The following is a 72089-nucleotide window of genomic DNA, read 5'->3' as shown; positions in this document are numbered from 1 at the left end:
CCCTCCCCACACCTCCCGATCAGCTGTTCTGTGGCATGCAGGAGGCTCGGGGGGGGGGGAGAGGGAGGAGTGAGGGCATGGCAGGCTCAGGGGAGGAGGCGGGAAGGGGTGGAGCGGGGGCAGGACCTGTGGCAGAGCCAGGGATTGAGCAGTGAGCATCCACCGGCACATTGGAAAGTTGGCGCCTGTAGCTACGGCTCCGGGGTCGGTGCTATACAAGGAGCCACGTATTAACTTCTGAAGAGTTGCATGTGGCTCTGGAGCCACAGGTTGGCCGCCCCGCCCTATGTGTTTAGGCATTCACCTGTGTTTAAATCCCTGCTCCAGAGTGGATGATTTCTAACCTTGGTCTCCCACATCCCAGCGGAGTGTCCATACTGTGACACTGCACCCCATATTCTTTACAGTGATATTGATATGATTATGACATAATTATAATGTATTTTATGCAATATGAGTCATGTGAGATGTAATTGGAAAGGTTACAATTTGCTGAATATAATTATCCTATTTGTATGCATGTATCATTTTTGTATCTGAAATTATGAATATTGACTATGTACCTGTATTTCACATGTAGTTACACCTGGGTAACGCTTACTAGACAAGATATTTTCATTCTAGACAGTGGGTGAGGCATGGACCATTAGGAAAACAAAAGGCCTTAGGAGAAGCTTATCTCCCACTTGGGGAGCCTTCCTGTGAACATTTCAAACAGTCAGCGAGTGATGGTTCTTTGACTCTAAAAGGACATGTGATGAGAACATATGTCTCTAGACTCCATCTTGGGATGTCAGTAAATTTCCAAGATTGGTCTGGGAACTAAGCTTCGAAACAAAGGGATTCCAGGATATGCAAAGGCTATATAAGGCGGGGAGTGATATCATCTGTTATTCTTTGCTCCCCACCCAGAAAATCTCCTGGAAACACCTGAAGAACAAAGATTGAACTGGGGGAAGTGCTGGATCCAGGCTAAAGGGATTTTCAGCCTGCGAATGGAACGCCTCAGGATTCCAAGCTGTAAGCAAGTGCAGCTTGCCCCTTAAGAATCTACAGCCTGCTTGGATCATCTCTTAGGATGAGAATCTGCTCTTCATAGTCAATCTATTTAGTATATTAAGTTTAGTTTGTGTCTTTTGTTTATTTGCTGGGTAATCTCCTTTGATCGGTTTGCTATCAGTTATAATCACTTAAAATCTATCTTTTGCAGTTAATAAACATATTTTTGCCTTATCTAAACCAGTGTATGGGAATCATAACTCAGGGGCTGAAGGCTGTTGCATATTCCTCTCCATATTGAGGATTTTATTACCTTACACTATACAGTTCCCTATGAAGCGCAAGATGGTATAATTGTGGGTTTATATTCCAGTGGGGGATGCGTGCCTGAGGGGACCTTGTTATTGCCCTAGCTGTCACCTTCCTATGCAGGGTCTTGTCAAAGTGCCTGCATATAACTGCAGTTGGGTTTGTCCCTAACAGTATGTATGTTGATGAAAGTGCGGGCTAAAGCCTGGAGTGCTTTGCAGCTTGTCACAGCAGTACAGCATAAGAGGGAAACCAGGTTGGCGGTTTGGGGGGCTCAGTGGTACCCCAGTTCCAGGTGGCATCCGGGGGGGGGACATATCACACATACCACTGGGCTAAAAATTATAAGCACCACTGCTGTCTTCTGCTGTGATTGTTTTGTGACTCTAGCCTGAATACAATTTTTGTGGCTGAAACTGGCAAATTTATGTCAAATTTATAAATAGCTTTTGATTGACCCAAACCTCATTTTTCAACAAATAAACTATTTATCTGAAAAAAATGTGCCCAACTCTAGTGATAAAATTCTTTATAAGCAAGGCATACCTTCACCAATTTTTCATCCTCTGAAGCCAGCCTATATGGGCCCCATAGAGGTGGCATGCCTCCTGCCTGACGCAGCCTATAACACTTTTTCTTTTGTTGATTTCAAGAGCCTCATACATTTTCTCAGCCACAAAGGGGAAGATCTTCCAGAGGCAGACTATTTTGTGTTTATACCTAAATTCCCTGTCCGGACACATCTCCACAAAAGGCTTCACTATGAAAGAAATTTAAGGCCATGAAGGATGAGACTGATTCTACTTCTCCAAACATTTGACACCTGTGCCATCATCTCCTGCCACAGAATTTGAATAGAAGATTCTTACTAGGGGCAGGGACCATTGTATAAAAGAGTGTTCAGTGTGAACTGTCCCTTCTCTATTTGTATCTTCCACCTCCACATGGAGAGCTCTGTGGAATTTGTAGAGCCCTTCCCCCAACAACCTTAATTGTCCAGTGGCAGGGAGGCCATGCCATGCCAACTTCCCATCATGGGGATAGAGTGTAAGCAAGATATTAGCTAATAGACTGCCTAGCTTTCATGGGGGAGAGAAGGAGTGTCACACTAGTACAAAGATTCCAGATAATCTGAGCTCTATTGGAGCACTTCAAAACAAAGATATAGAATTGGCTGTAGATTACCTGGCTGATTCTGGGTCAACAGTTGGTCCATGGCTGGGGATATGTGTGGAAAAGAAGCTATTGAAGCTGCCTGAAATTTTACTATGTGCTGGGCGGGAAGAGGAGCAGGAGATCAGAGATTGGCACAGCTAGACGCAGTGGCAGAGGTACTGAACCAGGCAGGCAGAGAATAGTACAGTTGGGAGGAGAAGGCTGCAACCAGGAAGCAGAGACCAACCAAGCAGCAAGGGGACCAGAGTCAGCCTATGTAGCAGGAACAAGGAAGCATCACATTGAGTTTACACTACACTCCAGATCGTACCACAAAGGGATTAAAAGGGACCTTAGTTAGTAATGAAAGGCTGAGAATTGGGCTGTTTGGACTCCTAGTCAGGTCAGAAAGTATGAATATGTATATTTAGGCATTGGACATGGAGCCTTATTCTTGAGCAAGATGTATATGTAACTCCATTTTGGAGTCTTCTTCTGGGATCACCCCTGGTACTGACTGAGTGCTCACCCCTACTCAGATAAAGGTATCACTCTATCATTAAGCTCAGTGTCCGTTCCTCAGAGATAACCCCTGTCTTTCCAAAAGAGGAGTGGTGTAACTTTAAGCAGGGAAGTAATCCATTGACTGCAGTGGGGATGTTCATGAGCTTAAAGTTATGCACACACATAAATTCTTTGCGGTATCAGGGCCCAATTCATTAAGATTTTTCTGTATTGCTGATGTCATTGAAAAAGATAAACATATAATGTATGAAAGAAATGATTAGTTAAAACCGATTTCTGTGATAATTCCTCTCAAAGCCTGGTTAAAGGGGCTATTCAGAGTAGAAATTGGAACTTAGATCCATCTTTATTTTTACTCTACCATTCATCTTTAATAAAATCAAGCAAAGGTGCATTACCACCAAAATATATACCTTTCTTGCTCCTTGGAACAGATAAACATCCATTTTGGCTAATTTGACTGATTAAGCTTTAACTGATTTGAACAACAGAGTTAAGATTAACTCTGTTATATAATAATTTATGAGAAGGAATACTAAATAATCAGAGTGCTGGTGTCATTGTAGTCTGTTTGAAATGCATACTTGGTGATGGCATAAAATCTGACAGATTCAGAGCCTTCAGAGTCTTTCATTGTTTTCCCTACAAAGTCACTCCTTTGATAAAGGTCTTCACCATGCATTGTTTTCAGAAAAAAGATTGTGCAAACATGTAAGGGATAATTCCCATTGTCAGGAACAGAAAACCAATGGGAGGGTTAGAGACCATCATTCTAATACAATATGGTTCCATTTGATAGTATTTCAGAGAAAATGGGTTCCATAATGCTTCACAGAGTTAAATAATGCAGTTACAAAGAAGGTGAATCACTACCCAGGACCAAAATAAATAAGATTACTTTTTAGTCATGTGATCTCACTGTCAAAAACCATCACAGGAAAAGAAAAAATCTGCAACCTTTTGAATACTGTAGGTAGGTTCTGCATAAACTTTTGCCATAGCTTTATCTATGCACTGCAGACCTAACCTGTAAAATTCCTGATTCTCAGTCCTGCCTGTCAGGGACTCTTATTCCTACAATATTGTGGAAACTTAGCTCTAGTTCAGGTAGGACAGAGTTTGATAGCAACAAATTCATTGCATATTCTGTTGGGGTACATAAATCTTTTTAAATTGAGAAGAAAGATTTATGCTGAAGCTTCATTGGTTTAGGATAATGCTATAACATAATGATAAATGGCGTAGGAGATGCTTGCAGCTGCTGCAACTCCGAGGAGAACTTCTGAAAGGCCAGGCTTCGTCTCACACAGCTCAGCCCTGCCTCCTTCTGTTCCTGGTATAGGCTTCAGTCCAGCAAAACGTTTAAGAGTGTGCCTAATTTTTAGCATGTGTTTAAATTCCATTGACTTAAAGTAGCTTAAGCATGAGTAAGCGCTTTGGTGAGTAGGGATGGATTTAAGAACATACTTAAGCATTTTGTTGAATAAGGGCTTCAGAGCTGATGGTGGTGGAAGTGTTAAAGCCCCCTCAAGAGCTGGGAGAAGCAAGGAGGCTGAACACAGCAAAGAGAGTAGAGTAGGGGGCTGAGAGGCAGGTTACCATTTCAGTATAAAAATAACTGCAAGTGTTTCCTTTGGACTTAGTAAATAGCTATGTGCTGAGCCAGTTTATTTCTTGAAAATACAGTACACCTCAGGCCAGGCTGGAGGGCTTTGCCAGTTTATTATACCAGCAAAGTGCTCCTAGTGGGGATGCTATACCAACATAACTGCACATTGTAGCAGTACAGTACACCTCCCCTCATCTCCACCATGAATGGACCAAGCCATACCAGTAAAAGTGCAACTTTGCTGTTATAACAACACCCACAGTAGTTGGTCAGGGGCCACACTTCATGACAACCCAGACTGACATAGCTATGCCAGCAAAAGTTTGTAGTGTAGACCTAGCCTCAGCCTTTGGGAGAGAAACCCAGGGTGTAGTTATTATCTTGTAAACATGAGCACCCTCAAGTTACAACGCTATGCCATGGGAATACTTGGGGTTTTACAAAACACTTTACAAGTTTCAATCCTTGTCCCAGGGAATTTAGCGTGAAACCATAATGAGCTACTAAAGTGGAGATAGGGTCCAAACCAAAACCCCAGTCACCTCTATAATATTTGTGGATATTCAAACACTCAACCCAGATCTGAGTTTGGCTGGCAACACTTACCTTCATAAGAGTCTAAGCCAGCAGAGCTAAATTTCCTTATCTTTATGGGTATTTTAAATTTGCATCTGAAACCTGTCACTACTTTTAACATGACACATTGTGCACTCAGATTTTAAACAGGATCCCTTATTAACTTTGACGATGGGGCTCTGCTTAAAATTTACTGTCACCATGGTCTGAATTCTCTAAGCAGATCTGGTTCCTTTGCCCCTCATTTAGGATGCATAAAGGAACCAGAAACTGGCTGGAACTAGCCAACAGAATATTTTTCCTTTCAGAGAGACTCTGGACCCAATGACTGCTGTCCGGCTTCTCCCCGCCGCCACACATAAACATTACTTGGCATAGGGGGCATGTTGTGGAAAGGGAGTGTCTGGACTCGGAGCATGCAAGAGCATGGAGTAGGTGCAGAGGGCTCCACCTGTCTACCACTGGTAAAAGTGCCCTTATAGACATTGTGCTAGTGGCACAAGTTGCAACTGCTCAGAAGTAGCTGTTCTTAACAAGGCTGGGGCTCGCCCTGAGAACCAGGTCCCTGACACCTACCTCCCGTAACACTGTGCTGAGCAGCGCTCAGGTGCAGAAAATCAGGCCCACTATGAGGCAAAGTATGGTTCAATTGGAAAAGTGACTGTGTAAAAATGGCTTCTTCTTACTCAACAGATTAGTATTATTTGTATTGCAGCAATGGCTAGAGGTCAGAGCCAGGGATGAGGACCCTACTATGCTAGGATGTACACATACATGTGATAAAAATACACATGCCCTGCCCTAAAAAAGCTTGCAAATTAGCATCTAAGGAAAGCCAGGTGCAGGAAAAACTGTGGGAAGGGAAGGCAAAGGTAACCATGAAATGAATTGTGTTTGGTGTAGTAAGTGTAGTCTCAGCACACCAGTTGGAACTTCTATTTACAGAGGGCTTATATGATTGGGACATATGCAAGCAGGGATAGATCTTCCTGTATACATATCTACATGTGCATTTGTTTCATCGTATTAGTTTAATCAAACACAGTAAACATATTAGTGCAAGTGGCATTAAGATTCTGCAATTCAGTTTTGACCAAAATCTATAGCAGAAACTTTGCTAGTAACCATATATAACATAAATCCAATGCATTTAACCAATGAGAGTGAAATTCACCCCATGCACAAGGCCTCATCTTAGGGCTGGTCCACACTAACCCCCCACTTCGAACTAAGATACGCAACTTCAGCTACGTGAATAACGTAGCTGAAGTTGAAGTACCTTAATTCGAATTTACCACGGGTCCAGACGTGGCAGGCAGGCTCCCCCGTCGACTGCGCGTACTCCTCTCGCAGAGCAGGAGTACCAGCGTCGACAGCGAGCACTTTCGGGATCGATCCCAGAAGTTCGATTTCTTACCGCCAGACCTGGAGGTAAGTATAGACATACTCTAAGTCCCACAAATGCCTTCCTTTGAGAGTTTAAATGGGATTTAAGAGGCACATAGGCCTTGTACTGGCCTCTGCAGAGGGTTTAATTTAATCCAGAAGAAATTGTTAGCTTTGGACCTATTTGATTTTGACTGAAGTTAGTAAAGCACATTTGTAAACTTCACAATCTAGAAGAATTTTCATTTGTATTAAGTTTTTTTCAAGAACCTTCTGCCAAAAAATAATTAGGACAGAAAAAATAATGAGATGATCCCAGTTTTCAAAACAAATTACATCTGTAGTTAAAAGGTATCCTTTTTCATTCTGAAGTTTGCCATTTATGTGTTGTAAAGTGTCAATAATTATGTGGAAAAACAGTAAATACATGCCAATTTTCAACTGAAGGAATTGAGAGCTGAGCTACATGCTTAAAGCTAGAACAATTTATGAATGTGTCTTTTTATATGCTGCAGAGTGTGTCTTGGAAACGTTACAAAAATTATGCCATCTGGTTATCCATTTGCTCATTATCAGCCACACAGTGAAGTGGGGCGGGGGGAGGGGGGAGAGAAGTAGTTTGTTAGGCCTCACTAGATTCAAACTAAATCAAAAGTGCAATTTGTTTGATCTAGTATAGTAGGGTATGTCTTCTGGGATTGATTAAAGTCAAAGGTACATAGTGCTACATTCCCAGAGTATATTTCATCATCAAAGAATTTTCATTTAGCTCTTTGAATATAATATGAAGATAACAGATAAAGCCCCTGTGTTACTCCCTAAATCCTTCAAACCAATATTTATAAAATCTGAAAGCAGGAGAGCAAATGAAGTTGCCTCTAAATTAACTTACACGCGTAATAACCTTATAGTCTAGATAGCCTCACACTATTTGGAAGATTTAGGAAATTTATTTTAAACGTAGATACATAGTATTGCTTATAATGTAAATATATTCATTTTTTTTCTTAATTCACATTTCCATAAGAACTAGAGAACAAGTGCACTATAATATATTATCCATTACCACCAGAGACAATTGATTGGTCAGATCCTGAGTGAGTGTAAATCAGCATAGTTCCATTGATACTGATGTATCTATGCCAGTTTACACAAGCTGAGGATCAGGCCTGGCATCATTAATGTATGATATTGATTTTTTTTTTAAATCTTCTAATGTTGAGTTCTTATTAAAGTCAATGGGATTTTCACATAAGAAGAGTTTCCAGAATTGGACTATCTGATCAAAATGCTTAAAAAACTGTATTAGAGTTTGTTAAAGCCACGTTTTTGTCTATAATCAGTAGGTGAATGAATACTTGCACCATTGTGCTACCTTTCAGTCAGTCAGAGAATAGCTTGAAGAGGGCCTCATGGACTGAGTAATACTACATCAGTTGATTGCACCATTATAGTGCTCTGCCATGAAGAAGAAAAGGGCTCAACCAGGCAAAAAAATATCTGCCTGCACAGGGGGCCAGGGAACCCCACAGCAACAATGTGATCAGGGAGCCCTCCCCACTGTGACAACTGAATGGCAAGCGTCTCACACTCCCCTCCACCCATAAACACTTTCCAAAACGCACACAGCCATTTATTTTCATTCTTTATACTACCTACTTCAAAATCAGCAATAGAGAAGGTGAAACACATGACAGACTTGTAGTTACATTGCTTAATGCACTGGTACTCAGAAGGTACTCAGATGCTACAGTGATGACCATAATATAAGATCATATATAGAATAGAATAATCAGAGGCGGATTAAGATTTATTGGGTCCCAGAACACAAAGAATATTTGGTTCCCCCAAGCCCATTGGAAACACGAATGTATCAGAATAAATTAATATAAAACCTTCATTCAATGTTTACACACTGCATTAATAACAAAGCAAATCATATCCCAGTTCATTATGCCTAAATTAACTGCTCTATTTTTCCACATGAAAATTAATATGGCTAGATATTATCCATACCTTACACAAAGGTCTTCACTGCTAATCTGGACAATACTGCTGTTACAAGAATCAGTCATGCACAGGTCAACAAGTAGTTCTTTCATTTCCCCCAATTTTCTTAAACCTGACCATTATGCATTTTTTCTATCTATTGATCCTGTTATATTCCAATTTTTCTTCTGTGGAAGCAAAGATGTCTGAAAGACAACAGTTACAATTCCAGAAAGTAACTCAATTAAAAGAAATAATCCTAACCTGAGGTAAAATTACACTATTATTAAGAACTTTAAGTTTCAGTCAATGGTTTAAAACAAACTTTGCAATTGATCACATTAGCTATGAAAAAAATATTGAAAGTATCTGATGTGTGACAAAGTGACTCTTTTGGCTTTCCACCAAAAGCAATGCATGTCAAACCATGACAAAGTTGACATTTTAGCAGTTAAGTTTTAGGACTATTTCAGCGAATCAGAAACTAGCTTTTATGTGTACATTAAATCATACTTTTAAGAATAAGTCAGGTTCTGATTAGCCAGAGCACACAAGAGGATGTTCAGTCATTACTAGGCCAATTTGAATATAGTTTTTCCAATACTACTGTAGAGAGAAAATATTCATCACACCATTATACCAATGCCTCATCATCAGTGTAATGGAGGAAAAAAAGTCACTGAAATTGAAGGTCCTCACAAGATAAATCTCTCCCACTTCTATAACTCTCTGGTTTGTCCTTTATGTTTTATCCCCCAGTCAGGCTTGGCTTTGGTATTCATGTAGAAAAAGTCTACCATTAGCCCATGACAACAGTTGATTTCATTGACTATCTTTGTTAAGTAAATTTGGGTGGGCCACAATTCATTTGTGTCAAGTATCAGAGGGGTAGCAGTGTTAGTCTGAATGTGTAAAAAGCAACAGAGGGTCCTGTGGCACCTTTAAGACTAACAGAAGTATTGCGAGCATAAGCTTTCGTGGGTAAGAACCTCACTTGAGTGAGTTGGGTCTGGAAGCTGTGGCACAGGGTAAAAAGTGCCACATCAGTCCATGCTGGATGAGGGGGGAAATACACACAAAGAACTTAAAAGTATAGCCTGGGGTAAATAGCGCTATAGTCTTTCATCAAATGCTAAGGTGGGAAAACTATACTATGGAAGGCCTCATATCAGCTGAGCAGGCAGCTACATAATACCTTATCCAATGTACATGGCAAGAATCCACACTAACATCCCAAGGTGGGATCCACATAGGGGTACAGTGAGGATAAGTAGGGCTACATCATGACGTATTAGGATGGAGTAATTGTGAGATGCAAGGATAGGAGGAGCATCCAAAAGCCTTGAAACTGTGGATGGAGGCATAAAAAACCCTGAACAAAGCCTCTCACCATATATTTTGCAATCACCAAAAGACACAGAAAAAAAAAACCTGGAAGAGTAGGGGAGAGAATCGGTCATGCTTGGGAGAGATTGATCACTGAGAGGCAAAGAAGAGGTGATGGGGGTAATCATCAAGTGATCCATTCCCTGTCACTTGTTCCCAGCTTCTGGAAAACAGAGGCTAGGGACACCATCCAAGCTCCCCATGTGCTTGGGGTGTTGCATTTCCCTGGGGGCTGCCTCGTAAGTTGAGGTGGCATGGATTCCCTTGGCTCCCCTGGCTGCAGGGAGCTCTCCATTCCCCCATTACCGTCTATGTGCTCCTGGTTGCTCATGTGCTACAGATTGTTCGGGGATGGAGGAGATGCAGCAGGAGGTGGTGTTCCCCATCTTCTTTTGCTGCCTAGTCCCAGCTGCCTGGCCAGGCACAGGAGAATGCAGGGGGAGCCCATCACCAGCGGTGGTGAGAAACCACGGGCAGCAGCAAAGAAAACAACAAGCAGAAGAGGAAGAGGTGGTGGATGCTGCTGCTCCCTCCAGCCATGCTCACTGGCTGATCCCTGAACTGGCTCTCCAAGAAGACTTGCCCCAAACACGTCCAGCAGAGCAGAGGGTGCAGCGACTAAATAATCCTGCCCTAGTATCATGAGATTTTTCCCAGAGCCCCCAAATTGGCACGAGCCCAGATTAATCCACCACTGAGAATAATCCTTTATAATGGAGAATCTGGCAACAAATCTTTTGGGCAGAATATCTATTGCTCATGTAGTAGAATTTCAAAGAATTATACTCCCCAATGTGAAAATGTTTTTTTGTCTCCAGTTGATATCTTAGTTTCTTCTATTTTTAGCCACTTTCTTATATTGTGCCCATCACCATAGTATCTGGTGTGACAAAGTGGTAGTGAATGCTAACTATACTGTGCCCAAATTAAATCAAATAGTTAGCATATACAGCCGACCACATCATAAACCATCATATGTGGACATTATTTCATACAACTATTTATAAGCGAGTACCAGTGGGGTAGAGGTGGTTGAAAATTTTCAAACAAAAAAATGAACAAACATACCTACATACAAAATTTTCAGCATTTTTTTCAATCAAATCTTCTAGTGGACTAACAAATGGATAACAATTACCAAAAGACTGACTTGCTCAAGTAAATTTATTTTCTTTTGTGTCTCAGTTTCCCATCTGTAAAATGGGGATAATATTTGACTGTCTATATCAGACGGGTAGGCTGAATGTCAACTAATTTATATCTTTACAGTTCTTTGAACATATAAAAGCACTCTGAGATGTAATTTTTAAGAACTAATATGAAAAATAAATGGGAAGTATTTTTATCAGTTTTCTCCCCAATTTTTTCATATTTCACAACATCTGAAGATTCAAGTTTGTTTTATTTGTTTTCTAACACTGCTTGCTTCATTTCACTCTCAGATGTGGATTAACTTTGATGAGCTGTTTTCTCCATCTCTATATCCTATTGGATTCTAAGGGCTCTCTTCTCTTTATAATGATCTTTGCTCTTTAGGAAGCACTGATACCCCATTGGGGAAATGTTATCTCTGGGTTTGTTGGTATTGAAAGGTCAAGCCTCACACCTTGAATGCAAAACCCAGTTGACACTGATTAATGGCTGTGTGTACGGGTATGAGGAATGGAGCAGAATATCAACTTGTTGCCATTTACATTTAAAGACAGCAGAAACAACCATTGTCCAAAGTCACTCAACACTTAATTAGAATTAGAGCAACTTGAACATTTTTCTGTGCAACAGTTGTCTGTTGAAAAATGCAGTTTCATCTAAATCAAAACATTGTGCTGCAACATATTGATTTTGACAAAGTTTTCTATGGGAAAAATTGAAACAAATCATTTTTACTTTCTCATTTGATCATGTTGAAATATTTCATTCTGATTCATTTAATATACTATTATATATTATAAGATTTTAACATGATCAAAATGACATATTTCCATAGTTCCAAATTGATTTTTTGGGGGGAATTTTCATTTTGATCTATTTGTTCTGATTTGTAAAATGTCAACAATTTTTGAAATGTCAGACCTTCATGTGGAATGGAAATTCTGGTTTCCATCCACTCTAGTCAGTGTATAATATATTAATAAATGCAAGTATTTTAAACCAAAACCAATGCCTTTAAAAAGACACAGCTTTTTCCAAAGCCAGTTTTTTTCCCACCTAAAACATTACTTCCTGCACTTCTTTCCATCTTCTGAGATACATGCAGCCTTTTAATATTCCCCAGTGTGGTAATGAAGTCCTCCTCCTCTGACTGATTTTAGTCCGAGTCCCTGATCTGCTTCTTTCCACACCTCCTGAGGTAATATGGCGCCAAGGAGATGGCAGGATGAGATTTGGGATTCCCCCATTGGAACTGTGAAGGCCCTGTGCATGTGATTATTTTAACTCCTGCTTTTCTTCCAGACACCAACCCCAAATCAAAGACTCTCCACCAAAATATGTCCATATTTATACAAAATATGTCCATATAAGAATACCCCATATAAGGTATATATGCCACAAATCCCAGTGAATACCTGCTCCCAGCCACTAATTAGGGTTGATGTGTGGGGAATCCAAACCTCTGCTGCTCTGGATTCCTGGGTGTTTCAAGCTCCTTTAGCCTGAACAGAGTCCTGCCACTGCCCCCATCTCGGGATCCCTAGGCACAACCACAGGACATAGACCTTCTACCTGGTATCCCCTTCTGAGAGCTAGAACCTACTGTCCAACTGCTGAACACATCTGAATTCAGTGGTGAACCTTCAGACCACCTAGTATTTAAGCACACTTCTCCTGCTTTAGTGCATGGCTTGTGGGCTGCAACATCCTGGGTTGCTTCTCCCTTGTAGATTGGAGGAAAGTGGCCCTTGAGCACAACAGTTGCTGTCCTTTTAAAACCTTCAGTGCCCTTTGTCAGGTGACACCTGTGCCAGCTTCTTCACATGAGCACAATCATCTGCCAAGTGACAGCTGCTCTCCCTGCTAAACCATCCCTTCTGGGCAGGGTATATACTATAAAGTCCTCCAGGAATTGTAGAGATATGCAGTCTTTGGGTTTCCTGTGACATATTTCCTGCTAGGGGCAACCACAACAAAGCCCAGTACAGGGCATTTGAAGGCTGCAACTACACAGATTAATGGGAAGGTTCTTATCTCAGTTCTGTTCATAATAAAGGGTTTATCTTGACACCGGTCTTTGCTGGTCAATAAGATATGACATGGCACCAGAAGTGGAAGGGACAGCGTGCTGGAAGACCCAGTGAGAAGTAACATTATGATGGCTGCTACAGAGCCTGTGAAATTGCATGCAACTCTTCACCAGCCCTGAGAATCAAAGGGAATGCTAAATATCCTGGAAAAGGATCAAACATCAATTTGAATTGTATATGAAAGCTATTGGGGCTAATATATTGGAGGATGAGCAAAGGATTGTTCTGCTCTTAACAGGCACAAAGGCCCTAGATATATATAAAGCATTCCATAAAGATGGTGGTGTGAACAGAGAGGAAAGCTTTGAAGAAATAATAAAAATGTTTGAGGATCACTGTGTCCCTAGAAAAAACATTACTTTTGAAAGATATATGTTCAGGATGACAGCACAGAATAAAGGGAAAATAGTAGAGGAATTTGTCACAGACTTAAAACTAACAGAGTCAATCCCATTAAAGACCAGATTATCCTGGGATGTAACAATAAAAAGTTTGTGACTGGTTACTAAGGGAGATGGATCTGCCTTTAGAAAGGGCAATACATATATGCCAACCAGCAGAAAAAAGCAACAGACAAATAAAAAGCCTATAGAAAGGCACAGACCATATGACTGATAACCATAGCTTAACCAGCAAGGGAAATGTTGACAGAAGTTAAATTAAAAAAGGACAGAAAAAAAAAAGAAAGCGTGAAACAATGCCTGTGATGTGGCAACCAGCATGAGTATAGGAAATGCCCAGCATTCGGAAAAATATGTAGAAACTGTAATAAGCCCAACCATTATGCTAAAATATGCCAAGAAAGCAGGAACGTGCATGTATTAGGTGCAAAAAATGGATTCCTCAAGCGAAGAGGAAGAGCTGTTCTTAAGCACAATAATGAAGGAGGCCGAAAACTCAAAAAAATGGCTAATTAAAATGTGCACAATGGCACTTGTGTAACACACAAGATAGATACTGGGGCACAAGTAAATGTATTCACAGAAACTGAGGTGTAAGGAGCACATAAAAATGGCCAACTTAAAAATATTTGTAAAAGACTATAACGCAGGAATAATTCCAGAGTGGGGTGTATTCCACACCTGGTGTGAGGAGCTTGGTCTTGTTAAGAGAACATATAGCATAGAGTAACAGAAGGACAACCTTGAAGTAGATATGAAAGTACCAATAGAATCATATGAAGATGTATTCACAGGAAATGGGTGCTTCCCAGTAACATATGAAGTAGAGGTAAGAGAAGATGCAGAATCTGTGGTACATTCTACATGAAAAGTTCTACAAGCCTTAAGAAAAAGGCTAGAAAAGAGCTGCAAAACATCACAGGAAATGGATGCATCATTTGGAGAACAGAAGATCAGATTGGCTTCCACTTCCACTTGCCCACAAGTAGTGAACTGTGACTTGAGCTAGCAGATTCCACAAATTAGGTGCATCTGCAGGAAGTCGGCAGATCCCCCTGGACACAGAATCCAAGATCTGCACTTACAACACATCATTTGACTGATATTGCTTCCTATGACTGCCTTTTGAAATATGTTCAGCTCCAGCAGTATTTCACCCTACAGTGAACTGGATGCTAAAGGGTCTAGCAGGCACGAAAGCATACATTGATGACATCATAATTTGGGAACAGCAGTACCATTAAATATCAAGAACTGAGGAGAGTAATGGAAATTATGAGAGCTGATAACCTTAAATCGAAGAAAGTCAATGTGAATTTCAGACAGTGGAAATAACATACTTGGGAGAGAGACTGACCAAAAGATGATTGACCATTGTCTGATGAATCAAATATTCAGGCAATACTGAAGATGCTAAGAAAAGTGAAGAGTGAGCAGATGTACAACATGATAACAATTCACAAACAGATCCTGTTATTGACCATGAAATTGAACAGTCTGTTACAAAGACTTGCCTAATGAGGGTGTGGAATGCAGCAGGTTGTGAAGAGTGCTGAAATGGCCTAAAGAGACTGATCGATTCATGTCCAGATTGCTTTAAAACAATGTAAGTGTTGTTAAGTCAATCAAAATATTTGTTACAGTTTGGTAGTTTAATTTAATAATGTTTCAGTTCAGTAAAGGATCTACCAAAAAAAGGGAAAATGTGCTATAGAGTAAGTCCTTCAGGAAGTGGAGAGATGCAACACTTCCTTACATGCTGTAGGTAGTCTTTGGTTCCCCTGATATTTCCTGCAGTGGGTGACACAAAACAGCCCAGTACAGGGAAATCACATGCTGCAGTTAATAGAGCAGTAGAAAGTTTGTTACCTACATAATTCTATTCATAATAAAGGGTTTATCTTGACACCCATCTGCTCATCAGTAAGATACTACAGAGCAAATATTTTGGGTAGAGTGAACAATTTCCAGGGATTGGATATTTAAAGACTGCAACCTGCATTTTCAGTTCTGAGTCTAAGTGTTGGGACTTCAGCCCAACATGGAGGAAAACAGGCAATAGAGAAAACAAAAAGCTGCAGATTCAAAATGGAGTTTGCAACCTGACAGGTACATAAAATTCACAATTCATAAATTGTATAGACAGATTCCCAAATCATCACAGCGTGTATTTTGCTTTTGCTGTTCCTTTTTTATCCCTTGTCCTGGAAACTGATCCTGTTTTCATTAGGGTGGCTTGCCTTAAGATACTGACAAGGTAGGCAAGGTAATATCTTTTATTGGACCAGCTTCTGTTGGTGAGAGTGACAAGCTTCAGCTCGAAAGCTTGTCTCTCTCACCAACAGAATCTGGTCCAATAAAAGATATTGCCTCACCCACCTTGTATCTCTAATATATTTGGACTGATACAACTACAACAATACATGCCCTAAGAGGTTTCAGGCTTTATCCGAAACACTGTCTGGATTCTGCCTGGCTGCATGTTTGACCTAGTTGCTTCTTTTTTGTCCAGTTGTAACATTTTGTGTTTTAGATTTCATTACGTTGCTCACACACCTTTTGGTAAACATCCTAGAAAAGGATTAAACAAAGAAAGAAACATGCTAAATTCTTCTGTAGGTCAGTGTGTTAAGTACTTTCTAATATTGTACAATAAGACAATGTTAAAAAACAAAATCTGGAGAGGTCTTAATTAGACAAACAAAGTGATGCATTATGCTAGAGACAGGCTGATAAAGGACTGAAACACAACCTACCTTTAACAGGCTGAACTTAAATTAGCTGTTTTGACCTGTGCTCTGATACATTTGGATGGAATAACCTGAGGGATTTGCCCTTAAATAATTGTCGTCTGAGAAATCCAGCTGGGAAGCTGTGAGGTTTTGCTCCTAAGTTATCAGTTGCTGGTAACTCTTGTTGCCCTTGATTCTCTAGGTATCTTACAATCTCGCTCTTATAGTATCGGCAACTACTTGACAACAGCTATATTTTTGTATCAAAACTTTTTTTGGGAAAATATGCAGAGTTGGTGACACTGAAACATTTAATCAATCTGTGTCGATTTTGCTGAATTGTTTTGGTTGAAATAAACTTGAAAAAATTCTGAAAAACAGTAAAAAACTGTGTTTTTATGTTTTCAGAATAAAATGTATGTTTTTTTTTATTTGAAATGGCTTTTCATTTTGAAATTTCTTTTTACTTTTAAACATATTTTAAAATGCTTACAATTGAGAAGAAACTTTTTGGAAAAAAGATTTTCCATGCACCAAAATTTTTGAAAAATTTCATTTTCAGTTCAACCCCAATTTAAAAATAAAATATTCAGAATTGCCAGAGAACTAAAAAAAATCCATTATTCACTCAGCTCTATTGACAACCATGTTCCAGTTCTCAGGGAAGGAACATGCAAGCCAGGTTCTGTGCTCCTTCAAATATTAAAACCTCTGGAAGTGGGCTACAAGGGAGGAAAAATAATTCCATTGTGGGTCAGAAGGACTTATCCCTCTTGTGGTTTAGTGCTAGGGTGACCAGAAGTCCTGATTTTATAGGGACAGTCCCGATTTTTGGGTCTTTTTCGTATATAGGCTCATATTATCCCCCATCCCCTGCCCGATTTTTCACATTTGCTGTCTGGTCACCATATTTAGTGCCTCTGCTCTGCCCCAGTTTTATAATCCCAAGGTCATGGCTGCCTCTTTAGCCCTTTAAAGTGGGTTCTCTACCATGGGAAGGCTATACAGTCCCAGGATGCCTCACCTTTGCTACCTAACCTCAGCACATCCAGACAATCACCTCCACTCAGTGAAGGGCTACTCAGTTCTCTTCCCCCTCTGCCATGGTTTCCAATCCAACACAGACCTCTCTCTCCAGGGTCCTGTTGTGCTGCAAAAGGGTCAGGATCCCTCTTCACAACACAATGGAGGAGATCTGTGCACAGAAAGTCCCTGCAGCCTCCAAGTTAGGATGACACAGTTTGGCCTATTAAGATCTGGCATTGCTGCACTACCATATAGGGTCACACTTTTCTATACATTAGGGACATAATTTCACAGATATCTGTGGGGTTTAAGCTATGTGATTTTCATTCAAATCAAAGGCAGAAATCATAGATAACGCCCCACTAACAGGTTAATTGAAAATTTACCCCAGGACATTTTTAGCCATATATAAAATAACAAGTGTTTTTATAAACTTATCTAAAAATACAATATATTAGAATGTTTGACATTCTCTGTAATATTGGTGATGTTTGACTATGTTCATTGTAAGTCTGTATTTTCCTCTTTACCCTAATAATGATGTTGTACCAGCAGTGCAGTACTTTAAAAAAAATATTTTAAGGTGCAGGGATGTGACAATAAAATATAGATAAGTAAATAAAGCAATTGTTTGCTTGAATTTATTTGGTCTAAACTTTGGGCCATTTATACACTGTAATGAGAAACAATAGGGTAGATGTTTTGCTGGGTAATTCCACTTCTCGGTTCATTGAAGGGACAAGGTGAAAACACAGGAGGTGTTCTGAACAACCTGATGGATGCCTTGTCATTCCATCTTGATAAAAATACTATCTGCCATTTACCCAGGTAGAGTCTCAGGAAGAACATTTTACACATGGAAAACTTTAATCACACCTAAAGCACTGTAAATGGCAATATCATAAATGCAAAGAAAACATTAACTTTACAAAAAGCTCTTAATAATCCTCTGAAGTAACAAAGCTGTATTTTCTTTCAGTCCTCGCCTTCCTCCTAATGTATTTCCATCCCAGCTCTTGATCACGACAGAAACAATCCAAAAAGGAAAATGATATAGAATCATAAAAATGTAGGTCTCGAAGAGAACTCAAAAGGTTATCTAGTCCAGTATGCTGTGCTGAGGAAGGACCATGTAAATCTAGACCATCCCTGACTATAAAAGGTTTTCAACACAAATGAGAGTATTCTTAGGGAACTGGACTGGGGTTTTATGTTTAAAGTTACCATTTTGTCTACATTGTGGGAATTTTGTTAATGTGGACCAGATTTGTGCACAAATTCCTCACATGGGGCAGCTGGTAAAATATATAGAAGGAAATCCTGCCCCACTGAAATCAATGCCTTCAGGGGAGTTGGTATTGACTACAATGAGACTAGCATTTCATCCATACACTTGCTGGGCCAAATTCTGTCTGGAACACTTTCAGAGGCAAAATTCCCACTGACGTCATTGTGTATTTTGTCTGAGGAAGAACTGGGAGTCAGATGGTTCTCCTCCACTTATATTTGTGAAGGGGAGGAAAAGCCATTGGTAATGGGTGAGAAGTGTGGAAGGAAGAAATATGTAGTATGCTGCCCCTCAGTCAAGCCCTTGGAAGACTCTTCAGGACTTCTACATATTTCGGTCTCTGTGGTGGACATGTCAGGTCAGGAGCATGTGAAACCATTCTACATGGCATGGTCTCTTCTTAAAGTTGCAGAAATACAACCAAAGGGGCTAGTTGAATGATATTAGGTTCAGCTTGATGTGCTATCTCATGCCAGTAAGGGATGCAGGATTACATCCAGAATGTGGGTTGCAGAAATTATGATAGGCTAGGTCTATTTACGTAGCCTCCATAACAATAGTATCTGAGCACCTTGCAAAGACTAATTTGAAGACCAGAGGACTGCAAAACAACCAGGAAAAATAATGTAAAAATTACAGACAATGCCTCAGTTAAATACAACCAATGAGAGTAAAACACTTGAAAACACACCTGACAGCAAAAGATTGGGGCTAACAGTTTTGAAGTTGGCTGCTTAAAAAGACATAAATCCTAAGCAATATAATATGCAGATTAAACAAAGAAAATTGTCAGTGACAGTAAAAAGCAAAGATTGCTGTGAATATATAATAGAAAGTTGCATTTCATTAAGCGTTAGAATAAACAGACGTTTGAACAATTCAGTAGTCATCACATAAATGCTTGACTCACAATATTCCTTCACTAACAATGCCTCTGCATCCATAATTAAAGAGCTGAAAAGAACTTGAAGCATCAAGTGCACCACCATTCAGCAATTTCAGTATCAGATTTGATAAACCCCTCTTAAATGACTATCTAATAGAGAAAAATTTATAAGAGAAAGCTGTCAAAGGAATAATTCTGCCCGTCACAAGTCTATACATACCACACATTCATACTGAAGAAAATTTAAATAAAGGCTTGGGGAAAAAATATGCTCTTAACTGCCTGTAGTTTTCAGTGTGGAGTTTGATTGCTTAAACATATTTGATTTAATATTAATACTGTATGTTTTACTCTGAGATTTATTTAACGTTGTAAGAAATTTATTTGATCCACTATCTACCAGATAGTACATGAAGTACCTGCTATAACAGATGATATATCTAATTCAATAAGGCAAAGTTTAATTCCACAAATTTTTGCTCTTTTCTAATAAAGATGTACTTTATTTCATCACACAACATAACAATTTCAGTTTAAACTTTATTAGATCCACTGCAGTGTGCATTAACTATCAAGTAAATCTGGTTGAATAATGAAAGAAAACAGGTTTTCAAATTTATTAGTGAATAAACTAGTTGACTTCAATGCACTGTTCTTCATGGGTCATACTTGTAATTATGCATGAAAGTTTGGACAGCTGAAAATTTTTATGAAATATCTGTGAATTCTGAAGGCATCATGAATTAATACTAGAATTGCACTGTTCTTTATCTGTTTAAAAAAAACAACAGTGAACCAATCAGGAGCAGAAATTTTACCATGCAACCAGTCACACATAGTTGATAGTCAACCCACTCTATTTGCAATCCATCTATAGTCTGAAAATGGTTCATCCAAACTAGTTGGTGAATATTTAGAAATAACAAACAAATTTTAAGAGATCAGTAATTGTCCACAAGAAAAGCCTAAAAGTGTAAAATCTTTGGTCTGTTGAATACTATTCCAGCAAACTTTACATGTTGGGTCATTTATATTTTCTGTGTTATTTGAAATTAAATCGGAGCCAAACCCAAAACTAAATAACTAGAAAGTTTGAAAATGGATCTGGACTGGGTATCTCGACCCTATCTGGATAATCAGAAATCTGTATAATCAGCTTTTGACCTTATTACCCACAAACACAAAAGTGAAATAGTTAAGATCTATAGCTTGGATCCATCTTGAATTTAAATATGCACATCTAGAGTGCTTTACATTCCCAATTTGGAATTAAATGAAAGTGCACTATGCAAGGTCCATGCATTTCAACATGTGGAGACATATGTTGCACTTGTAGAATCACTGTTACCTGCAGAGCAGTGATAATATGCTAACAAAGATGGCAACTAGTGCTCATGTGAGAACCCACACAATTCTAGAAGTCTGTAAAAATCCTGTATCATCTTAGTCAATAGGAAAAGACAATTTGATAAAACCTTGACGTAATCTCTCATTTTTGCAGGTAGCCCTTTAAATGTTCAACACCTACTAAATTCTTCATTTGCTATGACATTATTACATGTGAAATAAAGCTGCATAAAATGTTTATGTTTCAGTTCACAGTCTATTTGGCCTCAGGCAGAACAACAGATCAGAAACCACTCCTCCAAATCTGGGGAGATTCAGATCCAGATGTGAATTTCTGTTTGTTTTCATCCCTAGTACACGTGCATTTCATGACAGCCATGTTTCAGATTTCATTACACATAGGTGGTGGAATCTCCTTCCTTGGAGGTTTTTAAGGCCCGGCTTGACAAAGCCCTGGCTGGGATGATTTAGTTGGGAATTGGTCCTGCTTTGAGCAGGGGGTTAGACTAGATGACCTCGTGAGGTCCCTTCCAACCCTGATATTCTATGATTCTATGATTCTATATGTTGGTATGCTAACCCCCATCACATGCAAAACAAAGGAAAGAACTCCAATTAGTTGTGCTCCACACCTGGTGGGATGTGTGATTAACTAATTACCCCCTGGCCAGAGGAGGTAGAGTTAGGCTGTATAAGTAGACTAAGGGGGCTCAGTTGGGGAGAAACTACAAAGGAGACTGGTCTCTCTGGCAAAGAGAAGCTCTGAGACCAGACAGGTAACAATGGGGGGATAACAATATAGAAGCAGGTTTGAGCTCCTTGGGAGAAGCCCTGAATAGAGGCAACAAGGAACTATACTTAAGTCTGAAAGGAAAATCCTGAAAGCCAGAAGGGCTATTAGTTTGAAAGTTTGTTTGGACTTTTTATTTCAACTTGTTGATGCTCCTCAGAAGGGATGTAGAATCTATATCACTTAGCTGGAGGGCTAAGTCATTGAACACTGAGAGGGAGAGTAAAGAGAAGATGCAGGCTGAGACAGGCCCATTGCAGGTCTGTGGGGGATCCCAACAGTGGGTTTCCAGAGTCGAGGACCCCTTGCAATGCCAGATCCAGGCACAAGGGAGCACGCGACGAGTGAGGATGCATGCTGCCAGGAGACTTCTGCTAAAGAAACATTATCTTAAATAATGAGGATGTTGTTTGTAACACAAACCCATACACCAAAGAATACTGACCAGCCACAGGATTTCATTCCCTTTTCTTCAGGGCTATGGTTTAAGTTCTTCAGGGGGAAAAAAAAAACTGTTTCAAGTAAGCTCAACATGCTAATTATGTCCTTTCTCCCTGACACAGGGTCATCTTTGGGAGCCTATCTACTCCTTCAAGCTCTTAAACTCCATCCTAGCCTGCTCCCTACAGCATTGCATTCTATAGGCCATGTACCTGGGAACTGTATATGAACTTCCCTTGATCTAGGAACTCCTGCAGGAGCCTATGTACTCCCCACAGATCTTCCTCTGCAGCCAAGCTTCTGTTTTTTATGAGAACCTGGTGATCTTCCAGATACCATCTGACATAACAGCATAAGCTGGAGGACAATTGATTAGTCACATTTGGAGACTAAGACCAACTCCCTTAAAGGACCACAACTACCCTCTGACTGTTCCTCTAGTTTGAGTAATTTCATATAAGCTAGAAATTGTTTTAAATTCCTGCTGGTTGCAAATTTCCCATCAGAATGATTTTCTGACAGAAAACACAGTTTTTGCAAAATTTCAAGTTTCCTGAACATTTTTGATTTTCCATTGGAAAAATCAAAATGCAACATTTCATTTCTAGTCACTACCACCTTGAATTAGAATATTTTCTTTTGTTGAACTTCCACGAAAAATTTACTTTCAAGTCATTTCAATAGAAAGTTATCTTGCATTTCCCTATCAGTACACTCTCTTATGGGAGTTGTAATTTGGGCCCCCATTCTCTCTGATTGCCAGTCTCCCTGGAGAACTATGTCCCCAATAATGCAATGTGGATTTTCCTCTGACCAAGTGGTGGTGTGCTCATCTGAGTCACATGACTCTGGGTGCATCATAGGAGCTGTTGTTTAGCCCAAGGATCTTGGTGTATAGGCGATAAAGGGGGCATCAGGCTCCTAAATTACAGCTCCTATGAGATAATGTGACACATTGGGAAAAATACAAGGGAATGTGAACTGACATGAAGTAAAGCATTCTGAGTCAATTCAGCAAACCAAAAAGAAACCTATGGATTTTGAGAATGATCACGAATTTTGGAACAAAATATTTTGATACTTCCAAATCAAAACTTCTTGGAATTACCCTCCCACAAACAAAAACTCTCAAATTTCAATTTCTTGTGGAACTCAACAGATGAAGTATGAGAATTTCCCATGGGATAGAAATTGTGAATTTTCCTCATCTCTATTTTTAATTATTTCTGAGGTATACACTTGTTTGTATTAGTCGGCAAAGTTCATATTGATTATTTAGTGATAGTCTCTGAATGTTATTTCTGATTGCTTCAATAAGTATTCTGTCTTGCTGACTTTTATATAGGAAACATTTTGCTTGATGTATGGTGTAATTTAAAGAATCTTATTGTAAAATACTAATCACTTTTCATTGTGGTAAAGATCTAACTTTGGTTTTATTTGGGAGACTTTCTCAGTGTTTTGAGTCTTAATTTTTAATATATTCATTTGGTATTCCTTTAATGCTCATTCTAGAAGAAGATGTTGATGTCACAATTATCTTTTAAAATGCTGTTTCAGGATATCATGTATCTAAGACTTTGGGAGTCAAAGGGAGTTTTATTAGTACTATTAAAGTTTTTTTAAAATCTACTGTGTATTCTTGTATGAGATTTTTAAATTACTGGGTTTTGAACAGATATCTGGGAATCCTTCATTTATGCATATGTTATGGGTATATATTGGGAGTGAAGGGGTTATTTTACCAATCCAGAAATACATTGATATATGATATGTGATAATATAGGTCTCATAAGTGAGTTGTGCATTCATCCATAAATAATATGGAAATTAAAAACTATGTAATTTACAATGAGACTAGTGAATATGAAGGATTTTTGAAGAGGGGTTAGGCTCTGCTCCAGCAAAGTAGTTAAGCACACACTTAAAGTTAAGCATAAGCTTAAGGCCTGGTCCACACTAAGCCCCCAGTTCGAACTAAGATACGCAACTTCAGCTACGTGAATAACGTAGCTGAAGTTGAAGTATCTTAGTTCGAACTTAAAGGTACTTACTGCAGGTCCACACGCGGCAGGCAGGCTCCCCCGTTGACTCCACCTACTCCTCTCGCAGAGCAGGATTACCGGCGTTGACGGTGAGCACTTCCGGGATCGATTTATCGCGTCTAGACAAGACGCGATAAATCGATCCCAGAAGATCGATTGCTGGCCGCCGAACCAACTGGTAAGTATAGACCTACCCTAAGAGCTTTCCTGCTCTGGGGCCTTAAGCATCACCAACCATCAATAATCTGGGAACAGACATGAAAGAAGAGAACTGTCAGAGAACTGTTCATTGAAGAACAGGAACACTTTTTCTTTGTTGGTGTGCAGAGCCAGTCTAATTAGGGATCCAAATTTGTATTGAAGTCCCCACAATAAATAATCAGGCCTCTTGGATGTGAATTTAAATGAGATTGGATTAACATGACACATTTAAGGTGCTGTTCTCGGGATAAATATCAATAGATTATATTTATCCTGGTTTCGTATACGTATGGAGCCCCAAACACCTTCCAAATGCTACTAACGGCTTAAACAAACCATAGGCCAAATTCTTCTCTCACTTATTTTGGGTAAAACTTCCAGTGTAGTCTCATAAAAACAAGAGCACAATTTGGCCCTTGTATTCTATACTGCAAAAAAGAATTACCTCTCTCATCACTGACGAGCACAATTGAATATAATTTCACGGGGGTGAAATGTCAGAAACAGTTCAGAGCAAGTTAAAAAAAGAGAAATAAAGCATATATACATATAGGATGAATTTAAGGTTAGCAAAAGTAATTACCCAAGTTAGATTTTTGACTATGTAAATACAACCTACTTTTACAAAAACTGCCATGAGATTTTAGATGTCAATGAGTGGTCAGAATCCTGATGTTACAAGTAATGTGAAAGATGACATCTCTGTCAGTCCAGTGTCTTCCTATAACTTTTGGTGTATGTTATGAGTTAAGCCCTGCCCAGCGGAGAAGAATGTCACTTACTGAATCACCAACATCAGCTGGTTCCCATGATCCAATCATGATTATCATGTGAAACCTGATAGCAGTTTGAGATAATATAGCTTCAGGCTGTTAAGAATATTTGATTTTTCTAGCCTCTGGCATTTACTAAGTTTCTTCCAGTCTGACTTCCGTTTGGCCCCTCTAACTGGCTTTTTCAAGAAATTATTTAAATGTAAACATGTTTCAGTTCACATAGTGCAAGAAATCACCATTCTGGATATCATGATGTTCTAAAGCCCTTATTTAATTTTTTCCAGAGATAAGCAGGTTAATATTAGTTCCCCATACAATTCCATTTTTATTCCCAAAATGTGACACACAAGAAAAAGTACATATAGGTGGCAGAACATATTTTATCTTTCTATGGAAGAACTGAATTGTTAAGAAATCATTGCTAGATGTCATGGGGATTTGCATTTCAATATACCTTCCATTCTCTTCTGTGGATCAGAAAGCTTTGACTCTATCCCATTAATTTCTTTTACATTAGGATTGTGCAAAACCTAATCAGTTCCAGAAGAACTTTGGGACTGGTTACAAATCTAGCATTCAGGCTGTGACATAGAGGCCCATTGGTGAGTCACTACTCTGTGTCAGCAGCAGCTCAGCAGCCCTGACGTACTCACTACACCTAACATACTGTTATCATAATCTGTATCTAATAGGTGTCATGTAAAATATCATATCAAATGGTAACACGCTGGTCCCAAAAATTGTGTGGTGTATGCATAAGGTGTGTACAAAGCGTTATTGTGTTTAGCAATTAATATATGAGTCCAGTCTGCCCTAGATGAAGAAATGTGTATTTGCTTGTTTGACCAACCTGGTTATCAGGCAGAGACAGTGAAGGAATGTTTACATGCAAGATAAACGAAGCCATCAGGAGAGCAAGTGGGGAAAAGATGAGCACTTAATTATCTCCATGGGGGATGGAGACTGCACTCCCAAGAAGCCCTCCTGCCTCTTGAAGCAGGGTCAGTGAACTTTGGGAAGATATAACAAGACAGAAAAAGTCATATTGGCATCCTTCACCTGAAAAGAAAAAGCTCTTAGAGATCTGTGAAGTCCTGGCCAAAGAGACTGGTCAGCCATGTTGGAAGACTCTGGCCTTTATGTGGTCCTTGTCTGATGAGTTGACAGACCGAAGACAGGCCTATAGACAGCATTGATGAAGTCTGGGAATGGTGTCAAATAAGTATGTGAGGCCATTTGGCTTAGTAGAGAAAGGCATACTTTGACCATAGTCTTTGGTCTGTGAATAATCTGAGTTATCAGGTTACTCATTGATTGAGATCTTACTATGAGGAAGAAAGTTCTTGCTGAAAGTGAGTCCAGTGCCACTCTGATAAAGTTGATTGTATGTATGGAAGTCAAAACAGACTTTTCTTTGCTCATGCAGCCACCCAGCTCTGTTAGAAGATGGAGCAGGAACAAAGTGATTGTAGTAATCTACCAGGAGCCAATTGTCCAAATACTGGAAAACGGTTTAAGTGTGAGATGGGTTGCCATCAAAGAGAAAACCTTTATGAATACCCTGGGCAATGTTGCTAATCCAAAGGGAAGGACTCTGAACTAGTAATGTTCCTGACCTACCAGAAACTGAAGAAAATTTCTGTAGGATGAATGAATATCTACATGAAATAGGAGTCCTTCAAATCAAGAGCTGCAAACCACATTCCCTCCTGTAGGGAGGTGATAATTGATGCTAGTGTAACCATACTGAATTTTGACTTTTGAATAAAGATGTTCAGTTGTCAGAGGTCCAGAATAGGTCTCTGCCCTCCATCTTTTTTATGAAACTAAGAAGTATGGGTAATAGAGCCCTCTCTCAATACTGAGGTGGGACTCTTTCTATTGTCCCTTGTTGGAGAAGACAATGTGCCTCATGATGAATAATCTCCTTGTGAGAATGGACTCTGAAGAGGAAGTTGGGTTTGTGGGGAGGAAGGGACTGAAATTCATTGGAATAACTGGTGGAAAACTTCTAGAACCCAACTGTCTGCCGTGATAAAGAGCAAAAAGTGGGCAAAAGTGAGATGGGCCCCGGAGATAAAGGGACGAGGGGATAGAAGTGGTTGGCATCAATAACAGTGGACAGTTCTTGACAGAGGCATAAAAGGTATCCCTTAGCAGGTGGGCTGGAATGGGTAGATGTCAGGATAGTAAAAGTTGCTTAAAATCAAGTCCTCTGAACCCTCTGCTGTGTTATCTTATCTGGACAGTGGTGGTAGAAGGTTTATGGACGGGGTCGTCTTGTTCTGTACACCTGCCTATGATGTTCTCTGTGGGGCAGGGGTGTAAATTCCCAGGGAACGAGGGTCCATTGAGTCTTCTGATTGCTCAGGTCTTAAGCACAGGGGTGCAGGAGGCTGAGGTATGCCAGACTACTCTGGCTGATTCCATGATGGCTCCATTTTCCAGGAGTGCCACCTTTCCCAGTCCTCTAAGTTAAGGAGGCAGTATTGGGAATCCTGATCCTCCTCTAGTGAGATCTGAAGGTCATTCACTATCCTATTCAGTATCGCTCCTGGTACTACCTATGGTTGCCCCACAGAGATGGTGAGAACAGAGTGATTGCATCATCTGGAAACAATGTGATCCCTATCAGTGCCTGTGGATCCAAGTCAAATTACCTCATACTCAATGGACCTAGCAGACACGGAGTGGGGGAGATGCAGTAGAACTTGTGGAGTGATCCAGGATGTCTCCCATACAAGTCCCTTGGGCTCCAATAGGGCCAATACACGGGGTCAAACGGTTGACAGGGACCCCTCAAAATCAGGTACCAGTAGTCCCTGAGAAAGTTACATCTGGGAGGAGAGCATCCAGATCTCCTCTACTCCCTGTCAGGACTCATCTCTCTGTGAAAGACTATGTCAGAGTGTCTCATTTATCTGAGTCGGAGACCTGCTCATGTTCCATTGGTGGGGCAAAGACTAGTGAGGGTGATCACTCCTGCCTGAAGGTTGGAGCAAGGATGGTTCCTTTCTTGCCAAAGTAGTTTCATCCTCCATTGTGGCAATGTCCCTCAGAAGGATTGGGCCCAATAGAAGAAGGGGCTGAGGATAAGGGAGGAAGATATCCTCCAGTGATACATAAGTGTCCCTAGGTCACAGTGTTCAGGGTGTCCCAGCACTCATGACCAATGGTTCTGATGCGTCCCGAGATATTTTGGTTGGCTGGTCCTTCGAGGGATGGGCTGGTACCACTGAAGAGTCAGATCCAAAACTCTTAGATGGAGCCAGCGGATGCCTGTTTTTATGTTTAGGAGATGAAGTCACAGACTACAATGATGGATCCTTTTTCTTTTGTGCTTAACCTTCCTGCTTGGGAGTCTTAAATAGTCCTGAGCCCTCAGGATCTCCATGTGAAGGCTCTCCTGACCTGCATGGGGTCGAGGAGGGACCTCTTCTCTTAGGAACAAACCTAGACAGGGGTCTTTCCTTGTAACCATGAGCATGTCCTTTGCTTTCATGCAAAGCTCAGGGTAACGAGTCCTTGGTCTTAGAAGCTGTAGGCTCCTCTCCCAAGATCATGCTCAGAGGGGTGCTGCTTGTCAGTTGGGGCCAATGTACAGGGGATTCTCTCTGGCCCAGATCAGAGTGAGGTCTTACAGCCTTCTCCGTAAGTCTATCTCATTAATTTTGTTGTCTGGTGCTCAGTTTCTGAATGCTTGGGTTTGGTAATACTGGGTTGACTAAGCTTCTAAACCTGCCATTGAATAAGAAATCTAACAAACTGAATGGACTTTGCCTTATGTATTTGGATTATATGCGATAAAAACACACAACTATTTGGAACATGAAGAAATCAATGCACAAAAAACAGCCACTAGTTTCCCACCCCGTAAACCAAAGGCACGCTCCACATTCAAAATTCTCTTCACTAATTAATTGTTAACTGGATGTTCCTATTGAATCATCGAACTGTAGGGCTAGAAGGAACCTTGAGAGATCATCAAGTCCAGAACCCGCTCTCCGCTGCTGAGGCAGGTGTTTGTCTAACCTGTTCTTAAAAACCTCCAAAAAGGGAATTCAAAAACTTCCCTTGGAAGCCTATTCCAGAGCTGAACTACCCTTAGAAGTTTTTTTTTTCTTCCTAATATCTAACCGAAATCTGTGAATAATGTCCATGTGATAATCCATTTTACTGTGCACAAGTTTTGTCATTCCTTGAGCAGGTTCTTACTACCTGAGTAGTGTTGCTGAAATTAATGGTCTACTTCTGAAGTAGAATATCACTTAGCATGAATAAAGTGGGGGGAAAAATCAAAGTTATAACAACAAAACATTGCAATTAACAATTTTTTGGTGGCGCGGGGTGGGAGGGTATAACTGTTTCATTAAAATTATTCAGATTTTTACATTTTGTACCAATATGAGATGGGGAAACTTTTTCAGATCTTGAAAATTCTCTCATTTCTGACTTTGCTACATTATTGAATTATTTATGACACTATTTTTGTTTATTTTAAAAACATAACAACAACAGAAACAGACAGGGAAAAAATCCATTGCACTACCAGAAGTAAAATCATACTGAGCATTTCACAGTGGTGTGACAACAGCAGGGTGCTTGTAATGCAACAGTATTGTTGAGAAATCTCAGAAGAGTTGGAGCACTTTAAATAAGCAGATGGAATACATATATATATTCTGTGGATTAATTGCTCCAACAAGAAGTCACTCCTTGCTTTGGTATCTTTTAATTTTAAATGGCTACAGCCATTTCTGACACCGCCTACAAATTATTTTTTCACCATCACCAGATGCAACTCTGAGCCTCCAGCTACAATATTTCTATATCAATTGTGTTAATATTCTGCTACCAATGCAACTAAGAGAGGATATGCTTTTATTGACATTTCCCTTTGAAGTGAAATCCTAAAGCTTTCATTTTATTAATGTAAATCCCTGCTAAAACCTCTCCTATCCCTGGTCACATATGAGGCAATATAAATTATAAAGGCATTGTTACTTACAGACAACAATATAAAACCACCATTGTCTGCAGCCATACCTCCTCAGCTCTTATAATGTAAACAGAATGAAAATAGTTGGTAATTGGAAAGGAGACCTCCAAGAAAAAGCCAGGAGCTGCAGGTGGGTGGTTGATGGTCAATAAGGCACTTTAGCTTAACTGAATTTGCAAAGTATTTGAAAAGCCTGGGAAACCTTACACTATTTTAAGGAGGCTTGGATACTACAAATGCCCCAGCAGAGAAGGTAATGATGGTTTCCCAGTAGATACATGGCCTAGAACTGAAGTTCACAGACAGGTGCCAGAGGATTGTAACCCCTATGCCTCTCCCATATTGCTAAATGGCAGGTGGGGTCCCAGGGAAAGTGTGATCCTATTATGTAAAAGAGGACTAAGGTATGATAAACATTGAAAACCATTGGCTGTGTGGAGCAGTTGCTATTGTTATGTAAGGATGTGGGAGTGGCTACAGAGACAAAGGTGGGGGCGGCGGGCTGTACTCAGCACCAGGCACTCATTGCTGATGTGTTAGAACAATATAGTATTGAAATAAAGATAGTTTAGTTGTTAACTACAAGACATATGTGCCTTTAGAAGCCCCTTCCCCACCACAGTGCCTTAGATAAATGTGTGCATGCAGGATTGAGAGCCCGCAACTGCTAAGGTATTTTCCCACATCCAACAGTCTGGCTTCTGAAACACCAATGTATAAGCCATAGAAATTCAGAAAGACTTAATGTACCTTATAATATAAATGTAAAAATGAAAGAGGACAACATTTAGCCCTTTAAGAGACTCTTACTTATGCTGCTGAACACTTATCCATGTGAATACTCCTGTTGGAGCCAATGGAATCAATATGACTACTCATGTGAGCAAGTATTTACCAAGGGGTGAAACTAGGATTGTGCATCACTTGCAGCCTATTTTGAGACCATACTTGGTGAACAGACTACGCGCAGGCCTTCTAACAGGAGTAAATTTCACCTCTGCAGGCACAGTCTATTGTCAACAGTTGTGTAAGAGTACTTAGTGTTCATCTGAGCTAAATTGCAATTCCACAGGAAACAGCATGATGTGGTTGTTAGTCTATCTTCTATGCCTATAAGAATATTGGCTATGTTCCCCTTGTAGTTCATAGCTTTTCCACAGATGTTGCATCATTTAATTCCTTTCCAGTATAATTGTATACAGAGTTTCACAAACAAATAAGGATTTAGGTTTTAAAATCTCTGACAGCAATAAGCTATTTTGAGGTATTAAAGCAAGATGTAAGAGGTGGAAATACACCTTTCTGTTTTTCTTTTATAGGACATATTATAGAATCAACTAAAATAATACCCTAGGAGGTGGTAGTATATTAAAAATTTGACAATAGCATATTTATTTCAAGAGGAGATTAATGCATACCTACATGATCAAACCATGTGTTCATTTAATATATTCATATTTTCACATTTGGCATAAGGTTCAAACATGACTTTTAAACATCGTGGGCCTGACTCAATGCCAAGTAAAGTCTAAGGGAGTCTTTCCATTGACTCCATTGGGTGTTGGATCTGGCCCAATGGGCCAAATACTGACGTTCTGTCTAAAAGAAAGACTGAGTAAAAAGCATGCATTGGCTTCATTTACCTTACTGGAAGACAGCAGTGAAGTTCAACCAGGGCCGGCTCTGGCTTTTTTGCTGCCCCAGGCAAAAAAGCTGCTGGCCGCCCGCACCCTCCCCCCCCCCCGCCGGGGGGGGGGGGGGGGGGGGCCGAAGCCCCGGGGGGGGGGCGGCAAGCCCCGGCGGGGGCTCCGCTCTTCCCCCGGCGGCCAGAGCGCAGGGGGCAGGGCGGCGAGAGGGCGGCCAGGGGGAGGGCGGCCAGGGGGAGGGTGCCGGGGGGAAGGGCGGCCAGAGAGCCGGGGGGAGGGCGGCGAGCCGGGCCGTGGCCCTGCTCTCCCCGGGGGCCGGAGCGCCGCGTCGCCCCCCTCCAGGTGCCGCCCCAAGCACAAGCTTGGTGGGCTGGTGCCTGGAGCCGGCCCTGAGTTCAACAACAGGAAAGAGGACAGGGCAGAGATCCAGCAAGGCTGCAGTTGGTATCAACAAATTGTAAAGTAGTGCAGAATTTTTTTCTAGTTTATTTTTTTTAATTTTCCTGTAAGAGAGAAAGTAGCAGTAGATCAGGTATAAGAACAAGATACTAAGAACACTAAGCATCCCCCCTGCTCCCATCCATGTCTGCATGATCAGGGGAGCAGGAGCCTGCGACAACTGCAGAAGCAGGGAGTTCTGCCTCTGAAGAATGTTTCCCCACCCTCATTGTGGGAGGAACCATATTCATGGCCTGCAGCACCAATTAAAACTGCATGTTAAGGGGTGAAGCAGAACTTGTGCAGGACCACTGATGAACAGACGAGACCTTCACTTCTGATTTTAAAGTTGTTTTATGCTCTAGTGTTCAATTTACCACTTGTGTTCCTCTCTTAGCACATGCAATCCAACTCCAAGTGCACACACTTAGAGCTGCACTTTAAAGACCCAGTGCATCGTATAAAAACAATTTTAAATATAGCTTTAAGAGAGGCATTTGACTTTAACACATTTTACCAGTGTGCAGTGGATGAAACCAAAGATTAGCTAACCTGCTTGTAACAGGTACTTGAGATGGGTAATCATTCAGGTCTGTGCTATCATAAATTTGGAAAGCAAGTCATATTGAACATCAAGATATATTTGTAATGTTATTGGTACCTTTCTCCAACTGATACTTTAATGATTGAAACAATTATTCTAGCATCTTTAGTTAGTGGTAAACAAAAACTAACAGTGCAAATATTCCTCAGCAATATTACAAAATCTCTTTCTGTCTCTTTTGCTAAAATGACTTTGAAACACCTATCTTTAATCCTGAGCCTTAAATTTCTTTGCTTATGTCTACATCAAGAGGTCTTAACCAAGATCGTACTGAATCAAATGTACTTTGCAATATCTAAGCAGAGCAAATGTATCTTGTTTTGTTAGTGGATCAGAACAGCAATATACATCGAAAAGGCTTCAATGGAGCCACAATTTCACTCATGATATTCAAATTTCAAGTCATTTGAAAAAAGAGAACACTATCTATTATGCTTATACCAGAATGCTCAAATTCCAGAAGTTTCCAAGTGCCAAATCAGTCGTTGTATGGATTCTTCAGTTCATTCATTCGGGTGAAATTAATATCTGTGCAGAGGGCCAGTACAATGTTCATGTAACATTGGAAAACTTTAATGGAAATTCAATCAAATCTTATTTTCTGGACATAGATCTCCAAAGGATTTGGGGCAGATTTTCAAAGTTATTTAGGTGCTTAAAGCTTCATTTTGGTAATTTACAAAAGTGCCTGAGCAGGATAGGCACATAACCCCATTTGACAGTCAACTGGAGTTAGACACCCATCCTGCTTAGTTGCTTTGGTAATCCCCACTTGACACCTATCAGCATCTTTAGGCACCTAGATGTCTTTGCAAATCTAGCTCTGGGTCCTCAAGTGTGGCATAGACTATGTGTAATCTGCATAAGAGGGATTTTCTCCATTAGGGGGCAATTTTATCTTAAGTGTGGTCAGAAGAAGGTAGGTACAATTTTCATGTATATGCAAGAAAGACATGATTGAATAACCATTTGCACCACCAGCCAATTAAAAACAATTACACCTTTAACAACTTTACATTTCTGAATAAAAAAATGATTTCTTTGTCCTATTATAGACCATTTTGTGGCACACTAAACTAAACGTTTGTACCTTTTATTGTATCTATTTCTTCCCATTTTCAAAAATATGCATACAAACACATTCATTAATAAATCAATGACATTTATTTTAACTGCTGTCAACAGCCAAAGCCCATACCAGATAATGACTGCACAAAATCACTGTGCTCTGATGAATACTGATCAAAACAGCAGATCAGCAACATGTGAAAGACAGTAAAAGATGGAATATTACCTAGGCTTGTTATAGTTAGGCTGAAGCTAATTTGCCATGGCTAGAAAGCAGAGGGTGCGTGCGTGTGTGTACATTTGAGAAACATAAGGCTCAGAGTTGACATTTTTCAAGCCCTTTTTATTATTCAGTGCTTGAATAATAAATAATAATAATACAAATGTAGTCTAAAGAAGCAGCAAAGACCTTGTTAAGACTGCACTTTTCAATGCTAAACATTAGATTAGCTAATAAATAATGATTGTACTTATGACAATTACATAAGAGAATAGTTTTCTTTTCTTTGAAGGATTACATCATCCTCATTCACAGGTCATTGTCTCCTGGATCATATGTCAGATATTATTTGTGACTAGAAAATCTGTTCTGACCTTTTCTCCATATTAAAATCCTTAGTAAATATTTTGATTGTTTGTTCCAACTTAGCTGCCAGAGATCTTGCATTAATTTAAATAATGAGACATTCACTTACCTTTCATTCAGAGTAGACTCTCTTAGGAAACAAAGCCAGTATCACGACAGCTTGAATTCATGAGTGCAAAAATATTATGTTTTCATCTATGGCTCAATCTTTGTATTTGTTTCTTATATGAATATGCATCCCGGGCACCTTTTGCCACTTTAATTTCACGTTTATTTTTAAGGCAGAAAATACATTTTTCAGATAGACTATTCAGTGTCAAATCAGAACTTAATGTGCAATTAACATTTCTTTACAGTTTGTTTGTTTTAAGTCATAGGACCGGAGATTAAAAGATTTTCATCACCACCAGTGAATGCTAGAAATAAAGAATTTAACAGTGACAAGGAGGTGTTTTTGAAATCATCAACATCAAGTTCAGAATCCAACATGTAGTCACTATTTTTTTTAGTTTTGTTGGTAGATAGGTTAGATTCTCCCAAAATAGGTAAGGGTAGATCATAACTTGGACTCTACACCCACCCAGGGATGTAAAAGGGAGTTTGTTTGTGGGTTACCTAGACCTTCGGTCTGGGCATGTGGGGTTAAGTGAGAGCTGGATAGTGGTTTACTCTCTGCCTGGAGCAGGTGGGTTGTGAGCGGAAGGGGACTAGGTGGAGGTTCAATTCTGTTCCCCAAACATGCCAAAATGAAGAGTCTTCTAATTTATTGCTTATATAGATAAGCAACATGTTATTAAATCACCACCACACAAACTGCCTGCAGAGGAAAAGGGAGGGAACTGTTCCTTACACGTGTATTTCTAGATCACAACATCTCCCACTGCTATTCTTAGGGTGGTGCAATTTATGAATCTGGTTGGAAATTTTCCCATGGAACATTTTTCCATCAGAAAATATCAATTTGACAAAATCAAGTTTTTTCAGTGGGATGTTAGAATCATAGAACCATAGAGTTAGAAGGGACTGCCAGGGTCATCTAGTCTAACTCCCTGCCAACACTAGATGCCAAAGCTTCTGACAAACTGGGCAGGTTTCACAATTTCACACGTCAAATTGACAAAGACTTCATGGCAGGCAGCCAAGAAACTGAAAAAGACAGTTCCAGTCTTTCTGAAACATTTATTTCCTGAAAACCCTTTTGTAGTGGGGTTCTCTATTCACCGTGCGAGCATCCATGTGTCCGCATCTGGGTATTAGATCCATTCAGGTTTAACATCCCCTCCCTCCCTTCCACGATGGCCCCTCATCACTCACCAGGACTCACAGTACTCCCTCTTCATGACTCAGTCCTCCAGCCAGGTTGTTGTAGAGTCCTTCCCTTTCAGGATATCCGAGTACCACTGGATCACATGTAGGGTTATCGGGACTGTCACGATATTTAACCCTTTGTCCCGCATCCCGATCAATGTACGATAGGGACGCCATTTGTCCCAAATTCAGGTAAGGAGGCGAGTGGGAGGGAGGTGCTGACCCCGTGGGTGCTCCAGGGCTGGAGCACCCACGGGGAAAAATTTCAGCCAAGCTCCCCCCTTCCTCGCCTCCTTCTCCCTCCCCTAGCACGCCGCATCCCCGCTCCCCGCCCCCCCCAGTGCTTCCCGCCGCCTAACAGGTGTTTGGCGGCACTTAGCGCTTTCCAGAAGGGAGGGGGAGGAGCAGGGATGCAGCGCGCTCAGGAGAAGAGGCGGAGAAGAGGCAGGGCAGGGGTGGGGACTTGGGGGAAGAGGGTGGAATGGGGGCGAAGCAAGGGCAGTGCATGGGTGGGAAGAGGTGGAGGGTGGGTGAGCACCCACCCAGCAGAGGGGAAGTCGGCATCATAGGGGTGAGTGGCGGGCGGGGGGGTGAGGAGGCCAGTGGCAGGTGGGCGAGCAAGCGGTGGGTGGGGGACTGAGAAGGGACGCAGCAAGCCAGCAGCAGTCCAGGGGATGAGGAAGGGCATGGGGGAGTGGGGAGCTGAGAGGGGAAGGGGCGAGACCTGGGGCAGAGTGGGGGCAAAGCCTGGGAGGAGCAAGTTGGACTGTGGGCAGGGTTGATGGCACCCCAATGTGTCCCAATATTTTAGTGTGGTGATCTGGTCACCCTAATCACATGTCCTGATGCTACTCCAAACTGTCTTCCAGTTCAGATCCTCTGCCACTTTTCCAGCAGCAGGTAGGGGAACCCGAACCCATCTACTACTTCAGGTTCCAGTCCAGGGACCTTATGTCCAGGAACTACCATATATTTGGTCCCAGATCCTGTTGCCATTTCCCTGAACTCCTTCCTACTTCTCTGCTCTATCATCCACCCCACCTCTCTGGTTTACCAGCCCAAACTCCCTCCTCCTAGGGAGTTACTATAGGCTACTTTTCTCTTTGACTTCTTGTCAGACTCTGTATCCCCAAACACACTTCCCTTCTCCCAGGGAGTGATGGCAGACTACTTCTCTGTAGTCCTGTTTTACTCTCAGCTTGCTGGCTTTAGCTTCATTATCAATTAGCCTTTCCATCCATGGATCACACCCAGATGCAGCCTATCCGGTTAATTGCCCTAACAACCTGCTCTGCTTTGTGTGGGTTGGAAGCCCCATCATACCGTTCCAACAAAAATGTGTTTTTGACATTTTGTCACTGTTCAGGACATGTTTTTCCAAAATGCAAAAAAATTTCACAGAAAAAGATTTTCATTTTCTGGCCAGTTCTATTAAGAAACTCTATCTATTTAGTTTAACAACGATACAGTTAAGAGGGGCCTTGGTGACTATATATGAATAGATGTTGGGGAGGAGATTTCTGATGGTAGAAAACTCTTTAATGTAGTGGACAAAGACATAATGAGAGCCAATGGTTGGAAGCTGAAATTAGAAAAATTCAGATTAGACAATCAGATGCAAATTTTTAAGCAGCAGGGATAATTAACCACTGGAACAACTTACCTATGGATGTGGTAGGTTCTGTCAATTGACGTCTTTAAATCAAGATTGGGTGTCTTTCTAAAAGTCTAGCTCAGTCCACAGTTATGGGCTTGATGCAGGAGTCACTGGGTGAAATTGTGTGTCCAGTGTTGTGCAGGAAGTCTCACTAGATAATCATAATGACTCCTTTCTGGGCATACAAATCTGGGCATACAAATATATTAAACTAAAGTATATTTTATAGTTTGCAAATAGTGCAGTTAAAAAAACTAGATTAGGATTCATGAATTAAAGCAAAATTCACATTGAATTTTCATAGCCACCTGGTGCGCCTGTCACAAACAAAGTATATGAGTCATTCATCTCTTCTTAAAGACACTTTCCAGCATTTTTAGCTTGACTACTCTGCTCCCTTGGTAGCCACTTGTTATCATCAACATTTCTTCCTCAATTTGTGTCTGGCACTCTTGGCACAGCATCAAATAGAAAGACATGATATATAATTTGAAGTTCTTGCCTTACGTGGTGCAAGCATCTAGAACATTTTTTTCTCCTTACACTATTCAAATGCAGTAGATCTCTCCTTTTCCCTATTTTTCTGTGTGTTCCATACTTTGTGTCTAAGTATCTGGCCAGATTTTACATTTTATGCTTCTAAATAATTTTCAAATAAACTGCAGTTCCCACTTTGCTCTTTATGGGCTCTCAGCACTGTGGCCCTGAGCCAGCAAAGCACTTATGTATTTGCTTAGTTTAAAGCCAATGGGATTACTCATGTGCTTAAAGTGATGCAGACATGTAAGTGCTTTGCTGAAAAGGGTCAACACCATGCAGGATTGAGCCCTAATGGACATAACTGTTTTTTTCAATGTTTGTGTGGAACCTGGGCTACAGTAGGTCTCAAACAACTCTGTGGGAACTACAAACTCTATGAACACTCAACAAAAACACAGATTTCCACTGAGGTTCTGCATCCACATCAAGAACAAAATAACTCTATATGGTCCTAAATTTGAAAACAATACAGAGAATTTCACTCTGGTATTTTTCAACGATGATTATGGATACATTGGAAATAGAGATAGGATAGATACACACTTGTCAGGATTCCCTCCCCACTCTGAACTTTAGGGTACAGATGTGGGGACCCACATGAAAGACCTCCTAAGCTTATTTCCACCAGCTTAGGTTAAAACTTTCCCAAGGCACAAATTCTCCCTTGTACCTTGGATTAGGTAAATGCTGCCACTACCAAGTGATTCAAAAAAGAATCAGGGAAAGGACGACTTGGAGTCCTACTTCCCCAAAATATCCTCCCAAGCCCTACACCTCCTTTCCTGGGGAGGCTTGAGAATAAACAAGATGAGCACAGACCAGTCTTGGGTTTTTAGGATACTAAAAAATCCCAATCAGATTCTTAAAAAAACAGAACTTTATTAGAAAGAGAAAAGGAGTACCTCTGTAAGATTAGAATGGAAGATAATCTTACAGGCCATCAGCTTCAAAACACAGAGGGTTTCCCTCTAGGCAAAACCTTAAAGTTACAAAAAGGAAAAACAGGGATACACATTTCCCCCAGCAGAGAGAAATTCACAAGTCAAAACACAAGATAATCTAACACATTTCCTTGCTAAATACTTACTAACTCTATAGGAGTTGGATTGCTTGCTTCTTTGATCTGTCTCCGGCAAAAGCCATATGGAACAGACAGAACACAGAACAAAGCCTTCCCCCGCCCCCCAGATTTGAAAGTATCTTGTCCCCTTATTGGTCCTATTGGTCAGGAGCCAGCCAGGTTACTTGAGCTTCTTAACCCTTTACAGGTAAGAGGATTTTGTGCCTCTGGCCAGGAGAGTGGTTACCCTTCCCTTTATATTTATGACAACACTCATGAAATCTCCCTTGGAATTTATTCCCAGAATCCCTAGTTACACAATGATATGAGCTGCCAAAAGATCCCATAAACATCTTCTCCTGCACTATGCAGACTCTAGAATGAGCTGCTTAATATATTCCACTCTTCTGTGTTATACAGAGACTAAACCAAACTGCTAGAATTCAAATTTCCCCTCTCTCCTAGAGTGTTAACACATTCAGATTCAGGGTTTTGGCTTGGCTCATTATAGTCAGGTACCATCCATAAAATCCAGTTCTATATGTGTATTCCAGAATCCACCCCATCATTTCCAAACGATTGTGGTTTTCAGATTCAGGCTTTTTATTTGTTCTCATCTCTAATCTTAAAGTACTACTTTGAGTGAGGGAAACTTCTACTATGCAATTGGAAAAAAAGAGGCAGCTAAGGTAAAAAATGTTGGTAGGACTGATGGTGAGGAATAATTGCAGGGAGTATTTTAAGACACAACCGTCCACTTACTTTGTCAACCTGTTCACTACTCAACAGCTTGCTGCCCTCCCCCGTTCATGTATTCTTTTTCTTCTCATGGGCAGCAGCAAGACTGTGACGCTTAAAAGCAGAATAAAACTGTGTTGCCGCAACCTGGGTGGCCCCTGTACACACTCCATGGTGTACCTTGGGAACTTCCAGGAACAAACCCATTGCAATAATGAGAATAATAATACCAATTATAAATAATATACATCCAATATACTTAAATCAGAGTTAAACACACCTTTACTTAACAATTTAAAGAAGATTAAGATTAAACATCACTATAATTAGGGTTGCCAACTTTCTAATTGCACAAAATTGAACACCCTTGCCCCATCCTTTCTCCGAGGCCTGTCCCTGCCCCTTCTCTGAGGTCCCATCCCCACTCACTTCAGCCCCCCTTCCTCCATTGTTCACTTGCCCCCACCCTCACTCACTTTCACTGGTCTGGGGCAGGGAGTTGTGATGCAGGTGGAGCTGAGGGCTCCAGTTGAGGGTGCAGGCTCCGGGATAGGGCCAGAAATGAGGGATTCAGGAAGCAGGAGGGGGCTCCGGCCTGGGGCAGGGGATTGGTGTGCAGGAGGAGATGCAGGGTGCAGCCTCTTGGAGGGTGTTTGGGTGTGGGAGGGGGTTCCAAACTGGGACAGGGGGTTGGGGTGCAGGTGGGGGGTGCTGGGTCTGGGAGGGACTTAGGGTGGAGGAGGGGGTTCCGACGTGGGGCAGGAGGTTCGGGATGGGGCCTCCAGCCAGGCAGCTCTCAGTTGGCGGGGCATCGGGACTAAGGCAGGCTTCCTGCCTGTCCTGACTCTGTGCTGCTCCCGGAAGCAGCCACCATGTCCAGCCCCTAGGTGGAGGCGCAGCCAAATGGCTCTGCATGGTGCATACTGCAGTGCCCCACAGCTCCCAATCGCTATGGTTCCCAGACAATGGGAGCTGCGGTGGTGGTGCTTGGGGCTGGAGCAGTCCACCGAGCTTCCCTGATTGCACCTCTGCCAACGGGCTGCAGGGACATGTCGGCTGCTTCCGGGAGCTGCGTGGAGCCAGGGCAGCCTGCGCGGAGCCTAAGCCCCACAGCACCACCGACAGGACTTTTAACAGCTCAGTCAGCTCCAGGCACAGCAATTATCTCTCCCCAGGTTTCAGTGAAGCCACCAACCACCGCTGAGGCTCCCTGCTGTATCAAAGCCCCTGCAGACTCTCAGCAGCAGCTTCTGGCTTCCTAGTAGCAGTTAGCAGCAGCTTCTGGTATGGACAGAGCTCCATTTCAGCAATTTCACTCCTCTCCCCAAAATGGAGCCCACCGCCTCTCTCCCCACACTCCCTGGAAGAGAGGCATCATGGGAGCTGTGGTCTCTAAGGCTAGATTGCAGCACTCAGGATCTTCCCAACTGGAACACTCCCAGTAAAGAACAGAGGCCCCGCTGGTAAAAGGGGGCCAAAATTACATTTACGTAAATCAAGAGTGTCTCCATTTAGGCACACAATAGTATAACATAGTAAAACCATTAAGTGGCTTTTTAATCATCTAATATTATTTATTTTCATATATTTTCTTTATACTGTTGCAGTCCCAGGGTTTCATGTTCTCTTTTTTAATTAGAAAGACAAAGGAAGGATACTATCTATTTTTTGAGGAGTAGAGAGAGTGGGCTTGAATTCAGCTACTCATTTTTTTTCATTATGGAAGCTCTGACTGTTGCTGATGTTAGAAGCAGAGCTGACCTGAAGTGGATCAGAGCTCTTTGTGTGTGGGGTTCTGCTTTTGTCAGGGGAGGGGTTGTTTTTTGTTTTTGGTTTTTTTTGGGGGGGGAGGAAGCAGCAGGGGAATTGTGGCATCCCTTCCCTTGTATGATGATAATTTATTTGTATTGTTGTAGCACCTATGGGTTCTAATATGGATCAGGACCCCATCATGCTAGTTACTGTATAGATTATAATAAAAAGACAGCCCATTCCCAAAGACCTTACAATCTAAGTGTAAAACAAGAAACATCAGGTAGATACAACAAATAGAAGGGGATTATAGGGTACCAATGCAATGATATTGGAAGATACTGGCACAATGTTGAAGCAACACTGATTGAGCTAAGCTTCAGGTGCAGTCTGGTGTCCCCTCAAATATAGTAGCCTACATATCTACATATTCAGGTTGTGCCTAAAGCTACTAGTGGTTATAGTGACCTTTTACATTATCTACTCTGAATCCTCTCTAACATACTCAAATTGGTAGATCAATCTTTGGACTATTTATATTTCATAATTCACGATCATAAAGTGAAAAGATAAGTAGTAGCCTTATCTGAGTTAAGTTAAACTTAGCTATCTATCTAACTTATTATAAGACAAATTCTCTCATATAATTTCAATTGAATCATGCTAAAATTATTTTTTTCAAAGGTATGTAACACAACTTATTTACCATTACATCTAAAAAATTAGATGAAAAAAATGTTAAGGTTGCAAAGTCAAGCACTTGAAAGTTAGGAAATGCCAGACGTAAGTGTGAATGTGTAACCTTAATTGATCTCCCTTGTGTAGTTGCATTATGATTACATACCTCATTGGATGGACAATATTCATGAATGAGAAACTATTCAATATTTCATTTTATCTGATTTGTTCAATGTGTGGCTTCATGCTTTATTTACTGTACATCATTCAGAATCTGCTCTGAATATAGACTGTCTAGTTGAGTAAGGGTAGCAGAATCTGACCCAATAAAAACGTCTACCTTGGAGTATTTGGTGAGTGAGACCACTAGATTGTTAGGTGTGTGATTGTCCATTGTTTGTAAATATTGTGGGCTGTCAGTCACACCTACTACAGTTAAAGTTGCATCAAATCTTTATACTACAATACCTTTTTCCCCCCTGAAATTTAATGATTTGGCCATACAGCTTCCAGATTTGGCTCTGCTGAAATTTCTTCCACCTGGAAATTTTGAACTTGTCTCTTCAGTCATTATTTTTAAGTTTGGTGAATATTAAAAAATATATACTGTCCTCAGGGTTTTTATTTATTTATTTATTTTAAGATTTAATAGATTGTCTAGCTATGGATACAAGAAAAAATGCATTCAGACAGATTCCCTCCCCTCAGTTTATGTCAGGCTGCAGATAAGTTCATTTGTGCATTATATCCTTCTGTACACTTTGGCACAACAAAGTTTGTGCAGTAAGGATATGGAGTGTGACACCTTATTGCCTAATTGTATTTGTGTAGCATTACAAGCAGGGTAGAGGCCCATCATGTCTGGAATGTTTTTGGTGGTAAATCTTCAATTACTCTTAGTCCCTGATCTTGCAAAGACTTACGCATGTGCTTAATTTTGCATACTGCCAGGCAAATCCCCAACTGTTGTAATCATCATAACTTCATTGGAATCAGTGTAGCTATGGCAATTTATATCCACTGAAGATCTGTCCTTTTGAGAATTCACATTGACTTCACAGTGTGTAAAGTTAAACATGTGCCCAAAGGTCTTTGCAGGATTGGGATCTTACACTTCGCTAGTAAGCCAACTTTCGCCTCAGATATATAGCCCTCTAGGACCTTAAATGATAAATTCTCTCTCTCTTTTTCTCCAATCTGTATAGATTCTTTATATGGAAACTATAGATTTTTAGTAGGGCTGTCAAGTGATTAAAAAAAATAATCACAATTAATTGCGCTGTTAAATAATGGAATACCATTTATTTAAATATTTTGGATGTTTTCTACATTTTCAAATATATTGATTTCAATTGCAACACAGAATACAAAGTGTATAGTGCTCAATTTATATGTATTTTTAATTACAAATATTTGCACTGTAAAAAACAAAAGAAATAGTATTTTTAATTCACCTAATACAAGTACTGTAGTGCAATCTCTTTATCATGAAAGTTGAACTTACAAATTTAGAATTATGTACAAAAAATAACTGCACTGAAAAATAAAACAATGTAAAACTTAGAGCCCTACAAGTCCACTCAGTCATACTTCAGCCAATTGCTCAGACAAACAGACTTGATTACAATTTGCAGAAGATAATGCTGCCTGCTTCTTGTTTACAATGTCACCTGAAAGTGAGAACAGGTGTTTGCATGGCACTGTTGTAGCCAGCATCGCAAGATATTTACGTGCCAGATGTGCTAAAAATTCATATGTTCCTTCGTCTTCAACCACCATTTCATAGGACATGCATCCATGCTGATGATTGGTTCTGCTCGATAACGATCCAAAGCAGTGCTGACCAAGGCACGTTCATTTTCATCATCTGAGTCAGATGCCACCAACAGATGGTTGATTTTCTTTTTTGGTGGTTCGGGTTCTGTAGTTTCCTCATCAGAGTGTTGCTCTTTTAAGACTTCTGAAAGCATGCTTTACACCACGTCCCTCAGATTTTGGAAGGCACTTCTGATTCTTAAACCTTGGTTCGAGTGCTATTTTTAGAAATCTCACATTGGTATCTTTTTTGCGTTTTGTCAAATCTGCTATGAAAGTGTTCTTAAAATGAACATGTGCTGAGTCATCATCCGAGACTGCTATAACATGAAATATATGGCAGAATGCAGGTAAAACAGAGCCAAAGACATACAATTCTCTCCCCAAGGAGTTCAGTCACAAATTTAATTAACATATTATTTTTAAGGAGCATCATCAGCATGGAAGCATATCCTTTGGCATGGTGGCTGAAGAATGAAGGGGCATACAAATGTTTAGCATATCAGGCACATAAATACCTTGCAACGCTGGCTACAAAAGTGCCATGCAAACACCTGTTCTCACTTTCAGGTGGCATTGTAAATAAGAAGCAGGCAGCAGCATCTCCGGTAAATGTAAACAAACTTGTTTGCCTTAGCAGTTGGCTGAACAAGAAGTAGGACTGAGTGGACTTGTAGGCTTTAAAGTTTTACATTGTTTTGTTTTTGAGAGCAGTTATGTAACAAAAAAAATCTACATTTTTAAGTTGCACTACAGTACTTGTATGAAGTGAATTGAAAAATATTATTTATTTTGTTTATCATTTGTATAGTGCATAAATTTGTAATAAAATAATAATATAAAGTGAGCACTATACACTTTGTATTCTGTGTTTTAATTGAAATCAATATATTTAAAATGTAGAAAAATATCTGAAAATGTTTAATAAATTTCAATCAGTATTCTATTGTTTAACAGTGTGACTAATCATGATTAATTTTTTTAATCGCGATTAAGTTTTTTTGAGTTAATTGCATGAATTAACTGTGATTAATTGACAGCCCTAATTTTTAACCTTTATAAAGTACATAACACTTTCAAGAGAGACTGCAATGGATGTCATGATAGAATCTTTCTGTAATCATCTAGTTACCTTTGACTTTTGAAATATATTTAGACACACAACACTGTTTCCTAAGTTTACAATGTTATGCTTTCATGATAACATTGCTAATGATTATCTTTTAGGGATTATAGTAAAATGACCCTGAAAAATATCACTATTGATTCCAAATATTAATTTTGCAACATATTATTTTGCATCTGTATTCTTAGAAAAAAATCCTTATTTCAGTCATTAATTATAAATAATATTGATCCATTAATTAGGTATGTTTTATAAAGTGCTATATAACTAACACTATAACAGTTGTAAAAGTAATATTTACTAACAATGATTACATACTGATGTTTGAGATGTCCACCTATTTCCTATTCTAAGTTGAGGGGAATTCTACAGTGTTTCAGATACTACCATTTGCTGACTACAATAATTCTAAAATGTTGACTTTTTTGTGGATACTAATGTATTTTTATATATTTATTATAGATTATATAGCAGACATTTTGGACACAGGGCTGTACACAATGTAAACGGGTGCAACAGTTAATGTTCCTTTGTGTTTATTAATAACATAATACATTATAAAGTCTTTGGGTCATATCTTAGACACAGCAAAATCAATGGCAAAACTCAAAGGATTTAACTCGTTGTGTAGACTAATGAAATAGATAAGGCTGGATGTGAAAACAACATAAGGAGCATGTTATGTCTTCCCAAATCCAGTCAACTAATTGCACCTTTTAAACTAATTTGCAATGATTTTAATAACAGTAAAATCAAAGTAACAGACTAAGTGAGTTAGTACAGTGATAGAGTGATAGTCCTTTCCTTTACAACCTGCATCCAGTTCTGATGCTTAGGTTCAGTCTCTTTTGAACTCTGCATCCAGAATTCTCTGGGTCTCAAAGGTGCAGTCGCCATTGTTCTTAAAATCTCCGTATGTCATGGGATGCAAGACCACGTCAACATTATCTGGTTATTATATAAGATGGGATTAGAATTTATATGAAAGCAATGTGTGCACTTCACAAAATGGAAGAAAATAAGAACAGAATGTACTGCACTCAAATTTTAGCCACCCCAAAATCCTGTTGAGCAATGCATGTTCATTATTATTATATACTGAGGTCCAAATAATCAAATTTTGTGGGCAATATGGAAAACAAGTGATGACTTTGTGAACACCTATTTCTAAATTATTGGGGGGGGAGGGATTCTAATCCTAAATACCATTCTTTTTAATTGGTAAAAACAAAAACAAAACGAAAAATGTTGATGAAACCATATGTTTGAGCCACTCCCACTCAAAGCTTATTAATAGCTTGGTTCCTTAGTGTGATCATCAGCTGGGAGATAGCACTTTCATATACCTAGGGGAGAGATTTTCAAAAATGTCTTTAAGTCACTTTGGCATCTTTTAAAACTTTCACCCCTCAAACATGTGACTGGCTGTCAGGAGACCTGAATTCCCAACCATGCTCTGCCTCTGAGTTTTAGTGTAATGGGCAAATCACACAGGGCTGAACCAATTATCAGTGAATTCTTCAATGCGAGTTGGATCAGGGCCCTTTCTCTGAGTTGCTGACTCTGTTTCCCTATCTGTAATGTAGTTACAATCAGGAGTGGCCTTAGCTGCTGTTGTGATTCCCTCCAAGACCTTTTTCTACTCAGTTTCCCAAGAACTCAGTTCAACTCCAGATTTCCTCCCTCAGGTATCTTAATTTGGCATACAGCAAAACTACACTGAGTTGATCAGACTCAAGCATGGGGGTGGATATAGGGTGTACCACACATCCAAAGTTACACATCAAACTCTTCCTTTATATAGATTTATACTGCCTTTACAATACATTGCATCACACGGTTTGGGATTGGCTTTGGTTACTTTGTAGGAACCAATCCCTGTACAGCATGCTCTGTACATGTGTTGTTCATGCATAATCTGACCTCTAGTTTATTTTACATGTATCCCCCCACACTTCTTTTTTTAAACACACTAATACCAGGATGTTCCTCCTGATTTTAGCTAGCCATCCTGACTCCAGCATACTGCTTGTTATGACAACTTAATCTTCCATTCACCTTCCCAATCGTGCCCACTAAGAAATGAAGCAAGTTACTTATGTCATGTTAGGCCTACCTCTATTTGCCGGCCAAGGCATTAAATGTTTTCCATGTTCCTCACCCAAGAAAAACAAAAAAAGCCAACTAATTAGGACCACTCTGAACAATCGCCCCTAGAACTGGCCCACCCTGGATATAATACTCATTACCCATCTTTGTAAAGTGCTTTTTGATGCTCTGAGAAAAGAAGCTTTCAAATTGTATAATATTATTAGTAATACAAGATTCAAACATAAATGGAAGCTTTATGACTGTATACAAGGACTACAGTTGCTTAATCATGTTAGCACAGGACTGGGTAAACTCATTAAGATAAAATAAGAAATGCATCCAGATCTTCTTCCATATCTCAAATCCAGAACTTTGTGGTTTGAAATGTTGGATTAACTTCTGTTATTGCAGTGTTGTCCTAGGATATTAGAACGACAGGGTGGGTGAGGCAATGTCTTTTATTGGACCAACTTCTGTCAGTGAGAGAGACAAGCTTTTGAGCTATACAGAGAGCTCTTCTTCAGTCTGGGAAAACTACTCAGGGCTTATATACATTTAAAATGCTGCAACGGTGCAGCTGCACAGCCTTAACGGTGCTGTTGTAGCACTTCATTGAAGACTCTACCTACATCGATGAGAGGGCTGTTTCCATCAGTATAGGCACTCCACTTCCCTCAGGGGAAGTACATAGGTACATGGGAGCACTGTCTACACCTGGGGTTAGGTCAGTTTAACTGTGTCACTCAGGGGTGTGGATTTTTCACACCCCTGAGTGATGTAGTTATATTGACCTAATTTCCTAGTGTAGACCAGGCCTCAGAGTGTCACGTCTAAATACAAAGTAGAACAGATTGTTTAACATAAGTAGTTAATACATACTCTATGACTATTCAGTCCTTTGACTGCAAAGGTATTAACTGGACACTTCACCTTGAATGATCCCTTAGAATGTGTGTTAACTATTTATGCTAAACAATCTGTTCAACCCTGAATTTAGTTGTGATACTCTGGGTATGTTTGATAATTCAGTAAAACACCTGTGGCTGGCCTGGGTCATACCCTGAGATCTGGTCTACTACAGACCTATAGAGGTATAACTACATCATTCACAGGTGTAAAATATCCACACGTCTAAGTGACATAGTTATACTGACCTAATCCCCCTGTGTAGACAATGCTATGTCAGCCAGAGAGCTTCTCCTGCCAACATAGCTATTGCTTCTTGGGGAGGTGGATTAACTACACCAATGGGAGAACTCTCACCCATTGCCTTAGATCATCTTCATTAAAATGCTGAAACTGCATCCATGCAGGAATAAGAACTTTTGAGTTCAAAATAATTACAAACATGAAAGGGTCCAAAATATTTAAAGTTTTCTATGTAAAATGTTCACATCTTGCAGTATGCCACATGTGGACAACCTAAATGCTCATTTCTTCAATTCTCTGTGTCTAGCTATTGAATTACCTGTTTCAAGGAAATATGAGGGAATAATGGAGCCCCAAGAAAAAGGAGACATATACAGTGTTTCTAATGAAGTTCAACTTTTTTCCTTTCTCCTGTCAAAAACAAATTATCCTTTTTTTTTTTTTTTGCTAGTCAAGTTTGAGGATGTAAGTATTTGTTTTGGTTTTTCATTTAGGAAAGAATCATATAGAAAATTATATCCACGCTATAGAATGGTTCGAAAGAGTTTTAGAGAGGATCTCAGTTTTTAACAATTTCCATTCTATGTTTTTAGAATAATTTCTGTAAAACTCTATTTTCATTTCTGTTAAATTCTATTGGACTTTACCCTAAGGAATCTTATAGGGTCAATCAGAACCTCATGGAAATCAATGACAAAATTTCCATTGGCTTCAAAGGGAGCAATATTGGACCCATGTAAAAGAAGAAAACCTGGTGAAAGAAAGAAACAAACAAATGCTATTTCATAACACCTAAAAAACTGTTAGTTTTCAAACTATCTTCATCCTGCGCTTTCTATAATCTTATTCTGCTCTCTATACCACACTCTCTGTAGTCAATGGGAGTAATTCTAACTGCTTGTCATCATACACAGTGAAGATGCTACTATGTCAACAGGAGAACTTCCCCCATCTGCATAGTTAATTCATGTATCACCATAAGAGATGGTAGCTGTATCAACAGGAGAAGCTCCCCCGTTGACATAGCACTGTCGACATGGGTTCTTAGATTGGTATAACTACGTTGTTCAGAGGTATGTATTTTTCACACTCCTGAGTGACCGAGTTATACTGATATAAGTTTGTAGTGTAGACCTGGCCTTACATTCAGAGTTTTACTTCGTACTAACACCTCTCTACTCTATTAGGTGATAGCTATACTGTAGCTGCAAAAAATCCAGTAGTTTTGGTGCCTAGATTTTTGCATAAATCTTTTCTTTTTCCTGGGAGTGGGAGTTGTTGGGGAGGCATTATTTACCATCTCTAAATTTTACTTTTAGCAAAACTCATTTGCAACTGTTACATTATGCTCAGTTTCTAGTCAAAATCAGTTTTTTTCATGTGTCTCAACATCTTTGACCCCATGAAACCATCTATGAGCAAAGGTTCATTTGAAACTCAGCCAGGCTTTCTTTCTTTGTTTAAGAAATATGTTATTGACATTTTTTCAATAAGAGTAAAGTTATGCTGATGCAGTTGAATGTACAAATGAAAAATCATCAGCAGGACAAGAGTACAGGATATCTGATGTTAAACAATTAGATGAAAGATGTTAAGTAAAGTTTTCAAGGGTGCTTCAGGATATGTCTACCATGCAACGTAACACCAGTCTCAGACTCAGGTTCAAGCCCAGCCCCTCCCTTCCCTCTACATACAAATCAATCTGACCCAGGCCAGTAAACCCTCTGGACGCAGACCCTAGAACCTGGCATAATTTTGCAGTGTGGACACACCCCATGTCCTGAGAGTCCACCCACACTATCCCACAGTCCCATGGGCAAGTGTTCCTATCCTTTCTAGCCTAAGACTAACCAATCAACTCCCAAGAAATGGAAGCAACCTCCTGGTTTAAGTGCAGCTGCTCAACCTTTAATCCTTCCATTTTATTCTAATGGCTGATCAGCAAAAAGAATGAACCAACTCCTGTGCTACCTATTGCCACCAAGAAGGCCTTTGCCAAGTGTGCTGCTATCTGGTTATGGGACCACAGTCAGATTCTGGTAAATCTGTGGTGTCAGGCGAGTAAGACATAAGAGCACCAGAAATGACCATGTGTACCATGAAATAAGACAAGCTAGCACCGAGATTCAATGGACTTGTTCAGGAGTGGATTAAGCAGCTCAAAGATGACTAACAGAAAGTCAGGGGTGAGAACTGCACTGCAAGGAGCTCCTCATCATCCTGCCTCTCTTATATGAGGACTTTGACTGGTGCTGTGCTGAGCACTGAACCTCCAACAGTTTACAATAGCCTGGTGTGACATTCTCCAAGGACAGTTAATAGCTGTGCCCCCTCAGTACTTCACTCTGGGATACTTTTTATACTGCTTTGCTGTGAGAACCACCACTCCCGGTCCTGCTCTCACACAGCCTCTAGCATGCAAAATTACTACCAGCTGAATGCTCTGGCCAGTCACTCATGAATTACATACAGGGTGACACTAGCAAATTCCAAATCCCAGATCTTCCCCAGAAATACGTGTCTTGTACTGCCCAGCTTTCCACTAGACAATGCAAGCTCATAAGGTCAGACATTTTATCCAAAATTCTATGCACAAAACTTTTTATCTCAAGTGAAGGTTTCCAACACTTCAGTCAAAACACACACTAGTTTAGATAAAACAATAAAACACATTTATTAACAGAAAGATAGATTTTAAGTGATTACAAGTAATGAGGCATAAAAGTCAGAATTGGTTACAAAGAAAATAAAAAGATAATATGCAAACTAATAACTAACTTAACAAGCTAAGTGAACTTAAAAGCAAAAGGTTTCTCTCATCATAAGCTTTTTACAGCCATGAGCAGAAAGAAGTGGAGGAGAGAAGTAATTTGTGTTGGCTGTGTTCTCTTTCTTATACCATTCTCCCCTCTTTGAGGATTATCTCCAGCTGAGATTCAAGCAACAGCCAGTCTATCTACACGGGAACCCCCAGTTTTCTATTGTCAATACGTAAAATTCTTCTTTACATCCTTTTTCCTGCCAAAGAATGGTTGTTTAGCTAGGCGATTGTACAATTGACTAGGCTGACACCTGGCTGAGGAGCTGACTAGCTTTTTGTCCCAGAAGAACTGATTTGGGCAGTTTCTTAACCTTGGAACATGTCATAGCAATGTTATACAGAAGAGTCTTATAAGTGTACATACAATGTTGCCAAACATATTTTACTAGGTTAATAATGTTCAGCAGATTATGGGTTTTCAAATGATACTCCATAAAGTATACTTGTACAAAATGTATCATGATCTTGTAAAAATGATTAATATAGGGATACAGTCTGTCACACCTGGTCAGCCAGGATGATGACTTTCTGACCTCCAAAGTACAAAATGGGAGGAAAGCCCACAGGCACCCACAGCTCACACCAGTTCTTAAGGAAGATTTGTTGCTGGAGCAATTGCAGCATCTCCTGACCCCCTACTTGGAGGAGTTTTTGGATGACCCCCTCTCTGTCCCACTGAGGAGCAGCCCACCGCAGAGCCGGCAATAGAAACAGAAGAGGTAGAAGTAGTCCTATGACCTGACAAATGTTTGGCTCCATGTCTTTTACTAATATATGAATGGGAGGGATTTCCTGTTTATGATCCAATGGAATTTTTATTACAAGCTGTGAGCAATAGTGTATATCCACTAATGACATCATGCACTCTAGTTCTTTGATGTCATGTCCACCACCAAATGGAATTCAAAATGGAGGCCAGGAAGCATAAACAACAGTTACACGAGCATTTAACATTAAATTGTTACTAGATACTTATATATATTTTACAAAGATGTGTTGAGGTGTTAAGAGTAAGATCTGCATATTGCCTGGGCTTAAATAGCACTGTGAACATACCCTAAGTAACACACGAACCTAAGTTTCATTCAAAGGCTCCTTAATGTCTAAGTCACTTTTGAAAATGGGATGGAATGAATATTTGTGAAAAAATACATAATCGCTTGTGTCCAAGAAATGAATCATAGAAATTACAGATGGGAGACATATATCAGATCATAGACTATTCCCTGAGAAGGCTGGATAGTTTCTTTATCCAGTGTAGATTTAAAAGCCCGAAGCCAGGGATTTCCACCACTTCCTTCAGAAGGACTTTCCCAGTCTCATAGATCTATCTTACCATCAGGAAATGTTGCCTGGATATTCAGTCTAATTTTAGTTCCTTCTTAATCCCATCATATTACTACTAATTACACATCCTTGCATATTCCCTAAAACAAATCCATCCCCTCATTTGACATTTTCACCTTTCAAATACTTAGGCAGTTACCATGTCCCAGCCTTAGCCATCATTTAGCAATGCTTTATACTTTGCTTTTTCTTCATTAGTTTGCCCATCTAGCACCTTAATCTTTTTGCATCCGAAGAAGTGGGCTGTAGTCCACGAAAGCTTATGCTCTAATAAATTTGTTAGTCTCTAAGGTGCCACAAGTACTCCTGTTCTTTTTGCGGATACAGACTAACACGGCTGCTACTCTGAAACTAATCTTTTTGTGTTCCTCCTCTTTAATTTCCCACCAATTTACATTAATAAAATTGAATTGAACATCTTTAATCCACTGTTTTTGCAGGTCACTCACCTTCAGTCCTTTAATCTTAGAATACTGATTAAGAATGAAGGGTGCATAGGAACCTTTAGAAGCAAAATAAACTTTTAATCTGAAGTACGGTAAGTGGGCATTTTCTTCACACACATCTTATCAGACTGCTTGTATTTCCCCCACTAAGCTCTCTCCTGATGTATATAATCTCTGAGATATCTAGTAGATGTCTAAGTCCTTCCCTATTCAGGACTTGAGAATTTAATTAAGATGCAGCTGACATAGTTTTCCTTGCAAGGAATGCAAAAATAATGGGAAGTTTAGGACAAGGGGACTGAGCGCTAGTACTGCATAGCTTGGTGAAATATTTTTATGCTCTACCTGGACTGTATTTTGAGAGCATTTTTCTATATACATCCCTCCAATATCTCATAGTAAAATTGTGTTTGCTTTTTTTTAATATATATATAGCTGCTGTCAGAGATTATGTTCATGGGGACCTCAAGTAGAGCTTAAATTAATTCTCTGCACAGCATAAGCACAATTACATGAGGATACAATGCTTTTACCCTTTGCACTGACAGGAAATCTGTTTCTCTGCTATTGTAAAGAAATGCTATCTTATGCTTATTTTTTTTAAATCTTAAATATGCTCTAAATAAAATTGTCAACATGTCAGTTGTACCTGTGAAGCAGGCAGAATTTATGCACTGTTTGCTTTTAATCAATATCCTGAGGTGAAAGGTGTTTTTGAAAAACCCTTTTAAAAAAATTAACAGCAATCATAAATCCATTCCTCCTGCTAAATCTTGGAACTGATAGGGGTTAATGGATTTGTTCAGTTTCTCACTAAATAAAACACATCCCCCTGGATGATGGTTACCATTTCTTAATTAAGAATCCACAGAAGTTCCATGCAAATGTACATGCAAATTTATTTCCATCATATTGTTGGACTGGGAATTTTGCCAGTGAATGAAACATCTTATTATTGTGGAAAAAGGAAACTAATGCTTCTATGTCTGATGAGAGGTATTCATTCCTTAAACTGGCATACTCATAAATCTAAATTAGAGCAAATGGCTAAGTCAGGCTAATGTCTAATCAGTCTTTCAGTGCAGGGTTATTCACATGTCTAAAATGGTGATCACTTACTAAGGCAAAGTATATCGGAACCTTTGATAGTAAATATGAATATGCTTTGTGGTCAACCTACTTTTCCTCCTTTAGACAAAAAATGGTGCTGCTGCTGCTGCTAATCTCTGTTTTGTGTGTACACACAGAGAGACGCACACCAGAAGGTAAATGTGAGGCTTTGATGACTTAAGAGGTTTTATTTGTCAAGTTAGGGATGCCAGCAGCAGCTTTGGTGTACAACTAATGAATAAGACAGACATGGTACCAGATGGAAGCACATTCTCAGGAGGTTTGACCTTACAAAAATAAAGAGTGACTCAATATCTCTTTGGTGTCTGGCAATATGACCATGTTACATGCAGACATCCTTCCAAAAAACAGTGAGGTCTTTAGATAGTACATAATAGTATGAAATGTCCACAATACTGCAGGGGTGCTGGAACAATTTGTAAAGTGGGGATGTTGAGACCATTGAACCTAACTGTAAACCCTGTATATAATGGAAAATACTTCAAGTCAGGAGTTGCGACAGCACCCCCAGTTCCAGCGCCTATGCAATACTGATGATTCCGGTATCTGTCATGGACAGGGCTCACTACTACATGGAGAATGAGAGCATTTTCTGCATCTTTGTTTAAACAATAACATAAAAGGTGGCCAAAGCATAATGAGCTAAATAGAAGGCATTCGGGAGTTTTGAATCTTTGTCTGTACTCCAGGGATCGGCAACCTTTGGCCTGCGGCCCGCCAGGGTAAGCCCCCTGGTGGGCCGGGCCGGTTTGTTTACCTGCTGTGTCCACAGATTCAGCCAATTGCGGCTCCCACTGGCTGCGGTTCGCCGCTCCAGGCTAATGGGAGCAGCGGGAAGCAGCGGCCAGCACATCCCTTGCCCGCGCCACTTCCTGACGCCCTCTATTCCCTTCTTTTGTAGTTAACAAACTGGCTTTCTGTGCTACACCTCAGGTGTTTGAAGCAGTGCTGGAGTGAATCAGAAAAATCCGAGGAGACAAAGATGCCAGAGTCAAAGGCTCATATTTAAGTATTCTGTGCAGTTACAGGAGAAAAGCAATAGGTCCCAAAATGGCAAAGCAGGTGACAAATAGATTTCATCCTTTATTCACAGGAAAAAGGAGCTGGTAGCAGTATTGCCAACCCCAAGCATTCAGAAATTGTGAATAAGACCCGCAAAATCATGACTGACTTAAAAATCACGAAATATTAAAAAAATTAGGGGGTCTATTTGCTCTCTGGTTTCTTAGCCTTTGAGATGCAATTCATCTATCTTTTCAAGCATTTCTCTACAACCATGAGGGCTAGACATTTATTTTTATTTAAAATGAAAATGGAGATTCTCAAAGTAACATGTCTGTAGCAGCTGTGACTTTAGGGAAAAAGAGCAAATATTGTGAGACTGATAAAATCACAAGAGATGGCAGTGCTAGGAGTAGGGCAGCTTCCTCTGTGGCACTGTTCCCTTCTTTCCCATGCCTTGTAGAAGGAATGGCTCTAATCTTCTGGACATGGATTCAGAAGTGGGCTAGTTTATGTTTATTATATTCACTGCTTTGCATTATATCCTGCTTTGCATTATAATCAGCAGCAATGCGAGAAACCTACAGGCCTGGATCCTGTAAGACATTAGCTTCAGCAAGTTAGCATAAGGCTTGAGGCCTATGAACTTTGAACACATAAACTTTGCACAGATAAACAGCCCAACGGAGAACCCCAAGTATTTGGGGAACTCAAAATAGAGTTTTAATGGGAAGTTCTGACCACAGGTACATGAATCAACCACAGAATTGTCCTGGCAATGAACTGACGTACATAACAGATACATGAAATACATCTAAGGTTAGCCTGCTTCTTTGCTACATAGCTTTCCTTATTTTCTGATGGGTTTGATTATTTGATTTATTATAATAGTTTTATAGGTTTATATTAGAGTATATTTTGACTATAACACAAGGGACCTATAGACCACATCCTGTATGTTGAGCTAGGACAAAGTTAGCATACATATGTTTGGGACCTTTCACCTAGATAGATGGTGATGAGCTAAAGCATAAGGTCCATATATGACTGCGAGAGAGATGTAGTCCTTGGGAGATGCTGTGACAGATTTCTGTTACCAATCTGCCTGAGGTGTCAGGTGATCAGACTAAGGCCACAGATCGTTAGGAGAGGAGATGACAGAGCACACCAAGTGTCTAAGTTTTAAAGCTTTACTAATAAAATGATAAAATAACAGCAGAGAGTGCTGGGGGTTCCCCACGTCACTCAGAGGAAGGAAGAAAGCATTAGTACCCCAAGCCCTAACCCACTTTCATACTCACATCCACACTGCCTGAGGCTGGCCAAGCCTGGGTGTAACATAAGAAGAAGAGGGGGAAGAGTGGACACGATTTCTTGTCCTGTGCACGGCTTGTCCAGGGTCTGCTGTTGATCTCCGACTTGCTTCAGCTCTCGGGAGGGTTTTAAGTCCTGGGGTCCTTTGGGGGCATCTCGTTCAGGGACCTCTGTTCCTGGTGCTGTTTGTACCAGTTCAAACCGGCCTTCTGTGGCTTTCTCAGCTTTCTCAAAACACACCAGCCTCAGGGACGTGAAAATGGTTGTTTCCCCCCTCCCCGCGCTGGCCTTCACTGTCTTGCTCATTTTTGCAGCCCCTGCAGTCCTGAATCCTCCTTTCTCATGGCTGGTTGGGGTGGAATAGGTCTTTCTTGGCCGGCAGCCGAGAGTCATATGTGTGCTGCGGCCTTGGACTGGAGTCAGCGTCTTATCTTCGGACTGAGCTAGCTGAAGTGCCGAGTTAACCCATTCTCTGCTCTCTCCCTCCCCCTTCCACCTCTCGCAACCTGCAAAAGAATCTTTCACTCCACACTTACATTTTTGACCCTTCCCGAGATGCTTTGCAATGCCTGCACCAGTGTTAACAACATACAAGCCTGACTTGCCTCCCCGTGGGACCCCCTGAAGGAGGGGGTCCTAGGGGATGTAACAATTCCAGAATGATGGGGAAGGTGATGATGGGGAAGGTGATGAGGAAGATGATGGCTAACACTTCAGGTTGTCCTACAGGAGATGGTGTGAGTATATGAATGTGCAGATATATATTCTGTAGTATCTCTACCTACTTACTGAGTTGGGGGTTTGTGACTGTGGTAAATGTATTAATAAACTATATTTGTAAATATAAAAGAGTTCCTATACTGTGAGTATTGTAACTATGCACATCGTGGTTCCCAGCTATACAATAATTTAAATAATAATAAAAGGTCCCATCTTGGGGCAAGAACCTATTAACCCTTAAAGTGATAACTGGGGATTCTTAAGTAATCAATATAATGAATACATAATCTAAAGATTGGGCAACAGGGAATATGGAGAAAAGCTGGCAAAAGGGCTTAGAGAAAAATGCCTTGTTCCTCCTAAACCTACTGAGAATCCACAGGGAAGTTAATATCGCTTGATACTGTTCTAGCTTTTCAGTAGGGTCCTTCCTATGCATGGAACGATTTCCCCTTAAAGGAGAGTGAGAGAGAGATTAATCATGTAACTCTTTTCAATGTCTCTTCTGCACACAGCGTTCTGAATAGCGCCAGAGACTCTGGTCTGTTTTCACTGTTACTGTTTGGCAAAGATTTGAGCAACAGCAGAAGCACTATAGTTGTCTTTCTGCAAAAGCAGGAAGACTGCAGTACATCAGTTCACATTTATAAAGTGATAGTGTACCCATACATCAGTGGAGTAATTCTAGAGAGAGAGAGGACAAAAAGCATACAATCTTTCTTATATTTCTTCCCACTTTAAAATCATCAGGGATACTACTATCCTTAGGCTTTTTGCCTTCATAAGATTCTCCATTGGTTCTAGCCTTCAGTGCTGAGTTTTCCAAAATGTGCAGTGAACCCCTACTAGAGGAGTTCCAGGAGTAGCTTGGCATTTCTTAATGGAGCTGTATGATGTGGGAGCCAGTGGTGAGGTAGGGAGGACAAGAACTCATCTGGCCTCCTATGGATGATCCATGAGTCCTGGGGGGTGGAAATCTATGCTCATTCCAATGTGAGGGAAGTGGGCCAGAAGAACCTTCTTCTTCATACTGAAAAAAAAAAAATTCATTAGCACACTCCCACGTTTTGTGCTAAGGTCATTAATGAAAATGTTAAATATGATTGGTCAGAAGAGTGATCCACTAGTAACCTCCCTCCAGCCTTACAGTTCACCTTTCAGCATGACCCCTTGTCATTTCCCCTTTAGCCAATTCCTTATCCACCTTTTTATTCTTGTATTAATTCCCATCTTCTCCAATTTAAGTAATGATGTCCATGTGGAAGTGTATAAAATCCTTTACTGAAATCCAGGTAGATTGCAACTACTGGATTACCTTTTTCCAGAAAATTGGTTATCTTCTCAAAGAAAGAGATCACGTTGGTCTGCCATGAGATCTACCTTCTGTAAAACCACGTAGCATTTTATCCCAATTAATGGTTACACCTCTATGTCCTTAACAACTCTCTCTTTCAAAATTTGTTCTAAGATCTTGCATACAACTGAGGTCAAACTAACAGGCCTGTAGTTTTCCGGATCATTTGTATTCCTTTTCTTAAATATAGGTACTATATCTGCAATTCTCCAGTCTTGTGTACGACCCCAGATTTATTAAAAATCCTTGCTATTGGGCTGGCAATTTCATGTGCCGGTTGCTTAAATATTCTTATACAGAGATTATCTGTGCCACTCAATTTGGTCCCATTAAGCTGCTTGAGTTTGGCTTCCACCTCAGATGTAGTAATTTCTACTTCCATACCTTTGTTCCATTAGCCATCTCGCCATTGCCTCACCAAGCTCCTCACCACCCTTATTAAAAACTGAGGCAAAGTAATCATTTAATTGTTGAGCCATACCTAGATTATATTTAATCTCCATCCCACTCAATGGTCTTACTTCTTTGCTTGTTTTCTTTTTATTTATATGGCTAAAGAACCTTTTACTATTGGTTTTAATTTCCTTTGCAAGGTGAAATTCTGCTTGGCTTTTGGCAATTCACATTTTCCCTACACTTTATGATCTCCAAGTGATAGCTTTCCTTGTTAATCCATCCCTTTCTCCTAATAACCTGTTTCAGATGCTTGTTCACCCAGTTTGGTCTGCAACTATTCTCTGTAAGTTTTTCCCATTGCAGGGATGCAGACCTCAGATGGTTTCTGCAACTTTGACATTCAGTAATTCCAAGCTTTCTTCATTGAAATTACCAAGGAGATCCCTGGGTTCTTCAGTCCAGTCTACTTCCCTAAATAATTCCCTTAAAGTTTGCCGTTTTGAAATCAATAATCCTAGTTGCAGATGTATTTTTTCTATTCTTCCATTTGGTTTAAATTGAATTAATTAATGATCACTGGAATGAAGGTTGAGCTCTACAACCAGTTTTTCTAAGAGGTCATCACTACTTTCGAATAGTAAATCTAAAATGGAGCCTCCTCTTGTTGGTTTGGTTACTATTTGATCAATAAATTTGTCAGCTATCACATCCAGGAATATCTGGACCCTACCATTATTAATTGCACTTGACCTCCAAATTTATATCTGGGAAATTAAAATCACCCATAAACACACAATCCCCAGTAATATTTAACAAGATCATTATCCATATCCAAATTGGTCCTGGGGGTTTGTATCAGACCCCAACTAATATCCCAGTGGAATCTCTGTTACCTTTCTTCCCCAAAGAGATTTTATCCACTCCATCACTTTTAATTTCTTTAAAGTGTACATCATTATTAATGTACAATGCTACTCTACCATCTTTACTTTTATTTCTGACATTCCTGAACATACCCTTCAATATCTCTATTCCAGTCATGATTACTATTCCACCATGTTTCCATTATCCCTATAATATCTGGTTTCACTTCCTTCATCAGTTGTTCTAATTCCTCCATTTAAAAAAAAACAAACACACAGACTCATTGCATTGGTGTGCAAACATCTTAGTTGTTTCTGCTCAGCTTCATCCAGATTTCTCATTGGATTGGTACAGACATTTTTCTGCCAGTATCTGTTAGTGCCAGTGCCACAGAGTATTTTTCCTCTTGTTGTCCATTCTCCTACCCTCTGTTATTCCTTTCTCCATTATCGTATCCTCTTTTACTTGATTTTCCTCCCACTCAATACTAGAATAAGGCATGGAGAGTACCTGAGCATCTCCCAAAAGTCTTCCTTGAATTCCCAGGTTTGAGCTCTTTTAATCAGTTGGAGATTCATACATCTCCCTATTCAGGCATAATAGGTGGATGAGACAAACGAGCAGGAAGGGGGTGAGACAAAGAGGGAAGCTGAAGTAACAAATATATAAGATGTCAAGTTCTTGTTTGTCAGTAGTAGTGGTCACAGCTTTCCACCTGCCTCGCCATTAGCAGGCTGCTCCCCTTCCCTTAAAATCTACCACCAGAGATTACATTTCTTCAAATGTAGAAAGATGAGACAACAGAACACCACTCAAGAGACTAATTAAATAAACTAAACATGTTCATAAATAAATGGAATTATTTATACTCTTCATTCTTACACCAGTAGATGACTTGGAGTCAATGCAGTGAAACAAATATGAGGTGACCTAAGGTGTTGGATGAATGAGAAATTCCAGAGCATAGAGGTGCTGTGATATAAATGCAATCTTTCTGTTCTTGAAGATTCTGGATGCTGCAATATTATGTTTCTCAAAGAAAAAAATATCATCCAAATGTGTACTTCTATCTAGTGAAAATCCAATAAAAAAGGTTGTTTATTTCTTTCAATTTAATTGCTTGTAAAACTGAATCAATATTAATCATACTAGCTGGCAAACAGGTAAGTGGCATCAAGGAAGTCTACTGTAGAAATAGCAGTACAGCATTAAATTCATACAGCTGCGAGCTTGACAGCAGTCATTGCGTATCTGAAAATCCATTTTACTTCCTCTCATATGCATATGGTTACGGCTTGCTTTTCAAATAAATCTGATCAACATTTCGTGGTATGTGAACATTTTCCCATCTGGTGGATTGTTCATAAAACTCATTTTCTCTGATTTAGTGAGGCTAGAAACACACCAGCATGAATGGTTTTAGATTCATATTTAGAACTTGTGTGGATTTTTGCAATCCCTCATATGCCCCATAATATGTTCCTAATTTTACAATTGATTAATTTATGTTTTAAAGCTAATAAAGCAGGTGTCATGGTGTTTGGTTATTCTTTGCTGCATTAAGCTATTTCATTTTAAAGTGTCATGCTAGCCAAGTCTCTGCATGTCTCAAATCAAAAGATGAAACTGTTTGAATTTTTCAAGCCATTTTATGTCCTTACTATTAAGTTCACCTCTGCAGAATGCGTCTGAATATCCTCTTAGGAAATCCTCTAGCCGCTCTTACTGGCATATCATAAAATATTTCAGACAACCAATGACTCAAATGGACTAAAACAAGTATTTTTAAAATTAAATTAGGACTCTTTTCCTTCCTATAGTAATTTCTGAATCTGCTCCAGCAGGTGTGTGCTGTTGCATCTCTCCCAGCTTAGGGCTCAGCTCAACAAATAACACATCCTGAAGATGGAGGGCTCATAGAAAAAGTTTCAAATCAACACTGCAGAAGCCCATATAAGGATAATCACTCCTTAGCCTCAGAAAAACTGCCTTGGGTGGGGTTACCTACCAGACAAACCAAGCACATTTAATGTTAAAGCCAAGCCTTGAGAAGAAATACTTTCTGTGCCCGCCAAGGGGTGGCCAGATACTAAAACAGACTTAACTAATATGTGAAGTCTCCCATCTGGTGACTAGACTCATGTTTGCATTCCACACATCATTGGATCTGACATTGGACCCGAGACCTTCATGGTCATCCTGTAACAGTTCTACAAGGGAAGCCAAAATGGAGCTTGTCTTACCTGATACAACAGGAGCTACACTCTGCTTATCTGAGCTTCAAGCCACTCCGCATAGCAAAGGTTTTCCTCCTGTTTTGACATTGCACATGGGGTCTAACAACACTGCCCTCCCTGCCAACTGGTGCACCCACCAAATGACGGGCAGACATTAGAGTAGATTTAACCAGATAATAAAGTCTCCTATCGGATAGCCTGCTCTATGTGCCTCCTTCACATTATTGACAACACCAATCAAGGTTAGGCTTTTATGATTAATAGGCAGCAGGTGAACCTAAAACGAACCTCTCAATGTCCAATCCAATATACTATGTTTGTCTCATTTAGAAGTGTCCTTTTGACGCTCATACATTACTCAATACCTTAGCGTATTTTAAAGTCAGTTATACTTTGAAATGTGCTGCTTGACATTTAGAAGGCTGAGTGAAAGCCTTCAATCAACTGAGTTAGCTCCCCAGCTAATTAAGATACCAATTATAAAAGAAGGTTGTTACGGTTTCAAAGTCAAGTATTGCAAAGTTATGTAAGCAGGTCTGAATGAGCTCTCCCCTGACATCTAGTAATTAGCTTGGGGAAAAGATTTGAAGAACAGACTGTATTTGCACAGACACACCTACTCTGCCTAGGATCACAGAATGATGGAGCTGGTTTGCCAAAATGATCACATTTGGCCTGGGTTGGGTTACAAATCTCTTTACTATCAAGTGAAGGGGTAATGAAATGTTATCCTTATTGTATGAGTAAAGGGCAGCACAACTGTACTTAGCCTGACTGACTGAGGGGGTCACCCTAAACTGTTCCTCACTCACTAACCAGTGGATGGGGATGCTAAATCCCAGTGAAGGAGAGAGACGGTGTGGGAGAGCTCTGCCTAAGGAATCCTAGGGAATGCCTACACTACGAAATTAGGTTGAATTTATAGAAATCGTTTTTTTAGAAATCGTTTTTATACAGTCGATTGTGTGTCCCCCCACATAAAATGCTCTAAGTGCATTAAGTCGGCAGACTGCGTCCACAGTACCGAGGCTAGCATTGACTTCTGGAGCATTGCGCTGTGGGTAGCTATCCCACAGTTCCCGCAGTCTCCGCCACCCATTGGAATTCTTGGTTGAGATCCCAATGACTGATGGGGCAAAAACAGTGTCGTGGGTGGTTCTGGGTACATGTCGTCAGGCCACCCCTCCCCTCTCACCCTCCCTCCATGAAAGCAACGGCAGACAATTGTTTCACGCCTTTTTTCCTGGGTTACCTGTGCAGACGCCATATCACGGCAAGCATGGAGTCCGCTCAGCTCACCATCACCGTATATCTCCCGGGTGCTGACAGAAGTGGTACTGCATTGCTACACAGCAGCAGCTCATTGCCTTTTGGCAGCAGACTGTGCATTACGATTGGTAGCCATTGTCATCGTACTCCTGGGTGCTCTTTTAGCCGATCTCAGTGAGGTCGGTCAGGAGCACCTGGGCAGACATGGGAGTGACTCAGCTAGGTCATTCCCTTTTCAAGTTTTGTCTCCTGGAGACTCAATCCTGCCAGCAGTCGTACTGCACCGTCTTCTGGTGAGCACCCAGGCGATGATGATGGCTAGCAGTCAGACTGCACTGTCTGCTGCCAACCTAAGATGTATAAGATAGATGGAGTGGATCAAAACAAGAAATAGACCAGATTTATTTTGTATTCATTTGCTCCTCCCTCCCTCCGTGAAATCAACAGCCTGCTAAACCCAGGGTTTTGAGTTCAATCCTTGAGGGGGCCATTCTGTGTGACAGTTGTTTGTGTTTCTCCTTGATGCAAAGCCACTCCCTTTGTTGATTTTAATTCCCTGTAAGCCAACCCTGTAAGCCATATCATCAGTAACCCCTTCCTCCATCAGAGCAACGGCAGACAATCGTTTAGAGCCTTTTTTCAGTGCAGATGCCATATCACTGGGAACATGGAGCCCGCTCAGCTCACCGCAGCAATTATGAGCACTGTAAGCACCATGCTCATTATCCTGCAGTATATGCAGAACCAGAACCTGCAAAAGCGAAACCAGGCTAGGAGGCAACGGCAGCATGGTGACGAGAGTGATGAGGACATAGACATGGACATAGACTTCTCACAAAGTATGGGCCCCGGCAATGTGCACATCATGGTGTTAATTGGGCAGGTTCATGCCGTGGAACGCTGATTCTGGGCCTGGGAAACAAGCACAGACTGGTGGGACTGCATAGTGTTGCAGGTCTGGGACGATTCCCAGTGGCTGCGAAACTTTCGCATGCGTAAGGGCACTTTCATGGAACTTTTTGGCTTGTTTTCCCGTCCTGAAGCACCAGAATACCAAGATGAGAGCAGCCCTCACAGTTGAGAAGCGAGTGGTGTTAGCCCTGTGGAAGCTTGCAATACCGGTCATTTGGGCATCAATTTGGAGTGGGCAAATCTACTGAGGGGGCTGCTGTAAGCCAACGCAATCAAAGAGCTGCTGCTATCAACGGTAGTGACTCTGGGAAATGTGCAGGCCATAGTGGATGGCTTTGCTGCAATATGATTCCCTAACTGTGGTGGGGCAATAGATGGAACCCATATCCCTATCTTGGCACCAGAGCACCAAGCCAGCGAGGAGGAAAGGACAAGGCCACACTGCACTTTAAAACTTTAAAACGTATTGAAGGCCAGCCTTCTGTTGCTTGGGCAATCCTCTGGGGTGGAGGGCTGGGTGACCGGAGGCCCCCCCACCGCATTCTTGGGCGTCTGGGTGAGGAGGCTATGGAACTTGGGGAGGAGGGCTGTTGGTTACACAGGGGCTGTAGCAGCAGTCTGTGCTCCTGCTGCCTTTTCTGCAGCTCAACCATACGCTGGAGCATACGAGTTTGATCCTCCAGCAACCTGAGCATTGACTCCTACCTTCTATCAGCAAACTGATGCCACCTATCATCTTCAGCCCACCACTTACTCTCTTCAGTCCACCATCTCTCCTCGCGTTCATATTGTGCTTTCCTGTACTTTGACATTGTCTGCCTCCACACATTCTGCTGTCCTCTGTCAGTGTGGGAGGACAGCATAAGCTCAGAGAACATTTCATCCCGAGTGCGTTTTTTCCACCTTCTAATCTTCGCTAGCCTCTGTGAAGGAGAAACATATGCAGCTGGTGGAGGAAAAAGAAAGGGAGAGTGGTAGTTAAAAAGACACATTTTATAGAACAATAGGTACACTCTTTCACGGTAAACCTTACTGTTAACATTACATAGCACATGTGCTTTGTTACAAGGTCACATTTTGCCTCTTATTGAGGGCCTGCCGGTTTGGTGTGAGAGATCACTCACGCAGGGCCAGGCAAACAGGAAATGAGATTCAAAAGTTCACAGGCCTTTTCCTGTTTACCTGGCCAGTGCATCTGAGTTGAGAGTGCTGTCCAGAGCGGTCACAATGGAGCACTCTGGGATAGCTCCCAGAGGCCAATACCATTGAACTGCATCCACACTACCCCAAATTCGACCTGGCAAGGCCGATTTCAGCACTAATCCCCTCGTCGAGGGTGGAGTAAAGATATTGATTTTAAGAGCCCTTTAAGTAAAAAAAAAAAAAAAAAAAAGGGCTTTGTTGTGTGGACGGGTGCAGGGTTAAATCGAGGTAACGCTTCTAAATTCGACCTAAAATCATAGTGTAGACCAGGCCCCAGACAGCATTTGATTCTCCCCTCTCTGCTGTCTAAAGAAGAGCTGATTAGATTCAATTGAGAGTCCTTCTTTTGTTCAGTGATGATTAGAGCTGAAATTTCTAATAACTATGTTCTGAGCCTTAGACCTTATATGGGACAGTGTTGCAGAGGCAGACACGATTCCCCACTACCTGCTGAGATCACTGAGAGATAGTTTAAGTGGCGGAACCTCAGAACATGACTCACCGCAGGGGACAGCAACTGCGGGCAAAGGCAGCAGAATGGATGGTGGCAACTGTGAGCCCAGCTGCAGCGCAGCAGCTGAGGTATAACTCAATGCTTCCCTCTTACCCCAGGTGGGAGTGAACCCATATGAATGCACCTCTGGACTCTGGATCTTCACTGACCAAGGACAGCAACTGTGAATGGGGTGCTGTGGTGAGAAAAGGCAGTAGCATGTTAAAGGAACATTTGTTTGTTGGACTGTCACAATGGAAGGTCAGAAACTGAGGCAAAGGACACAACCCACCGTACTCTGGGTGGGTGTTTGCTTATGGTCATAAGCTTTCAAATCATGGTTGTGGTGTTTTCCTAATTAATGCTTGGTTCTTTCCCCCTTTTTATTATGTTTTCTTTGCTATACAGAGACACAGTGCTTTTGAGAAGGGATGTATTGCCTCTCAGAGGCACCCAGGGGTGGTGTTAAATTTTCCCAGATTATTGGGTGGGGCCCTGAGCCCGTTCTGTTTTGTTCTGTTACGAGGTACCCCTAGATATCAAACCTAGCCCCTGTTGCTGCCACCTCCACCTTGCAGAAGGGTTACAGCTAGAAGATGCTAGAATTAAGGTTGCTCTTAATGCATGACACAGTGTCATGATTCCATGATCCCAGCCTAGTTTTGTTAGTATTTGCTTTAAGTAAAATATCTTCTGTCCTTTTCAGACATTTTCAGCTAATAAGTTATTATATTAAAAGTTATTGTACTTAATTATGAATTTTACTCACATCCTGAGACCTAAATATGTTTAATTTGAGACAAAATGTAAACATTTCAGGAAAGAGATGTAACATTCCCAGGAGAACAAAATAGATTTGGTTCTGTTTAAAGTCCACAGGTTGTGCAATATAAGTATGTTTACAGTAACTTCAGTTTATTTGTCCATGGCAACAAGAGAGATTAGCATACTATTAAATCCAAAGTCTCTTGGTAATAACACTCCATATACAGTAATGCTTTTTATCTGAAGATTCAAAGTGCTTTACAAACACTAAGTCAAGCCTCAGGTCATCCCTGTGAAGCAGGTAAACATTATCACCTCTGTTTCACACTTTAGGTATAGCTACACTGGAGCTGGAGGTGTAATTTCTGGTATATATAGCCATGAGTGGTCTGATCAAACTAGTGCACTAGGAACAGCAGTGTAGCTGAGGCAGCATAGGCCACCTAAGCACATACCTAGGGCAGCTGCCCCTTCGGTAGCTCACCCCACTGCAGCTACAATTCTATTTTTAGCACAATAGCTCAACCAGAGTTAACACAAGTAGGTCTATTCAATCTAGAAACTGTATATCCAGCTCCAATGTAGACATAGTTGTTAGAGGCATACAGATTCAAATTACTTGCCCAAAATCCTTTAGCCATAAATAATACTTCTTATATAGCACTTTTCAAAGTAGATTTCAAAGCCCTTTATAAAGGAAGTCAGAATCCCTATTTGGGGTACTGAGGCATAGGGATGGAAATGACATTCACAACATCCCAGTGGAGGAACTGGGACTAGAACGGGTCTCTCCTGAGTCCTAGTCCAGTACTCGAAGGGCCTGATCCTACACCAGTGAAGTACACAAGAACATTGCATTTTTTATTCCAATGGGCTCACGATCAAGCACCTAACACTAAGACCCAGATTCACAAAAATACTTACGCACCTAAGTCCCAGATTTAGGCTCCACTGTGATTCACAAAACTCCATCCTAGCCCTGTAGGTCCCTTAACTCACTTGGCCCCTAAATTTTTCAGAATAAAATTTCCCTAGGCAGCTAAGTCTCTGCCTTTGAGCATGTGTGCTGCAGCCTCACTCTACAAGTCCAGTTGCCTGTCCTTCTGCCTAAGCCCCAAAGTGATTCACAAACCAGGGAACATAGGCATTTGTCCACCTGACTTGCACTGTGTGGTGACTTCAGAGCACACCTTCTGGATATCTGGTTAGAGGAGGAGGAAGGGATGGTGGTGATAGTGCTCACTTTATAACTCTTAGCTCAGGAATTAGAGTACTCACCTGGGATATGGGACACACAGGTAAATTTCCCTCTCTACCTGAGATGCTATGAGATACTTTGATACTCCCTCAGTCTCACTTTTTAAAGCTGTTCCACTTTGGATTAGATAGTTAGAACCATTGGTCTAGCAATGGAGTGAGAATGACTCTTTAGCCTGGTGATTAGGGCACCCCTTGAGTGGCAGGAGACCCAGAGCACAGTCCCCCTGCTCCAATAACTCTTTCTGTTTATACACAGTGGAACAACATCAGCAGGAGTAGCCAAGGGAGGCCCACATCAGAATATCCTGTTGCCCAGTGGTAAGAACACTCTCCTCAAAGCTGAGAGACTACAGTTCAAATCCTTTTTCTCCCCTCAGGCAGAGGGAGGGCAATTGAACCTGAGTCTCCCACATCTCAGGTGAGTTGGGCTAAAAGTTATAAGATGGGCACCTCCTTCTCTGGCCATTCTGTGTGAAGTTAGGCACCTGCCTAACCCATTCTCAAAAAACTCCCAACATCTTAGGCACCTAAGCCACTGACTCCAGGAGATCATGCATCACTAGCCGATATCAGTGTCTTTAAAGCCTGGGTTTAGGTTCCTATCTTTGTGACAGGGCCTAGGATATACCCCTCTCATTAGCATCTCTCATCAGCTAGCTTAAGATGGGAGCCACCTAGTGTACTGGCTTCTGTGGCTCCCAGCCTAAGGCACCTATCTCTCCAGATTCATAGTATAGCAGCTTAGGCACTTAACATAGACATTGCGAATCACAATGTTGCTCCTGTGATTTTCTAGGCACCTAAAAGTTAGGCGTTGCCATGCTGACTGTCACAGTGCCTTAGTCCCATTGTCAATCCAAGCCGAAGTGATTGGGAATCTCATTGATTTTCACTTACATGTTTTTGAAATGTTTATCCTGTATCATTAACACTGGGGCCACTAAAATATGGATTTCTGGCATATCAATATGAAAATAAAAAATGTTACATTTTACTTTTTCCAAATTTAGAGGAGCAGTAATGGAAGAGGTGTTAACTGGAGAACAACTGATGGGCAGCTACATTTAAATATTTGCTTAAATCCTTATAAGCTTTGCTTATAAGGGCAAGCAAAAATATTACAGAAAAGAAATAAAAAAAAAGGCAATAAAGGATCATTTAATTAACGCTCTGGCAACAAAGTTAAGTTTTCTATAGCATCATCCTTTACTAACGATTCTTTTACCTTTTTCTGCAGGGGAGGCTGCCAGTTTTACATCTAAGAACTTCTTGGCATCACTGTGCACAAAAGTCACACATTTAGTCCATATCAAGGCCAAAGGCACTTTAGGAAAATTAAGAATTAGAGCACTGCTGGGCTGCCACTCTGAGTACAGTTCTTCCTTTTGTGTAGCAAACTAGAGGAAGTAGTTATTAGAGAAACTGTTATCGAGGTCAGACATCAAATATGAGACCTTACTGCAAATCGTGGGGAACCTGCTTTTAAAACAACATGTAGCATGATCTTCAACTTCTCATATTGCAGAAGGAGTTTGTTTCTGAACATTCATGCTGAATTAGAAAACTACACTATAGAATTTGTGCCAGTGAACTGGAGTGATCCAAATCATTACCAAACACATGTGGACATCTTTTTAAATAGGAGATCCATTGCCTTTTAAGAGTAGCACTTTGTAGTTACATGTCACTTTACATTTTCAAAGTGATCCCATTTCCTCCTGTTCACAGAGGTGCCTCCCGGGGCCTTAGTTGGCAAGGCAAGCATTCACTTCCCCTGCTTCTCATGTAAGGACAGGCAGCCTCTAATCTCCAGGCTAGTGTCTTTACCCTCCCTCTGTCCCAAGAGGGCATCGTGATTAGATTTGGGCAAAAATGTTTAGAAAAAAAAATTTCTAGAGGAAAATGCAGATGCAGGTCAACCAAAAGGTTACATTAATTTGTATTGATTCCATCTAACTGTTTTGGTAGACCAAAACTAAAACCAAAATCTCCTCCAAAATCAAAATATTTCATTTTTTTTACATGTTCAAAATAAAACTGCCAGTAAACTGAAAAGCCAGCTCGAAATCAGGACAGGAAAACTCTCAAACGCTGCAGTCATCTTTGAATAGGTTTTATCCTATCTAGGCTAGAAGAGTAATAAAGAATCTTAGAAATTTCTTACTAGAAGTTTCTGGGGCTTCCCTTCTATTAAAGCTAGTTAGAAAATGAAAAACCAAAAGTCACAAATTCACCCCTTATAAAACAAACACAAACAAATGTAGATTAAAATACTATGACCAGATGTTACGGCCCTAGCTAAACTCCCCCTTGTGGGCACTCACCTAAACTTATGTACTGGACCCAATTTTTTGGATCTCACAGGCTTTTAAACATATTGACTCTGAGCAGTGTTCAGACACTATCTCTATATCTGTACTTTCAAGTAGATACAGAGTCCTTTTCTTGGTTATGGGACCTTGCAGTCTAGCTGCACCGGTTCCCAAGATCACTGCTCACCCCCTATGTGTCCCCTGCAGCTTATGCAGAATTCCACTGTAGCTAAGGATCTTCTGGATTTTTGTTTCTTCCTCCTTCTCTTAGCAGTTAAAGCACGTAATACACAGACTTTGCAAAGGAGTTCTAGAACCACACACTTTCTTCATAGACGCAGCACAAAAGATATACAGCTCCATGGAAAAATTAACACCTGCACAAAAAACTCTACCTGAGTTTCCCTCGGCCCTCCTGAAAGTCCCTTGGGCCTTAGTGTCTTCTAGGCATCTCAGGATTCTTCTGCATTGCCCTCAGGTTCTAGTCTGCTCCCTTTTCTTTGTAAGAGTCTTCCTTTTAACAGATTCTAACATCTTTGTCTCTTCCTGTCTTTCCTTTGGGATTTTTCCAATCATCGGTCCTCTGTAGTTGTTAAAGGTCAATACACCAGTTAGCAAGTCAATACGCTTTTGCTTGGTTGTGTCCCCTTGGATTTGGATAATATGGGTACATGTCTTGATACCTTTTTGATTAAATACCAGTGTACTGTGCCAGCTACACCCATTGTCTGCCTTCAAGGATTAAGTAAATTCTTTGTAACCACATATTAGGCTAGTAAATCAAACAGGCAAAGGTACATAAAATATTCATAAAAATAATACAGATATCTCCCACAATCTTTGCACCACCCTACCTAATGATTCACAATTGCTAAGGACGTTTGAGGGTTTCATAGTGGCTGTTGGATTACTAAGTGAAAGCTACAGGTGCCATTGTGGTTTAGGGCTCCTACGGGTGGTGAGCAAACTTGCATTGATACAGCAAAGCTGTTAAGTACATTCTTTGTTTTAAGCACATGTATAGTCCCATTTAAGTCAATGGAACCAGGCATGCTCTCAAAGTTAAGTAATCATGGGGGCCAGAATGCTCAGCATCTTATATCAATCCCCTAGTGCAGAACTGAGCTTGGTTTCCCTCCCCTGCTGCCTTATAGGAAAATCATGGCAGATCCTGCCCCCAGCTTCCCCCCCTAAAGAAGTGGTTATACCTGGCAGCCTTTTGGAGATTCAGAATGGGGGTACAGTCATCTAGTAACATTTTCAAGACTCCTGCAAAGACAACCATCATTAAGCAAAAGCAGGCATTGCTCTCCTTCCCTTCCTTGATTATAGCAACAGTGACGTCTTGTTAACAACAAGAATGGTCTTGTTAGAGACAGGGAAAGCAGTTATAATGGCATATGGAAGGCTGGTTATAGGAATAGAATGAGGCCAGCTGGTCGAAGGAGAACAAAGTCGGTGGTTCACAAATCTCCCCCAATGTGCAAACTTAACTTCAGAAAATATATCAAGCCTTGGATCCAAATTCAGCTTCTGGGGATTCAGGGCTTAATATTTTATACTTCTCCAATACTACCCTTTGCAGCTAAAGCAGTTTATCTTGATGAGCAACAGAATAGTTAAACAGGCCAAGTATTCCGCCACCTTGTATGTGAGTCTAACTATTTCCCCCGCCTCCATCCCTCCCTCCCCCCCATACATAACTTGCATACTCAAGAGTAACTACTGCGGCTCCATCTGAAAAATTATATTTTAGCCTCAGAGCTTTTTGTTTAGGCCATTTGGCATGTCATCATTTTGTTTCCTAAAGTATTCATAAACTTGTCTACTACTTGCATCATACTAGTGTTGCATCCATTGTGCTGTCTATTTGACTGTT

The sequence above is a fragment of the Trachemys scripta genome, chromosome 2, assembly GCF_013100865.1.
Source record: "Trachemys scripta elegans isolate TJP31775 chromosome 2, CAS_Tse_1.0, whole genome shotgun sequence".
In the NCBI taxonomy this organism is placed as follows: domain Eukaryota; kingdom Metazoa; phylum Chordata; order Testudines; family Emydidae; genus Trachemys; species Trachemys scripta.
This window is presented reverse-complemented; position numbering follows the sequence as displayed.